General features: G+C 46.1%; 2 protein-coding genes across 2 annotated transcripts; both read left to right on the forward strand.

The window, feature by feature from the left end:
* Nucleotides 1-5,543: 5,543 nt before the first annotated feature.
* On the forward strand, nt 5,544-39,710 carry LOC119440566 (chitotriosidase-1-like). The gene is made up of 10 exons (XM_049661923.1): nt 5,544-5,666; nt 19,476-19,583; nt 22,595-22,891; nt 23,631-23,884; nt 28,512-28,612; nt 30,413-30,530; nt 31,349-31,544; nt 32,610-32,733; nt 35,232-35,387; nt 39,483-39,710. Exons 2-10 carry the CDS (start codon nt 19,481-19,483, stop codon nt 39,487-39,489), a joined length of 1,356 nt encoding a protein of 451 aa, XP_049517880.1. The 5' UTR covers nt 5,544-5,666; nt 19,476-19,480; the 3' UTR covers nt 39,490-39,710.
* Nucleotides 39,711-42,931: 3,221 nt separating this feature from the next.
* LOC125943225 (chitotriosidase-1-like) lies at nt 42,932-57,222 on the forward strand. Its single transcript, XM_049661926.1, has 7 exons — nt 42,932-43,185; nt 43,860-43,960; nt 45,372-45,489; nt 45,864-46,058; nt 53,242-53,364; nt 54,306-54,470; nt 56,754-57,222. The coding sequence occupies exons 1-7, from the start codon at nt 42,940-42,942 to the stop codon at nt 56,814-56,816; spliced, it is 1,011 nt and encodes a 336-aa protein (XP_049517883.1). The 5' UTR covers nt 42,932-42,939; the 3' UTR covers nt 56,817-57,222.
* Nucleotides 57,223-72,089: the final 14,867 nt, after the last annotated feature.

The following is a 72,089-nucleotide window of genomic DNA, read 5'->3' on the forward strand; positions in this document are numbered from 1 at the left end:
GCGACCTCGGAGATGAGGCATAAATGAGTCGACCTTTTGCGGAAACACCCATGAGTATAAAACGCCTCCAATGTCGTCGGCCTGAAAGGCAGCGTACGCATTGATCTCAGTCATGAAGTCAATATACTTGAGTGGCCGTTTATGGACGAAACGTGTGTTTTGCAGTAGTGCAGTATGCTGCATGTTCTCTGGCCTCTAATGTCTACGTTTCAAGCGCCTTTCTCCTTTCACTACGCATCCAAGGAAACACGGACGTTCGTCTAGTTAACTTCAACATCCTTACCATCCTCGCTATATTTATTTTTTTTGAAGGAAATACGAGGATATGATTTTAAATAGCCGTAGTAGTGCACATGCTGAACGTCAGTATAGGAGAATAGACGGCAGTGGGAGAGCGAGGACGCACAACCCGGACATTTCGCCTTAGGCCTAGTGGTAGCAATATTCAACAGTAATAGGTGCGCAAGAGCAATGCGATCTGCGCAAGCCCGGGGACGTAGACCACTGTCAAAATTTATAGGTGGTGCACCAATCGCACTATTAAAGCAACAGATTTTTCAGTGTAAGGGGAGTGTAGCATTGAAAGGAAAAGAAGGTAAGTCGATAGCTTATAGGTTAAGCCTTACGGTGTGGTTTGCTCATGCATGATCATAAATACGACGAAATATGGAAATACACCGTCTTTATTAAGCTGTCCAGCTTCGTGACACAATGGGCTTATAGAGCAAACTCCGCATGCTGAAAAGTTTTAATTGGCTTTCGAGACGGCGGCGTTTCAGCGCTGCTACAGCACGGGGCACCTGATTTGGTCATAGTATCGCAGTATCAGCTTTGTAACTCTCGCAGGCTTTGAAACGCAGGCTTTGAAACGCAGGCTTTGTAACGATCGGCACGCACAAAGTAGTACACGATCTTTTACGAGCGGTAAAAGTGGTTTCTTGCACCGGACGTTTCTTATAGAGACAAGTGGACTATACGAAACCTCCTCCATGCAGTATATAAGATAACCAGGGAACGTATTCTTAACCCTGTTCAATTCCGTTCTAATGTCAAGTTTGCCATCTTGTCAGTTCTGATACTCTCACAGGCCCCGTAGGCCCTATCTCATTGGCTCAAAATGCCAACACGGCACAGTAAAATTCTGCCATAGTTGTTGAATTCCATCATCTTGGAATTTTAAGCCAACGAGATAGGCCTAAGTGGCCCTGTGAGACACTCGGAATGCACAAGATGGCGACTTCGACAATATATGGCGGAATGTAACCACTTCCAAAATAGCACCGTAGGCCGACGATATGCAACGGCGACCACCGGAAACATTAGGTGACGAAACATCAGGCGTGTTTCCCACACCATTTTTGGTGCATGAATATCACGTGACCTGACACCAGCTATACTGTGCAGCTAACAGGTGGTCAGATTATAGTCACAGTGTTCGCTAGTTCGGGTCGCAGTCAATGTATAGGTGTACAGTCAACTTTAGTTTTCGCATAAATATTTCGTGCCTAATCACTTCTTTTTCTTTCCCATTTATTTTGTGTCGCTCACTTTTTTCCAGTTCTACTAAATAAGCAAAGCTGACCGCATCAACATATGGTTCGCATCAGTTACCATTTTAAAACCCACACCACCGGCCTGGTGAAAGCGCCACGTGATGCATAGGAAAGTTAGATCTCGTCTAGCAGAGCCGTTGCTTATTGTCAAAGCGCCAGACTTGTTCCTTGAAAATGTTGCCTAGAAAATAGCCAGGCATTTAAAAAGAAGTGAATTCCATCACCGTCTCCGCATTTTACCATCCAACCTGTGCTGCATGCAGACAGCAGCGTGAAAACAGTGCACGCGGCTGTGTTTGCATTCAGACGCAGTTTTATTCCACGGCCAGCAACATATTTGGCCACGGTATGAATATCATAGCAGAGCAACGTGGCTTTCTAATGACGGGCATAGACCAAGTTGCCCAACTTCTCCTTTCGCAGGAAGAAGAACATCTCACTTTCTGTCAAGGTGACGCAGAGATGCTCCTGCAACACGCCGAATGTTTCTGCAAAAAAAGTCTACTAAATATAAGCCGAAATATTGTGATCTGGCCATGAAAACTGTGAATCGTGCATGTCAGCATACCAAGACGAGATATTTCTATGCCAAACTCACCCAAACACATGGATACTGGGATTCTGCAATGCGAGTCTTGCTCGGCCTATAGAGGGTGAATTAGGATGCTCAGTCGGCTACGCAGCGCCCCGACAGCCTATATAGTCGTGCTCAGTGCTAGGTATACTATGTCTGTGTCCACTTTTGCCGAGATTTGCAGGGGCTGCTTTGCTTGGCATTGCAACATACGTTTGTTTTGCCAATTAAGATAAATATTTGATTTAAAGGGGACATCCACGGCTTGTCGCTTACTTAAGAAGCGTTCACTGCACCGCTGCACGACCATCAAGTCCTACTTCGCATGCTACTGCGAAGGTATTTTGAGCTGACTGAAATCAAAACACGCCTTTACGTCAGCAGTTCCACGTATCAGTCATTGAGGGGTTGCAGCAGTGGTTTTTCAAGACTGAGTTTTTCTTTCCTACATGCCGTTGCACAAATTTTCCCTAGATTTTGAAAAGCTTTCCTAAACAAGGCCTAGAATTCCTAGATCTAGGCAAATTTTGCTAGAGTTGGCAGCACTGCGCGCATTGAGACACTCAGAGTGCGCGCGGTGAAAGAATTCCTCGCCAGTTTTCGAGCCGGTATCTATGGCTATAGGAAAGTGTTCTCACGCTGCGGACGTTTACGGCTTCGAAGCGAGAACGTCTGACAAACGCGTATCACGCCAGGGCTGCCAATAAGCGTCCTCTCTCGCTTTTTTGACTGCCTTAACCCGCAGATGTGTCACTTTTTTCGAGGTGTAACTCATCCGACATATCTCCTTCGCGTGTATAAAGGCTAGCTTGAGCACGCATATACGTCACCTGCACCCTCGCTTGAGTTCTGACAAAAATGTGCTCGCAGCAACGACAGCGTTTCCGCTAATTTATCTGTGTCATCGTCGTCAGTATGAATTAAGGCCGTGTATGAAGTGGAGAGCAGCCTGCACTGAATATCTGCACCTGTAAGTCGCTTTAACTCTATAGGTTTAGTCTACCGCTTGCATGCGACGAATAGGAAGTCGTACACTCCGAACGATGGTGTGAAGGATACAAAAAAGACAAAAAAAAAAAGAAAGAACGAGCGCATGCTGTTGATAATACTCCCCCCCGTCAAACAAAATATTCAGAGCCCTTCCACTACTGTGAAGATGGAAGCCAGCGAAGCTGTGACTATGGTGGGTTTGCTGTAGTGAATATTGCTATAGTGAGTTTATATATCATCATTATTGATTATATTGAGCGTCTTCGCCATGTTCGTCAAAGAGCAAGGACACCAACGTCTTGCTTTCGCCCGGCGCAATGGCCAAGTAGTGCGTTTGCTGCTCCATGATCGCCCCATCGTCATAGACTAGCACATGAGCCACAGCGTTCATAGCCGCGGCTCACTGCACGGCAGCATCAGGATCCCGTGAGATCTCTCCCGCTCCTGCTCTCGGCGGCTCATAGCCACATATCCAACGCAGGTATGAGCCATACGTGATTCCTTTCTTTCTTTCTTTCTTTCTTTCTTTCTTTCTTTCTTTCTTTCTTTCTTTTTTTCTTGTCCCTGGCTCATACGCGCATATCCAATGCGGTATGCGCCACACGTGATTATATTATCGTTAATTGTGGCGTAACTGACGAGCCTGTGATGTTACTGATGTCATGACCTATCAGTCATGTTAGTGATCCGTTTTGACACCTGTGATAAGGCACAACTGGCGGTAAAACGCCATGCACATGGAGCCGAAATGCGGCTGATGACAGTTTTTTTTCTACACTCGGACGCGATCCTGTGGGAACTATAGCCTGTAAAAGTGTTTCTCTGTAAAAATGAAATACTTGCGGAACGCGATAGAAGGCCTCTCAGCTTTATTTTCATCTTTCCTGCAATGCGCCACAACTGCTGTGACACAAGCAAAAAATAAGAAAAAAAAAACAATACAAAAACCTTTATGATGGCGTACATAGGCGCTACATTTTTATGTAGCGTCATAATTATAACAGAGAGGCATATTCAGCCGCTGTCGAAGGTAATACACGCTGACTTTTATTTGCGCCGGCAACTGCTCTTCAAAGGACGTAGACACGACGGTGGCACTTATTGCTTCAATAATTACGTTTAGCTTTTGAGCATCTGAAGCTAATTACACGTGAAAAGGCGCTGACGTGAGCGGCGATACAAAAGCATTTTGTTTCCCGGCACATTTCTTTCACGTTGAAATGAACGGTCGAAGAGGCGCGTATCTCATGCTGTATTCACGTTATGCTGCCGCCTCTATTTCCCTGATCGAATGGCTAGTAGTCATTTGAAGAGGGCTTCGAGTTGATTAGTCGCCTTATCGATTAAATACTCGATACAGTCGCGCCGCGTAGGCGGCGTGTTATGGTTTAAACGAATTGGTCAAAGTACGATGAAGGCTAAAGAAGATCCCAAACTCGCTTGTAGCAGAAAAGCAAAACGGAAGTATTTAAGATTTTATTTTGATTCGTGATAACGTGAAAAGAAGGCAGCCTGAGTGGCAGTTGGCGCCAGTGCATGTAAAATGGTACCAGAGTACGTATACAACATGGCGTTACAAGAGCAATTGAACTGCATCACATTCTTTTTTCTTCTTCTTTTTTTGCGGTAGCGTAACAATACTCAGACAATGGATAAACATTGCTACCCCTACCATGCTGCTTGAAGCCTCGTGTCATGCCGTGTCACCGATATTATATTTTATTCTATTTTTGCAAAGCCATCTTGACTATCCTGTTTTCCAACTTCGAATCTTAACATTGGTAATCGAATGTGCAGCAACGTGGAAATGGATTCCTTTGGCACGTGAGAAACCTGAATTTTCTGTGGCTGCACTGCGTCCTTGTCTTGATGTTAAATGCGTCTTCATTCATAAGACAGCATGCAGACGCCGTGCTGTACACTCTCGATGAAGCGAAGCTGAACCTCGACAACTGAAGGTGTTTTCTGTACATGTGTTGTGCACGCGTTGCCAATTAACGTGCGCAGTCCTGTTGCACGCACGTTTGTGCGAACGAAACAACTACCAGGGGCAACACGTGGACGAGGAACAAACACTTGTAACCCGAGCAAGAGACAGGCTGGCTTCAGCGCGACATCGGTAGCGCCGCCTACGGGATTCCACGCGTGTCACGCCGTCTGCGGTAATCATGTCACATTTGAAAAAAAAAAAAAAAGAATCGGAGTGACGCAGCAGAGGCTGCCACTTCTACACTCGCTATACTCGGGGAGCAGCGTCAAGCCTGTGAACGCACGTTTGCTCTTAGAATGGTGAAGACGAGCTTTGACAACTGAATATATTACCAAACGCGGGGGCTTGCTCAATGAACGGGCAGTATATCAGAAAGGCTTTTGTGTGAAAGTCTGTGCATATAAAGGACGCGATTGATGCCGAACTCAAGGTGGAACTGATTGCTTGAGTACCGAGCTATATTAAAGAGAGGGAGGAACTCGCTTATTTACAGCACTGAGGGTAACCGCGAGCCTTTTATACGGAAGGGTCGCTGTCATGGCACGTGCATAGAGTAAATGTGAGTGTCTGCATCACCCCTTATCTCTCCTGCTTGCATGCACTGCTACCAAGTTTGCAGCTCGAATTGCTTACTAAATCCCTTATGAAGTACTCGTTAGTCCGGTAGTGCATCGCGTTATCTATTGTACCATGCACTCTATGTAGAAACTGTAGAATCACAAACATAAGGGAAAAAGGAGGCTTCTGGATAGAACTGCACCGCCACATTACTTACCAGCGCGAATGCTCTTCGAAAAAAAAAAAGCGCTAGAAGATGCATGCCTGACTAGTTGCTGGCGGCGCTATAGCTAACAGGACGGGTTCTCTCATTGTGCTGTCTTACGACGAACAGCTGCCCGTGGCGCCCTCGGCGCCGATATTGTCCGCTTTGTGTCCGTCCCTACATGAAAAGTCACCTCGTGCGATGGCCTCGCCTTTTTTACCGATTGTCAAAAAAGAGTGGTGCAAACTCTTCATCCTGGCTATTTCGCAAACCGGCAACGGGAAAGAAGTTGGGCGATGCTGGAATCCGTTGGCAGCCCGTGCGTCGTTACTGAATCTTGCTTTTAAAGAAACACGGAGTCCAGATGAATCCAAAGTCCAGATGAATCAGCCATGGTTGATAAGTGGCTATGGTGTTGGGTTGCTAAGTGCAAGGTCGCGGGATCGGATCCCGGCCACGGCGATCGCATTTCGATGGGGGCGAAATGCGAAAACACACGTGTACGTAGATTCAGGTGCACGTTAAAGAACCCCAGGTTGTCCAAGTTATTCCGGAGTCCCCGACTGGGGCGGGCCTCATAATGAGATCGTAGTTTTGGAGCGTAAAACCCCTAATTTAAGAGATTTAATTAAGATGAGGGCTGACAGACGGAAACACACTGTGGGATAAAAGTTGCATAAACCGGAGAAAAGTGCCTCAGACAGGCTGGTTGACGTTTCTATACAAATTTTGATGCAATTTACCCTTATTTATACAACACTTATCCTACAACTATATACAGGGTGTTTCAGCGAACACTTTCAGAATTTTTTAAAGGTTGCCTGTGGCAGATAGCACAATTCTAGTTGATGAGCTGGTCTACTAGAAGAGGCGGACATTACTTGCACAAAAATTGAAATGTATAATCGGCTAATTAGGAAAAATTCATTAATGAAATTTTAACTGATAACCTTATGGAGAATATTGCAATTTTCAAATTCTAGCCGTGGAGTTCGCAAGGAGGATCCACTTGGAACGAATTCTCAGGATGACGCCAATTTCGATATATTAATTCCAGAACTTTGGGAAGAAATGCATTGGCATTCCAGTTACCTTTGTGCTTCAATCCAGAAAACGACGTTTTGTTAAGAAACTAAATGCAATGCCAATGCATTTCTCCGCAAAGTTCGGGAATTAATATCTTGAAACTGGTGTGATCCTGAGAATTCATTACAAGTTTATGCATTTAGCAGTTTTCATGTTGCATATGCATGAAAATGTAAACAAGAATTGGTGAAAAACAGCATTCTTTTACGTATATATCTTGTGTATCTTACCACCACAAGGTAAGATACACAGACATCTTGGTAAGATACACAAGGTATATACGTAAAAGAATGATGTTTTTCACCAATTGTTTCACATTTTCATGCATATGCAACATGAAAACTACTGGAATGCGTAATCTGTCAAGCAAATATAAATTTAAGTGTTCGTGGTGCTGTCAGCCGTGTCATGCTGACAGCACTGCTGTACGAGCAGCTGATTTGTCTTGCACCATGTATAGTACCAACTCGCCCTAATCCAGAACCTTTAAAGTGTTTCACGTGGTGGTTTGCCTGACTTGTCTTGCTGTTGTCCTTAGCACAGCATATAGATGCTGACTGCAAGTGCATAATACAAAGCTACAAAGTGGTTCACAAGAACACTTTTTCATTTTGGCTGTAACAGCAAGATAGTAGCATGCACGTCCAGTGTGCACAGGTTCTCGTATAAAGGTTCTCACAGCAGGAAAGTCAAAATCTTCTACAAAAGTTCATTTTCCTTAAACATATTGAATCTTAGGCCATAAAAAATCAGTTTCTTTGCTTCCGACTTACTGCTCTAAAAATCGTGCGTTGGTAGCTGCATGTGCTTTGAAGAAATTGCATAATAGCCAGCATCAGCTGCTAGGGACAAACGCTAGTATGTAGGAATTGTTTGTGTAGGACGAATATGTGGTGGTTGAATGCGCACCCATGAATATGCATTGGTCCACCTTAAATAATAGTGAATATGTCATAGACAAACCGGGTTATGTCATGAATGAATGAATGAATAAACCTTTATTTAAAACAGTGAGTTAGTTGCCAGTCGAGGTGGGAGGGTCCCTTATTCCAGGAACCCTCTGGCTTGGATCGCCCTCCGGGCCCGGGCGACGAGTTCGCGCTGGTCGACTAGGTCCGGCTTGGAGATCGCAGCCTCCCACGTCTCTGCGAGGAGGGTTGGGTCTGCGTCTGCTGCTATTGGTTGTGTCGTTGTAATGCTTGCTCGGGTGTGCTTGCATTGCAGTAGGAGGTGTGCCAAGGTGTCTGGCACGTTGCAGTGTGGACAGGTGTAGCTGTATATCGTCGGGTGGAAATGATGCAGTAAGCTTCCGTGGGTGAAGGTATTGCTCTGGAGTCGCCTGTAGTCGGTACCTTCGTTTCTCGTTAGTTTTGGATGTGGTGGGGGGTATACCCTGCGTCCAAGCCTATAGTGCTGCAGTAGCGCTTGATAAGTTTGCGGTATTGATTCCGTTTCCTCCGCTGATTTGGGTGGGTGGGACATGTCGAAAATCTCGTGCGGGGAGGCCCGGTTGACGCTTGCGCGGGCCGCGGTGGGTGCCGCTTCATTCCCCTCGAGTCCCTCATGTCCCGGAACCCACATGATGCAGGTGTAGGGGGGAGGAGTGTCGCCACGTTTCAGTATGTTTATCGCTTTGACGGAGATCCTGCCCTTCATGTAGTTGCGTGCCGCTGTTTGAGAGTCGGTGAAGACCACTATGGCATCGTCGCTTGTATGGGTGGCGAGTGCTATAGCGGCCTCCTCTGCTGTGTCCGCGTGTTTGGCGAGAATTGTAGCCAACGCCAGTGTCGTTCCCCTGTAGTCTGTGACGCTGATGGCGAAAGCGTTTCGGCCCGGATACTTGGCTGCGTCCACGTAGCGCGCCTGCGGGTCGTTACGGTGCTTGTGTCTGATGGCGTTTACCCTGGAGAGCCGTCTGCCTCGATGGTGTTCTGGATGCATGTTCCGAGGGATCTGATGAACTTGTAGGCAATCTCGGAGCTTCGACATGATCTTTTCCTTACGTTCGCCATCAAGGTCTAGGTTGATTGCGTATCCTGTGCGTCGGAGGACTGCTCGGCCTGTGGTTGTGATCTTGAATCTCTCGATCTGGTTGATGAGGTGCGCTTCCGCAAGTTCTTCCCAGGAGTTGTGAACTCCCATGCGAAGCAATCGGTCAGTGGAGGCGGTTGCTGGCAGTCCTAGGGCGAGTTTCGTGGCCTTTCGTATTAGGAGGTTTAGCTTTTGTTTCTCGGCTGTCTTCAGGTTGAGGTAAGGAGTTCCGTATGTAATTCGGCTGTACAGGAGGGCTTGTATCATTCGCAAGGTGTCGTGCTCTTTGAGGCCATTGCGGCGATTTGCCACGCGTCGTATCAGATGAGTCAGCTGTGCCACAGTGTTCTGTAGTCTAGGGAGTGTGGCGGAGCCAGACCCGTCCTTGTGTATATGGAGTCCGAGGATTCGAAGTGAGTCAACCTTCGGTATCGGGACTCCCTGAAGAAGGACTTGTGGGTCCGGTGCGTCGTGGCTTGGGGGCCGGCCCCGGGTGCGTGCCACGAGTACTAATAGCTCGGATTTATCCGGGGCACAGTGGAGGCCGCAGGTATTCAGGTACCGTTCGATGATGTTGACCGCCTCCTGAAGACGGTCCTCCTGTTCACAGGTGCTCGCGCCTCTCGTCCACAGTGTGATATCATCTGCATATAGAGCATGAAATATCCCTGGGATGGTGTCTAGGAGGCGGGGAAGTTTGAGGAGGGCCACGTTGAAGAGGAGTGGCGAGATTACCGAACCCTGCGGCGTACCCCTGTTAGGTAGGTGAAATGTCTTGCTCCGGAGATTGGCAATTCCCACCGTGGCCGTACGGTTGGTGAGGAAAGCGCGTATGTAGGCGTATGTTTTGGCACCGCAGCCGATATCTTCTAGGTTATGGAGAATGGCTTCATGGCTCACGTTATCGAAGGCGCCCTTTACGTCTAGAGCTAGAATGGATGACTTGCTGTGTTTGCTCAAATGGTCAAGAATATATTCCTTTAGCTGGAAGAGGACGTCCTGCGTGGAGAGCATCTGGCGGAAGCCGAACATGGTGTGTGGATAGCGATCGTTGTCCTCGAGATGTGTGGTGAGCCGCTCGTTGACCATGTGTTCAAATAGTCTCCTGGCGCAGGACGTAAGGGAGATGGGGCGGAGATTTGCGATGGAGATGGGTTTGTTCGGCTTGGGTACCATGGTCACCTCCGAGTGTTTCCAGGCTGTTGGTAGCTCGCCCTTAATCCAGCAGTCATTATAGTACCGAAGGAGAGCCGCCAACGCCCGAGGGGGTAGCTGTCGAAGGTGCTTGTTGGTGACTCTGTCTTTGCCCGGGCTCGTATTGCGTGTTAATCTAGAGAGGGCCTCCTGTAACTCTGCCTGTGTGAAAGGCCGGTCTAGCTCTTCGTTGGACGCTCCTTCGTACTCCCTGGTGGTGGAAAGGTTGGTGGCAGTGGTGTGCGGGTTAGCTGAACCGTGTAGCTTCGTCTGAAGTTCTTGGGTTATGTCAAATCATGCATTTATTTACTGTCTGCTTACATCGTAGTGGCAAACAAATAATGACGCTTAGATAACAGAAATTTAGAAAAATAACGTGAACAGCACTGATAACACACTTAAATATGTTTTTCATTAAACATCAAGGTCTTGTATCGCGTATTAAGACACTCTACTAACAGCTACAAGTACAACACAATATATGTTGCCTTCCCATTTCGGTCAGACTTCAAAATTTTTTGCTTTTTTCTCGAGTTCACTTATTTCAATGGCAGAACACAATTTATACTTCTTAATAACAGCACAAATACTGTCCTTCACTTTGTAATGTACAAAAACACAGCACAGTACCACTGCGGTTGGATACTATGTCCTACCAAGCATCCAGCCGGTCTTTTTGCATAAGCTTGCAGACATGGCAGGCAAGTGTGAAGTACTCAACACAGCCCAGGGGGTAGAGTAACAAAGTTATCCAAGCACTGACAGCCAGCCTTCACTTTTGCAGAGGATGGCCAGCAGCACAAGCGATGCACACATGCTTCCCTCGGTAGCTTCACTTGCATCCAGAGATCCCACTGGTTTCCAAGTCAATAATGCGGTAACCTGCAGAGCCATGAATTACATCAAACTATGAAGTGCTATCTGAAAAACTGAAGTAAGAAATGTTTACTGTGAAAACATGGCTACAGAAATGCTCACAAACAACTTAAGCTTCACATAACTGTGAAATAAACAATAGTGACCTTACGCAGGAGAATAATGCAAAACATTAAAAGCAAATTTCAGTGAAACCTAACCATTATAGCCATAAGTTTGGACACAAGAGCAATAAAAGCACAATAAACAATACCCACAACTTCCTTTATTGTGCTAAGCAGTTAAGACGGTTTCAATATATTCCTTTAACATAAAGCTTCCTTGCAATGCCACGGCTGCTTGTTAAATCTAGTTCAGTCTTGGAAGAGAACAATAATTAACAAATGAAGTGAATGCTCCACCACGGTACCAAAACCACATTTAATTCGTGATGAAAGAAAGTTCCAATGAGTGAGTGATAAATTTCACTTGTTGGTACAACATATTGGTGCAGCACAGATATTGACGACAGAAAAGACGAGACACCAGACGTGCGCTAACTTTCAACAAAAAGCTTTATTTTTGGCGACCCATGTTTATAGCCGCCACTCATCACATTGTACAAGCGTAATTCACACTCTTAGGAAGGTCAACTCTGTGTCTGATAATTGTACAGATGCTGAAACACACAGAGCCAAGTCGCGCAATCTTTTCAGCCTCAATAATTTACCGTGTTAGTGGATCACTGCTTCTGCTGACAACAGTACACCGAGCAAACAATGGTTCACAGGCACAGGAACTGCAACAACATGCAAGCCAACTGTCACACACGTTTTTCTTGACATTGTATGAGTGTTCTCACAGCCGGTCATTGATGCAGCGTCGTGTTTGACCTATGTACCGTTTACCACAAGAAAGAGGGGTACAATAAACCATGTTGCTAACATAGGTGACAAACGGATTTTTGTGCTTTATGTTACACTTGTGTGCTGCGCTGCGACATTTTCTTTGATTACAAAACTTTATAAGCTTCTGAGGTGCCGAGAAGACAACTTTAACTTTGGAATGATCTGCAGTTTTCATGATACTGCAGCTTATGAATGTATGGTATGACAGCCACTTTATGTCTGTCAGATGCAGTGACCACATGGCAACCACTCGGCGCATACGATTTCAGAGTAGAGGTCATGTGGTCACTGCATCTGATAGACATAAACACTGACTGTCATACCCTACATTCATAAGCTCTCACAGGTGTCAAGAAAATTGCATATCATTCTAAACTCGTGTAATCAAAGGCAATGTCACAGCACGCCACACATATGTAACGAAAACACCAAATTTCGTTTGTCACCTGTGTTAACGTCGTTTATTATATTCCTCTTTCTTGTGGTAAACAGTACATAGGTCAAATGGGACGCTGTATCAATGACCGCCTGAGAGAACACTCATACAACGTCATGAAAAATGTGCGTGACGGTAGGCATGAATGTCATTGCAGTTCGTGTGACTGTGCACCGTCGTTTGTTCAGTGTACTGTTTCCAGTAGAAGCGGTGATCAACTAACACGTGAAATAATTGAGGCTGAAAAGATTTCGCGACTTGGCTCTATATCAGCACACCATTTGTAGACTTGTCAGACAAAGAGTTAACTTTCTTCCTAAGGGTGCAAATTGCGCATGTGCAATGTGGTGACTGACGGCTATAAGCATGGGTCGGCAAAAATAAATCTGTTTGTTAAAAGTTGCCGTATGTCTGTCGTCTTGACTCTTCTGTCGTTGCCTACATCTGCAGTGCAACTTACAGATAAATTTGTATGTGCATTGAAACTACTGGCTTTTTGAAAAACTTATAGGGAAATGGGGTAAATAGAGGAGAAAGGGAGAAATCACAAAAATGGTCCATCCATGCCTCATGTATGAAGTCCCAGACGGAGTATGCTGGTGTGGGCTGATTGGTACATCATTAGGACGGGAACAAACAGCGCTAGGACGGGACGAAGTGAGTATGATAGACAAGGAATGAATTGTCGCGTGGGCTATAGTGTCGAAGTAGACTGTAGATGTGGACTGTAGTGTGAACTGTAGTGAAGGACTAGTGTCGTGTGGGCGGTTATTATTGGGTATTGTCCTTTTTTTAAGTCCTAATGTGCAGCTTCAGATATGTCTACACAATGTTTTAGTAGCTTGCGGAACTTCCACAATATATGTTTTGTCATCAGTCGAGTGCCTGAGTGGCATGTCGAGCAGGTAACCGGTGTTGTAGCACTTGCATCTTAGTTCGGCGAGTCCTCAGCTTTGTAGACTTCCATGGTTCTCTGGTTCCTCACTATAGCAGTACAAGATAATATGGCGTAAGCTTTTCTTGAAAAGATGCCACTTGGCAAGCCCGTACTTTACCAGAGCATAGCCGGGGCGCACCTTAGCAAAAAAAAAAAAAAATACAGCAAAAGGCAGTTTTATGTCGGCTACCTTCACAACAATACAACAAAAAATGACACATATATACAGTCAACACTTAGTAACTTGACCTCGGTTAATTTGACTTTTTACTTTCGAATGCACTACAACGTCCAAACAAGAAACCACGTATTGCTATGGAACAAAACAGTTATTCTAATGCATAAGCACGTCATTTTGGTGAATTCAGCCTCTACAGTGTCCCCTCATGCGAACAGCGGCTACTAAGGTTTGAAAAACAAGAAATTCAAAAAACAGCTCTACTGATTCCCTTGGTGTGAAGCTGTTTTACTCTTCCTTTACTTTACTTTGATTTTTCAAAACTTCAGAACTCAAATTTTCCTTACGGTTTAACACTGAGGCAGTATTAAACATGTTGGTGCTCGTTGATGCGTGTCGGTTGAGTTGTGCTTCAAGAGCAAGCAGGAAAACATTACAGGCCACCTCGGGTAAACACAAATACTTGCTTTTATTCTGCCACTGTTATTTCAATCTTTCGGATAATTCAACCAACTCGGAAATAAAACCTACAGCAAAGAAAACAGTTTCAAAACAAGACAACCAAAATAACAAGTGATGAATAGAGTGTGTACTAAGCAAAATTAAAATGTAACTTGCAGCCAAGCGATTGATGCAAGAAAAAATACTTAACATCACGACATGTTAGGTCTAGTTTTATAAAGAACATGATAAGGTGCACACAACAGCTATGAACACAAACAAACAGCAAGTTGCATAAATATTTGACCTATTTAGTAAGCTGTGTTGAGTAATGTTGATTAACTTAGACACGAATGATACTGAGATGCTACTTCTTGGAACACGTACAATACATACATACCTGACTTGACCATCCAGACTACATGTTGCGCTACGGCAGGCACAGCCAAGGGGTCTGGTGGCTCCTCTGTTATGTGGGCACTGTTGTGGGTCACAGCCGCGCCACTATAAAATAGTTTCTGTGTTAACTTATAGCAGTGGCACATAGCTTTATAAAGCTGTCAAATTGTCTACACATGTATGGAGCATCTAAAAATAATCACGAGAACAATGTTTGCATTAGTGCAGGGTGGCAACAGAGCACAAAGTAAAAGTCACTGATGAATGTCTTGATAATGGGGACCCTTTCATCACAGTAAAACTATTGATACGCAGCAGCAGCACATAGCAAAGAAACGTTTGTTTACAAAACAATTCATTTTTTTTCATGACTCAGTTTAAGCAACTTTCCCCTGTCACGTTTAGTTACGTATAAGGTATGTCAAAACATCTTGTTTTAAAAATTTAGTTGTACTAGTAGCAAGCTGTGATTGCTTACATTTTTTTCTCTAAAACTCTCGTAAACCAAAAACTTCGTAAGCAGAAATTATTTACAACGTCGAAGCATTTATAGGCGAGGAAACGTCATTGGAATAAGAATCGGTGAAGAGGCAAATGAGTCGTTATTATGCAACTTCAGCAGGAAAGCGGGAGATCACGCACAGCGCGCACATAATGAACACGATTATTTCCGAATGTTATATTTTCATCGGAAGAAAACGCTTATTAAGATTTTCAGTTTCGCATCGAAGCAATAAACTTGCTTAACTAAGTGCTGACAACCAGCGTTCAGCAAGCATCAGCACAGGTTTCACTGTTGTCGCGGGACTTCGATTTCCTACGTTCGCGCACGCTATGCACACACGAGAAGCTCGCACAACACGCGTGTAGTTAGCCAGCACGATTACTTACCTTTTGAATGGTACGACGCGTTCGCAAAGCGCTCTCCAAGTTGCCGGTGCTGCGTCGACGATGTTACTCCCCGCATACATGCCGCTGCGTAGTGGACGAGCTGAGGCGCGCTAACACACATTATTTCTTTGCGACGTCCACCCAACTTTCCACAACGAGAACAAAGGAGCCGCACTCCACGGCATAAAGTCGTTGGTCCACATTTGCCTGGCGCGCCACGCATACGGCGAGTTTGCAGCATGACACAAGGTATCTTCAGGTACCTCTGTGCACGCTAACTGCGACCCACTTCATTACAGCAAACAGAAAAACACACGATCGAGCAAACGCCTCGCAGCACCACGCACAATACGACCGCCATCACAAAACACGGAGGATAGAGTTACTGTATATGCTACCAAAGGTAGCAGAGTTGCGCGTCTAATTTATGAACGCCGATCGTGCCTCCATTGGCCGAACGCCATCACGTGGGTTCCAAGCAACCGTGCACTGAGGAGAAGCTGATGCTCCGGCCAGTTTCTTGTATTTCCCGACGGTGGTGGTGGTGAAAAACTTTATTGAGTGATGACAGGAGAGAGTTGGGGACGGCCTTAAGGGCCGGCCGATTTAGCGAACTGGATTGACGCAAGTTAACGCTAGCGAAGTTCAAAGCGAATCTGGTCGATCTTGGCGTTCGCTGTTACGTGCGTGTCAGCTGCGGAACAACACAACGTGCGCAGCAGATCTCACAGGTATCCAATCGTAGTTCCATCGAAATTCCACCGTAATCAGACAAAAACAGCTAATATTGCAGTAACCAAGTGATTTCTACTTCGCTGCTGGTGTAAGTTTTCGGCAGTGGCGTAATCGTGTTGCTGCCGAAAACTTACGCCAGCAGCGAAGTATTTAAAAATACACTTGATTACTTCCGTATTAGCTGTTTTTGTCTGCGCTCTGCCCCAACATACAGCCCGCTCACGTTTACGGTTCCGCCAACAGGCCCCAACGCTCGGTCCGCCTGCGTTTACCCGATAACCGGACAAGCTAAACCTCTCTAATTGACCGGGTGCTCTGCTCCCAACTGCACCAATCACTCGGAAAGCGGAAAGTTCCGAGAAGGTGCACAGGTAAACGCACAAGTCCAAAAAACAACTAATATTATTCGCGCTCCATCTCACGCCGCGCGTTAAAAATCAGCAGTGCCTTTTTTCTTCTTGACTATTTTATCTAGTGAGCTGTTTCCATGCGCTTTGTTTGCGATTAGACGGAAAAGCGGTCCACACGCGATGGAAAAGAGCCCATGGTCGACCGACGACACGGTAGGCATGTCGCCTGCAAAAACGGAGTTCTGTTTCACCACATAGGTTTGGTTGCTTGCCATTCAAGATGGTGGACCTACGCGCAACTCTGATCTCGTAGGAAGCATATACAGTAACGCTAACGGAGGAAAAACAACAGCGCCGCCTGCATACTTGTGAGACTGTTGTGGCCTCTGTGATGCCAAAAATATTAACCGGTACACTCACATGCTAAAATTTTGAGCTGGGTTGCACCCAACTACGTATAGGTGTTACGAGACAAAATATCCATAGAACAATTTATATTTTACACTATAGTTAAGCGTAGAAAAAATTATAGCACGTATTTTTACCTTTGAATAGCTTCCGCCGTCTGCAGCCAGCAAAAGCATGTCCTTTGAGATCAGCTTACGTTATTCTTATCAAGCCGGCGCTGTGGCGTGATTTGAACGGTTTGGGCTGTCTCGAAGCTGTCTCGAAGCTAATCCATGAGATTTCGCGATGCTGCCTGCTTTTCTACGCCGTCACTTCGTTTTAAATAACTTTCTGATGTCGTCAACATGAATTGTAGCCTCAGGAATTGTTGACGCGATATCGGAGGTACACGTGTGCAGTGTGCGATGTTTTCGTGCGCGTTGAGACTGTTTCAGTCGGAAAGGATTAAATCCACGAGGGCTGATAGCTCGTGTGGCGCAGGTTACACCCGTATAGTCCGCATTTCCTTTCGTGTCGGTGTGTTCAATGTGAGCGGGTTGCGCACCTGTCGTCCGCGCCTTCTGTGTTTATCGGGCGGCTCGCGAAGATTTCTCCTAAAGAAATACATGTCTCTGCAGCGTGCATGTGTCCTATGTGGTGTGTGGCAGAAATGTGCGGTGGTGTACAATGTGTTTGCAGCCGTATTGGTGGCCTATATTCATTTGCTCTAGTGCCGTTTCCATGATGTAAACTATACGTGAACTGAAATATAAATGAACTGTTTTTCATATAGACAAGATATGATCTGTGTGTATCCACTGTGCAGTGTGGATGTGTTCGTTATTTTTATGCAACTGCTATCATGAGGCTTGTGCCTATTCATGATGGCTACTGCTGTGGCATGTGGCGTGCAAGCAGTCGCAAGGTCTTGCGCATTTGGTGCGAAAGAAGGGAATACTTTTACGCGTAACTTTGTCTACTATAAGTAAACCGTTGCAACAATTAGCATTTTCATGATGTGAATGCTTCTGCCATTTATTAATATAACTTGTAGCAGTTCTTATCTGTGGAGAAGCACAATAAACATAATTTAACATGGTGTTCCTTAGCAAATATTAATTACTGCATAACCACTATACAGCTCCATACGTCACTGTATCATAAATATGAATGTTCAGTTGAAAATTAAAATATTTTATAACTGCATTAATGTACACATGCGAAATGCTACAGCAGCCTGGCATCGCATTAATGTCAACATTGGTGACATCCGGCAACGTTCTGGGAAGGTGCTCTTTTGCAACGTTACTACATCGATAGCATTTACACGTTAAATTGATGTTTACAAGCAACGTTGACACAGCGTGAGTGTTGGGATGTTGCTGCGACATTTATTTGTGACATCACTTGAACGTACAGCTGGCAACGTACATTCAACGTTGAGGTTGGCTGTTTAACGTTGCCTGACATTTGTTACAATAAGGCAACGTTTACACAACGTTCTGTGTTACTTGGGGAATAGCATTGGAGAGATTGTGTCTCCTTGCCTGACACCTTTCTTGATAGGTATCTTTCTACTTTTCTTGTGGAGAACCAAGGTTTCTGTGCAACCCTTGTAGATATTTGCCAAGATATTCACGTATGACTCCTGTACTCCTTGATTACGCAATGCCTATATGACTTCTGGTATCTCTACTGTGTTGGAACAAGCACGGCAAATGAATCATACTGAATCTTCATACTTCATACTGAATCAAATGCTTTTTCATAATCTATGAAAGCCATATAGAGAGGTTGATTGTACTCCTCAGATTTCTCTATTACTTCGTTGATGACATGGATATGATCCATCGTAGGATGTCCCTTCCTGAAGCCAGCCTGTTCTCTTGGTTGGGTGAAGTCAAGTGTTGCCCTGATTCTCTTGGAAATTATCTTGGTGAATATTTTATGGAATACTGAAAGCAAATTAATTTTGTCTATAATTCTTCGATTCTTTACCGTCTCCCTTCTTACGGAGGAGTATAATGTTGGCGTTCTTCCAGCTTTATGGTGCCCTTGAAGTCGTGAGGCATTGCGTATAAAGGGCTGCAAGCTTTTCAAGCATGATATCTTCTCCATCTTTAATTAAATCGACTGTTATTCCATCTTTTCCAGCAGCTTTTCCCCTGGTGCGATTCAGTTTGATTACGGTGCGAATAAGTTGGATTACAACAAAATAAATATAATAAAGACACTGAAAACATAGGTAACACATGATTAGCATATGAAGAATTTAGGCAAGCAACACTTACCTAAGTTATTCCAGTTCTGTTCAATGCCCAGGACCATAGTACAAGATGTGTACGCTTGTCATAAGATTTTGCGCTCCCATGAAATTTGACAGGTGCCGGTATTGGGTGTTTGAGTGAGTGTTAATATAATGATGTGTCGCTGGAGCACTCTTTTCATTTTGGCAAGACAACAGAGTAGCGCACGCAAACACAAACGTCAGTACTCTGTCTTTCCATTTCCCAACGTTAAGCTGTGGGCTTAGTTGTTTTTTTTTTTCCATGAGCGTCAATTTTTTTTCGCTAGCTATATTTTGCTTGTACAACATCGTACGCTTTTTGGTGCATCCGTCCATGCGTCAACCTGCTTACATTCATGCCGAATACGACAGCACAATAAGCTCTTCTGGAATTGTAACAGTTGCGAAAACGACCCAATTGTACAAGAAAATTGCACGTATAATCCCCCTTAAAGCATGCGCAATATACTGCTGAATTTGCCTCTTACAGGTGACATGGGGTCGCTGGCGCTGGCATGCTCGGCGCTAGTGGCAGCAGCAGCATTCGCTGTTCCGAACAAGGGAACTTATGTGGAAGCTTCGAAAACTGCTTGGAAAGGTATAGTCACTGTATAGTCAAGAGCATCGCAAGAAATTTTGTCCTTTCTTCCATTAAGTCGTAATAAGGTTGCTGGCGTGTTTCAGTTTCCAGTGTACGCGCGGGCATCAGGGCCGGTATTTTGTAGCGATGCCTTTCCAGTAATGATGCCTTTTCGCGCTTATCGCGCTTTGTCAGTGGTCGGAGCGACGGTCCGCTCGCGTTATCAACGGCATCAGCCGGCCGTGAGCGGTGGATGATAAGACTAGAGTAGAATAAGTCATAATGCCTCGCTACAGAATTGCGGCCCAGATGTGGGCAGACAGGCACACGTGGAGAAGGAATGACACGATGAGGCACTTGTCTCAAGGTAGATATACCTGTCTCAAGGTAGATATATTCCACAGAAGCTCATACGTTCAAAACATGGTGTTTCATTGGCGGTTCATGGGACTTGGCGCCATCTGTGTGAGGAGGGAACACTTCCGGCGGAAGAAAACATAATTTCACGTCATATCCGTTAAAAACAGAAGTGACGTCATTTTGTTCTCAAAGGCGCGAAATTTGTTTTCGGAGGCCTGCCACTACAGCTGTATATTCAAATGCCCCGCCATACGACTTGATGGGCGTTCCGAGCTTTCAGCGCAGAAAGCGATGCAGGAGGAGGTAATCCGTACGGGTGTCGAAATCGCATCCCTGCGCAGAACATACTTTCTTTGGAGGCCGATGAACGCTTTGGGCGTAGAGTGCTCGTCCATTTGTCGGATGCCAAGCCCGTCGGCCAGCGCTGTCGCACGAAAACAACTAAAGTAAACAGTTATCTGGCGGTCGCAACTCTCTACTTTTGACTGAACAAGTAAAAAACAATGAAACTACCCGTGTCACCAAATTCAGACAAACGTCGACAAGCAAAGCAACGCAACATGTGAGGAGGGCGTCAACTTTACGAGCGCGCCTTTTTGTCCACTTCAAGAGCTGCATTGCATTGCAAGTGATAGCGGCGTCAATGCCCGCCGCTATCGGTGGGCGCTCTTACGGTGGGAGCTGAAAAAAGTATTTATCGATAATATTCAAGTAAAAAAGAGTTGTTCTTTTCTCGCCATGCGTATATACAATTGATTAGGAATTTTATTTTCCTTTAATAAATGTAACTGTGTCTCGCTTTAATTAAAATACGCTTTTTTCTTTCCTATTGTTAGTTCCCTCCAAACATAGTCGCGCTTCAATCGCTGCTCCCATAACCATCCTTGCTGATGTCGGTGACAATTAGTTCTGAACCGCTTTTCGGCCAAAGCTTCGCGACCTATGTGGATCGACCTTGCTTGTGTTTTCTGCCCTACTAGCGCATTTGTTTTGCCACCCAATCGTACTTCCGTGCCCCTGACATCGTGACTAACGAGACCGATTGCAGGCAGTGCTTTGGCGCATGTGGGCTTTGTATTTGCCCAGGAAGTGTCTACCGAAGTGGCCTGCCATAGTTATTGCTTATTTTTGAGTAAAATATAATCCCTAACACTACCTACCGCTTTTGCTCAGTGCATAACTACGGTGTTCTGATGCTGAGAAAAACGTCGTGGGCCGATCTCCGGACGCAGAAGCCGCATTTCTGTGGGGGTAAAATTCAAACAGGCTCATGTATTTATATTTGTGTGCACGTTAAAGGGAACCGCACATGATCGAAATTGATCCGCATATCTTCACTACGGCTTACCTCAAAACCAAATCTGCTGTTTCGGAATGCTAAATCCGAAAACATTATTTAATTCCTTGCGATAACTAAAATCTCTTAAGTTTTTAGGCAAGGACTAGAAACTGTTTTAACCTCGGCCAGCAGCTGTCAAAATCTACAACGACACGTGGTGTACGTGCAGAAATTTCAGCGTGGCGTTGCCATCCGTGTTTCGTTTTCACGCTTCTTTAGATATACAAAGTGACTAGTCATGGTAGAGCAGATAGCCTAAGTGTGTCACATTACAAAAATGTAACCTACTAACCTAGCCCAACTGGGTTAAACTGGTTAAACTGGGTTAAATTTGTCATCCTCTCACGCAACTTGAAATTAAAGAATAGTTGACCCTGAAGATATTTGACATGGTGGTTAGAAAAAAAAATCGTACCGAGCAAGTACGATTTAATTCAGGCCCTCTGCGCAATAAAGGGTGCGTTAAAGGTTTGCGAAAGGTTCGTTAAAAGTTTGTTAAAGTTCGCAAGCGGTAATTTCGGAGCATTAATTATAAAAATAGGCGTTTTAAAGGTCGCCCGTCTGGAAGAACAGCTGCAGCCTGACGAGAGAGGTTCCCATGGCCTCATCGGCGTCGGATGAGCCGCAGCAAGAATATTGCTGCTGAGAGTGACGTCAGCGTCCGGAAGAGTCGACGAGCGATGAGCTCTGGCGGCACTAGCACTGCACACGTCCGGTCCGTGTTTAAACGTCGCGAAGGAACTCATTGCTCTGTGCACATTCGTGTATTGGGTTAATGATTTGTAGCAACAGAATACATATTTTAAGGAACATGGTGACAGAATCTATGACAACTTTACGGGCTGTTGGAGGGACTTCGAGGTGTTGCCTGGAATTCACCCAGACTATAGCAGTAAAGGAGAGTAACGAGGATTGAATTGTTATTCTGCGAGGCACTTAAAGTCTGCTGTGTTTATTTATATATTTGTTTAAGGGCGTAAGTTGTGCTTTGAAAATTTGTACTGCGTGTTCAGAAACACCTTAATAACGTTGTTGCCATGAATCCCTCTGTTGATATGCTTTTCTTGGCTACGTCACTGCTCGCGCGTGAGCCAGTATGGTAGCGCTCAACTGCATCTTCAATGAACGACGTTTACACGTCTGCTACGTTAAGAGGAAAATCCAGTAGACTGTGCTCTCAGGAACAAAAGTTCAGGCTCTTTCCATGCCAGCGCTGTGCACGTTTTTTTTAATGTGCCTCGCTTCTTTCGAGTGTACCAAGTTCTCTTTCCAAAATTGGAAATAAGCTCCAGTGCATTGTATATATCGGTATTTTCTTCCTTCCCACTAGCCGTTGGGGGCGCAGGTGAACCTCGGAATATGACTGCTTATGAGGATGACTACGACAAGAAACAGGAGTTCAACCTTGACATTTATGACGAAGATAAACGCAACGCACGGTCCAAGCAACGTGCGCCTCTGGTGTGCTTCGTGCGGTACGACGGCTTCATGAAGTCAGGCGTGATGCGCTTCGCTGTCAACGGCATTCCCGTCAAGAAGTGCACTCACGTCGTCTACTCATACCTGGAGACGGACAACAGGACCGGAGAGTTCTTGTATCCCACAAGGGGCCCGCTTTCTCAGACAGGTGCGCACTTTCTTGCATGGTCTTAAGGTCTACGATTGCGGAGACAGTAACGCAAAGGCTCTAGCTGTCACGTCATCCATTGTACGTAACGTTCGTATGTTTGTATACGTTCAACATCACCTGTGTACATGTGAGAAATGGTTTATGCTAAGTGTATTGCGGTTGCAAATCGACCTTAAATAGCATGAATAGTGAGATCGTACAGATTTGGATAGTTCTGTGAACGTGTACCGTGTATATTGCGCACAATTGCTTGTTCACGGACCAAAGGTGTCCCCCCCCCCCCCCCCCCCCCTCCGAAATTTCTCTGTGCCAGGGTGCCACCTGTCCAGCCCCCCTTCCTTTCTCCCCACCCTGTCTCCGGTCAAATGCTTCTACCCCCACCCCTTCTAAAGGTATTCCTGACTACTGGGCGTATATGACTAGAACGTTGATGCTGTATCATCATTAAAACAACTCAGCTCACATCGCAGCCCCAAAGTGGCCCAGGCTAGCGGATGGCAAGGTCGGATGAAGTGAAACGTATTGAAAGAGTCGGGTATAGCGAGGATAATACAACAGGTATAGTGAACAACTTGCAACGGCGTCTTGAGGAGACTTCGCGCCTTGCAAACCAAACCCCTAACAATTAATTCCAAGGGGGGTATAGATCAACCTTATACAACTTTGACGTCTTTTTATGTATAATTAGCCCCTATTCGCATGCGTTTGTGAATAACACTCTTTTTTCTGTTTACAGATATAGAGAAAGATGTGGCCCTACTAAAGAGACATCAGCCAAAGCTTAAGGTTCTCTACAGCTACGGTGGTGGAGCACACACAATGAGCATGCTCAACCGACTGCGCACGAAAAAGGACGAGGAAAAGTTGTTCAAGACAATCGATTCACTGGTGAAGCCACTAAAATTTGACGGCGTCAACTTGCACTTGGAAGGGCCGGGACCCTCAATATGCAACAAAAAGAGCTTCGACAAGATTCTCAGTTTTATCAAGGTGACTAGCGCACGGCTTGTCCGCTTGCCCCCGCGAAATCCTCAGGGGCAAAATGCGAAACATTGTTGTTGCCTGTTGCTACGCAGCGGCAACGTCCAGTGACCAACACTTACGGCATATTCATTTCGCGTTGCGGAAGCGGTGAGAGTTTCTCGAGAGGCGTAGGAAACAAATACGAATCGGTTGTGATGTGAAACACCGAATTAGTTTAGACCACGGTGGTGGTTTAGACTAACAAAGTAGCCTTTTAGAACTCTATTACGTTAAGTTCGCGATGATAGGACGATTCTTGGAAGAGAAAATGAAGGTAAACATTCGACCTCTTTTTTTTTTTCGGGCCGAAACCTCATTCGTAAGTACGTCAGTGAGACATGAATTTCAATCTGTTATCTTGGGAAAACACGGGGAATGCGTGAAATGGAAATTCAATACGATGAGTGTTGCCTTGTGTTTTCGATGTGCTTTCTTGTATTAGGGCCTCTGTGGAACAGTAGAAGTACTATAAACTTGCTAAGTTCAGTCTCTGGTTCCTCAAGAGTGCAATATATATATATATATATATATATATATATATATATATATATATATATATAACAAGGCATGAGCACGCGTCTTCGAGATTCCTGACGTCACAGAGCTGTGAGAGAACTTGAAAGCGGCATCGAAACCCCTGTTTCGTTTTTACGAATTTTCCTACTACGAAGCCTGTTTTCAAGGTTAGTGTGGCTGTTAAGGTATTGCAGCTGGGCAACTTACTAGCACAGCTAAAATATTTTGTTCTATCTATCGTCTCTCTAAGCAGTGATTTTCGCTTGCGTTTAACTTCCTAAAAGAAAGCAAAAAAAGGAGTTGCAGGATTGTAAAATCTGATTTTCCAGCACGCCGTATCGGTAAGCCCTAAATATTTATTGAGTATGTGTGGATACTAATAATTATAACTCTTTCAACTTCGAGGCAAAGCTCTACTGTACCCCACACGCCTAGTTTTGTTTTACGCTTTCAGTGATGTGTGAACGAATAACACCAATTCCAGCGAACACATAAATTCGATGAAACAGCGTTGAGGAGGTGTGCGCGTCATGAAGCCTGTCATGTAGTGGCGATTCATTGACTGGTTACATTTCTTGCGGTTCCTACAAGACCTGCGGCTGTCACACGCATGCCGTTCTGTGCGACCCTTGCCAGGTTTCGTGACCGTGGCTGTGGCCTGGCTGTTGCCGAATAGGCCAACCAATAACAACACCAGATGGCGCTCGCCTGCTAGCATTCGCGGCGATGCCGACGCGGGAAAAAAACAAGAACCAGAAATCTCGCCTTCGCGCATCCGCGGCTGCACTGTAATAAGGAAGTAAACGCTTCTTGCGGATAGAATGAATTTGAACTGCGCTACGCACGTATATACGCGTTCTGCCTCTGAAACCATGATGCGTTCAAGGCGTCCGTCGTAATTGCTGTAGTCAGCAACTGCTCTTAACAAAAGGCTTCGTATAATTTGTGTGCCGCGCGCTTGTGTGTGTGTGTGCGTGCGTGCGTAAAGAAGCCCGCGAATACACGCAATGTGCCTCGAGCGGCCAGTCGCGCGGCATTCTTGCGTGTATTGGCGGGCTTCTTTCAAGCTCGGAAACACACTCTTATGTATCATGTATTGAGGAACAGAAAGCTGCATCGGGAGTTTTTCATGTTGATCTACAATTTTCTCATTGACACTTTTCATCTAATTATAATATTTGGGAAGTTATTCATTACATAGACTAATTAGGTAATTAGGCGGTATGCAAAAAATAATCTGAGTATCTACAAGCGGCGGCAAATAACATTACCTTGGTTTTGTATAGCTACGTGGCATTTGCATATTTTTAAAGCTTGACTCAAGTTACGCGAAACACCCTGTATAGGCAGTAGCTTCAGTCGTCATTTCAGAAGGGTATTGTGAATATTGGGCCCTGTTAGAACTAGGCTAAAAACTACAGGTTTGGGAAGAAACCAGACACCTGCCAACCATCGAAATTCTCAAAACGTAGTGAAACGTGAGAAGTAAATAACCTCCTATCGGACCAATTTGCGTTTATTAACAGTGGAGCTGCTTAAGATTGAGGTTGATCCCTACGAAGCGATGGTGTTCGCAGTTCTGAGGGAAGTGCAGAGAGTGCGAATGAAGAGAGGAGGTGCAGAGAGAAAGAAAGAGGGATAAACAGAGAGCGAGATAAATAAATAAATAAATGAAACAAAATAAACTTTCTTGGCGAGGCGGGATTCAAATCCGTGTACCCATGGTCCGAAGGCGAGCGTCATAAACTCATAACCATTAGGCTATACACCCACGCTTGTATAACATGCATTTATGGGAACCATATAATTTCTTTGTGCCGACGATTGTAACACAACTTGGTATGGGCGCGAGAAAAAGAAAATGAGAACGGGAGAGAGAGACAGAGAGAGAGAAAAAGAAAGGCAGAAAGAAAGAGAAACACAGATAGAGAGAGAGAGAGAAAGAGAGAGAGGCGGGATTTGAACTCGGGTACTCAAGGTCCGAAGGCGAGCGTCATACCTACTACGCTTGCGGAGCTCCGCTGTTTCATCAGATTTCACAAGCGGGGAACTGGCTTAATTTTATCCAATAGGTTTCAAATATGTGTCGAGGGTTTTCTTTTGATCCATGTCACTTGTATTAGTGTACATACATGACTTGAAAACAAATCGAACCAGTTGTAATGGAATTTAGTTGTGTACACAGTGTCGAGCAATCTAACGGCGCTGTGGCCAGGTCGAATTCTTCGCAATGCATTGTTCATGTCCATAGTACACATAATTAGTCATTGCCATAATCTTATTACGTATTGATTTTACGCACTTTACAGCGACTGTTTTTAGGCCCATTTACAGCCATGTCACATTTAATGTTCATATAGTCCACTATTCATGTACACTAACAAGCCATTACCATCGTCTTGGCGCTCTTTGGCCACGTCTGGCCCTTGCGCCAATAAACCACGATAATCATCATCATCAGGTCGAATTCTCATAATCTGGAACAATCGCTGTTTACAGTTGCTTCTAAATTCATTGCGAGAAAATAAACAGGTAACTCACCGCGATGAATGAGAAAACAGCATTTTCTGTTTACACCGCTAAACTAACGCATGCTATTAAAACGATATGTCGTCTTGTCATGATCAACTTCAGACGTTCAGAGCTATAGTTATCGTTTCTGCTACCGGTGCCTACGGACAAAAGTACATTAGCGAGAATATTCCTGCTGCTTAAGGCATTAGTAACACTATTGCTGGCGCAGGAAACTAAACTAACCAAACCAAATGAAGCTTAAACATGCGTCACTAATTTATTAAAGCACCTGCATAAACAAAGTACACTCCGCGATTTGAAACGCCAGCGACATATTTAAAGTATATAAAAGGAAATCAATGATCTGCTCACCAGAAATAAAGAAGTCGTCCAGAGTGAAGTGTTTCGAACGGACCACCATAGTCTCAGTCACCTCTGTCCCAAGGCGCAAGTTTATTATCCATGCCGTTCTCCGTAGCGCATCATCTCCTACATTCGGGAATCGATGAAATGACGAATTGCTGTCTTTCCACAACGATGACATGTCCATAATGACACACAACAAAATTCTTTCGACATATGTTTATTCGTTCTTTTTCGGGCTTGTGCACGGCGGTAGCACGGCGATTTGGGAAGTACGAGACAACGTTGCAACGGCACGCTGTAGTGTGAGAACATGCGGCTGAACCTAGATCGGCTCGTTCTCGGTGCGGCCGCTAGGGGCGAGCATTTGGTTGGAGTCGTGAACAGCTGCATGTTTCAGGTTTTTGCTAAGGCTTTTCTCAGCACGGCCGACTCGGCGGAAGTCGCGGAGGTCTCCTGGCTAAGCCTCAGTGACATTATTCTCTTTGTAGACAGAATCGAGACGCCATAACCCCAGCTGATCGACTTATATCACAGAGCATCTGGTAGCATCTCGGAAACAACAAGATATATTATTTACGCAAATTTGAGTGGAATTGGCTTCGTATTTCCTATTTATATTTTTATGTACATGCTGCAGACCACGGTTAGGTCCAGGCAGGAAGGGTACAGTTATACAAAGCAAAATCACAGCTAAAATAAGATAATATAGTAACAATATTACACATGAAGCAATATGAAGCACCTGTATAAAATGAAGCCTTCACATTCTTTGGATGCAGATCTAAAACGTTTTGCGGCTAAACGCGCAGACTGAGACAATTTTAGGAGCACATGAATCGCTGAAATTGAATGCATTTCGTAATCAAACGTAACGTCCGCTCCACAGGTTATACACGCAATATGAAAAGTTTTTTGCCTAGTGGACGTTGCAGATATAAACGCCTTTAAGACAAAATGTGTGGACCAGTAAACTTAACAAATGTGCTACATTCATTGTTTGAAACAAATATGAAACGAAATATTAGCATTCATTTCCTGTATATAATGATGTATTTGCGAGAAACGATCCAATATTCCTACGTAGTTCTGTGACGAAATTTATTGGCTGCCGTCCGTATCCGTAACGGATATCATATTCTATGGTTTGGAAGGATTTAGTGTTTCACAGGGCACTAAATGTTCTTCTTTCTCTAAATAGAAAGTCCGGTTCAAGATTATGCACATGGATGACCTTTTAACAATCCAGCTTCCCGCCTGCCGCCCCAAATGTGACGCTATAGTAAAACGTAAACTGGCAAGGTAAGTTATCATGAACCAAAAAGTCTTGTGTCGTTTGGAAACGTGCAAAAGTAAAATACCAGTAATCTATGCTGTATTTAAAACTATAGAGATAAAAATGGAATATTCAGGAAGGATATAAGCATTAGTGTGGTAGACGTATGGTAGACTTGAAAACCGACGCGCGATGTGTTCTTTTTTATGGAGAAACTAATAAACGTACAAGAAATAGCATCCCGTCTTTAAGTTAAAAGTCAATAAAAAATTATTGTAAGTAAGGAGGTGATTTTTAATTATCCCACCCGAGTTTCATTCGTCGCCGGTTTGTGTGTTATCAGAACGACATAGTTTTACTGGTGATAGCCACTGTTGCCTCATTTTGGGATCCTGGAGGTTGTGGTCCATCTGTCTGCCTGTCTCTCAGTCTGTAAACGCCTTGCATCGCGAAGGAACGGAACGAACACTATTGCTGAAAGGAGCGACAGGAAGTTGACGGGTTTATTTGGTTAGCAGTGTTTGAGAGGTTGCAGGCTTGCTGACACCGCTAGCACGCCACGCAATTTCGCCACCCTAACCCTGCAAAGTCTAACGTGTAAAAGATGACAACATCGGCCGGCTTGTCTGAAACATTTTGCCCTAGGTGATTCAGTCACTTCTCCCTGTGTTGTGAGGCTTATTGAGACAGTGAATGCGCTCACTGCTATGCGTGCACGAATCAAAGATGGACGGATGGACTGAAAGGTGGAGTCGAGGCGTGCTGTTGAGCTTCGAAAACCTTTGGATTGTAATGACCACAGACGTCACCTTGACATAAGTTGTCACCGCATGTCAAGCTCAGTTAATAAAAAAAAAGATCGGAATTTATTACCAGGCGAACACGGCGTTATGACCATGGGTCCAAACTCTAGGACTGTTCTCTATCCGTGCTACAGAGACAGCCTGTGACAATCGCTAGATAGATGTCGTGGTAATAAAGAACTCATACGCACCTTCACCATGATGGTATTAAAGAACCATACGCATCTTCGCTCACAGTGTCGTGCTGTACGCATGGAAAATATGATGGAGGTAGCACCAGAACGTAGTTAGTACTCCATTGACCATGGCAATTCTTAGCATATGTAGAAAGCTTGGTGGGCCATCTCTGTACGGATGAGAGTATCTAAAGTCTAAGCTCCTGAATTACTGGTTTGTGCCCAGACGTTGGCAGCAGTGTCCCACATCATAATAAAGGATAGACTGAAAGTTTCTGGTGTCAAAAGTGAAATCTATTTAGGACACCAAGATTGCATATCTGTGAATAAAGTTTAGTTTAGTTTAGAATAAAAATACTTACGTAATAAAAAGGTATTGATGACCAATCCCCCCTAGTAGGTATGCCGGTTTCAGTAAAGCAAAACTAAAGCAGTTAAACCTAATCCGGTGCCATAGCACAAGGTGCATTTCGATTTATAAAGCAAATCGCACTTCCCTACGTCTAGGATAGACGAATGCTATTTTTTTGTTTTGTGTGTGTCTGTGTGTGTGTGTGTGGGGGGGGGGGGGGGTGAGGAAGATTTGGCCCCAATTTGTTACACAATTCACGTGATAGGCTCGGTAGACAGAACGGGGCATCATGTGTAGCATGCTCATCGACACTCGAAAAACAGAACTTTGCACAGATAATATAAATGTGCTCAAAAATACAAATATTTCCAGGAATACCCGGCTCAGATGTATTGCTTTAGGCTTTACCATCTTGCTTGCGAAATAAAACCCCTTTTGTTTCTATAATTTAAAGCAGTATCGCTCTGCATGCATAAAAAATGTTTCTTGATGCAGGTATGTCGACTATATCTTCCTGATGACTTTCGATTATAAGCTGGATGATCTTTCGGAAACAAAGCTTACCAGTGGACTCAAATCAGTCGAAGGGGAACGCTTGAGCAACATTGGCACCGTAAGAACTTATAACTTTGAAGTGTGTGTTATCATTCTAAGAAAGAAAAGCAAACCTGAAAGTGTTCTTTCTGTTATTTTACTGAATCATCATTAACAAGAAAAAAAAAAGATTCGTTCCGCCTGTCTTTAATCATACATGTACCTGTGCCAGGAACATTCCCGAACTCTTGGGTAACAAGGTTTCGCAGAAAAACACTCAGGGGTGACACTTGTTGAAGCAAGTAAGTTTTATCAGTAGCGGACAATTTTTACGTGAGAGAAGCAAGTTATTAATAACACAGGTGCCAACGCCACATCGAATTCCCGCAAGACGTCATAGGTTCTGACGAACTTTCCGTCGAGCATTGTCGATTACTTGCTATGTGTAGAAGAAAGTGGATTAGTAAATAACCCAACGGATATTCTGCTGCGTAAAAAAGAAGCGTTATATGCGGCAATACCTCGAAATCCTTGACGTGACGTCAGACATAACATGATTGGCATCATTGATTGGATACTGTCACGACCGGAGGTCCGTAGGCGTGGGGCTTTCCCGCACCATAATAGACTGGAGGTCGCAGACCTCGGTCTGGCATCTCGGATGCCAGACCAAGGTCTGCGATGCCAGTTAGGGAAGAGAGGAAAGGTGGAGAGGTTAACTAAACTTTCTCTAGTTTGCTACAGTACAGGCGGGGAGGGGAATGGACAGTGAAAAGAAGAGTTTCTGTTTCTTTGTTTTAGAAAGTCACTGAATCGGCATGAACAACGTTATTTGTGCATCTGGCGAAGGTGCGCAAACGTGGCTGTGCTTTTACAAAGTGTGCTTTGTGCTCACAGGTGGCTTGCCTGAAACAATGGGTCGATGCTTCGGTCCCCAAATACAAGCTGGTGCCAGGTATTGCCACGTACAGCCGTACGTTCACGCTCGACGATCCGTACAGCCACGACATCGGAGCCAAGCTCGCGGAAGACCATCCCCTGGGTTACGGTGCAAACTTCACTAAGGACAGACGGTTACATGAACTACGTGGAGGTGGGTCCTTTCTTTATAATGCACAAAGTAGCAGAGATCAAGCGCAATTTTACTTCAGCCAACTTGCTTGATGTCTGTGACAGGCATAATAATCATCATCATCATACTTGCCACCACCATTCTTTGTAGACAAACGTCGCTCGAAGAATTCTTCGATCACTTGCACGGTACATCGCACTTCGACAACAGAATTCACCGTGTTTTACCAACTCCCGCTTCTATTCTCCCGACCTTAGCATTTCGACAGCGGCGAAACGCAAGAACGCTCGTGTACTCAGAGATTTGGGTGCACGTTAAAGAATACCAAGTGGTCAAAATTAGTTCGGAGTCCCCTACTTTCACGTGCCTCATAATCAAGTTGTGGGTTTTGCATGTAAAGTCCCGCAATTTAATTAAAGCTCAACACTTCTGTCACGCTGAGATGTCGTGTGTGAGGCAATGGCAGCGCTAACCTTCTCGCAGGCTATGAACAATGGCGCACAGCAACATCTCAAGCAAACACGTCTCGCTGTGTGTTGTGTGTACTACGCAGACAAACACAAACGGTGCAGGCAAGTTAACGTTTAACAACTCACCATTCCCGTGCAGCGCTAAAACGCTGAAGAAATTAAACACTCGCCGCAAACATCACAGCCAATTATCGTGAATCAACACCAACAGCAGAGAAAGCATCGCTTACATCGATTTTCACAGTGCGTAGGATCCACATAATATTTTTATAGAAAGCATAGCTCCACAGGCAAGAGAGAGAGAGAGAGAAACAGAAGAGAGGAAAGGCGGGGAGGTTAACCTCACACATGCCCAGTTTGCTCCGCAGGAGACGAACATACCACCAGCGAGCCTCCAGCGACTTACAGGATAGCTTGCGCATGCAGTCCCGCGCGAGTCGTACTTTACCCTCTGAGGTTTTAGGGAGCCGTGGTATCCGTGGTGTCTCATAGTGCTTTTAAAAGACCACTATAAGCCGCAGTCGCTTTAAAAGAGCACAATTACAAGTCTCAACCAACTTTATATCTCCAGCATGGCAGCGGGATATACAGAGTATTTGCATTATATTTCATTCAGGCCTGCCGACGCTTGAAATACTACCAGTGGGAGCGAAAATGGGTGCACACGGCAGGAATGGCCTACTTGCACTACGAGGACCAGTGGATCAGCTACGAAGACGAGGAAAAGCGCTGCAGCGAAGGTAGGTTTGAGTACAGGCACGTTTACATAATCTTGCCTATTTTTGTGCCACAGGCACAATATCGGCGATGTTTGCTGGTATATTCTTTTGCGGAAATAGATTGTGGTTATTTATTGTGACGGAAACATTGATTGTGAAGGCTTGCGCTGGCCATTCAAACTTGTGAGCTACTTGGAATTATTCGAGTCTCATTCGAGCGCTGTTATATGAAACGATGCCACTCCATGAAACACTCGTTATAAAGCTGTCACTGCTGATTGCACCACAACAAAGGTCATCGTCGCAACACCATGAGGAGTTATCTTTTGTCATTGCTATAGGGTATAAGTCACCAAACTCCTACTAATGAGTCGATTCAATCACCTCTCAATCAATCCATCACCTTCTCACTCAATCACCTCACTAAGGCTCGCTCATACGCAGATCCATTCGTGAGTCTTAGACTATGTGATCCCCGTTGAGATCTAAAAGACCAGAGAGTAAATTGGGGTTAGGTGGTTGGGCGTCGACATTCTAAAAAACAAAAACAAAGCATTTGCTAAAGTTTAACAGGAAGACCGCAGAGAGACAGACAACACAACCGATATTGAGCGAGCGGTTTGGAAGAATGCGCCTTAGAACAATTGTGCTCTACAAGGATGCGATGTTGAGCTAGTGGGACATAATCGCCTCTCTTGTCCGACTTTTTTAGAAGTACGAGTGACTTTGAGTCTGCTGACTGTTCTTTTTGTTCATGACTCTGAGTACGCAGCTATTGACCCTTTCTGCGGAGCAGTTTACTATAGAGGAACGAGAAGGCGCTTTCGGCGGCGCGCCGTACGTTGCTTCAGCGAATGCGCACGAATATGAAACCATTACTGCATCTGCCCTGCTACTGTGCGATCAACTGTCGGAAATGCAAACTGGGTGTTCGCTAGTGCACTGTGCCCAATTCCAGCTGCAAAATGTGTAACGTCACAGTTTCGCCCTAAGGGCGAAGCAATGAATGCGATAGCAACACAGCAATGTCATACGATGTAAGGTGAGCGGCTTTGGTAGCAATATGAATTGTAGTAAACATGAGCTGATTAAGTAAGCAGGTGTGTTGCGGCGTAGGTAGACCGACATGAAGAGAGACTCGATGACCACGAGAAGGCGCGTGTGAAACGGTGGTGTTGATGAGAAGCGCTTCCCGCGGGCAGCGCGTACGAAGGGACACACCTGTAGCGCTGCACTGCCGATCCGGGCGGCATTGCATGTGTAGCGCGCGTTGGAAAATGTGGCCCGACTATTACTAACTGTGGTGTGAGCGCGCACAAACAAAACATGGATAGATCACACTGAATGACTGCAGACAACGACTGTCAAAACGCTGGCAGCAAGCGCATATACGCCGCCGCGGGCGAAGGTACGCACGGTCTATCGCTTCAACGGAAACTGAGCGGCGAATGCACAGCGCATAAAGGTCAGAGCCGTGTGGAGATAAGCGACGGTGCGAGCGAGCGACGAGCACGGTTGTTGGCAGAGTAGAAATGCGCCCCCCCCCCCCCCGCTGTATGTCAGCGGGGGGGGGGGGCGCATTTCTACTTTCATTTCGCATTTCTACGAACGCACGCACGCACACACACACACACACATTGGGGAGGGGGTATCATATTTCTGCCAGGTATCATTGGTGCACATCGACTTGATGGAGAAGGAGGTGGTACACGTAACCGCGCCCCTCCCCCCTTTCATCCTCCCTTGCTACGCCCGTGTGTACAAGGTGGCGTTGGTGTACACCCACGTTGGCGAGCGCCACTTCAGAACTTGGCTGTGTTCCCATATAGCCTCATTTTTACAGCGAAGCTGCTAAGGGCTCAGTCTCCGATGGTCGTGTCCACGTGTAGAAAAAAACTCTTATTCTGTATGTACGAGTGAAAGCGCGCGAGGGACGCGCGCTTTCACGGGGAGCGAACGCATGGCGGAGAGTAAATGTGACTTATTCCGTCGCGTCAAAGGCCGTGGGCGGACGGGAGGGAGGGAGAGGAGCAGCACCAACAACGCGCAGAACTGTTGTCGACTGGCGGCGGCGTTTTTCCCGCCTTCGCACCGAACGCGCGTGGCGTTGGTGACGCGTTTATGAAGGATGTGCCAACCTTTACCGTACACCCTATGGCGGTGTACCGCAGCGACCATAAGGCCATGGTCCCTGTGGTAACTAAATAAATGAATACCACCGGTTCATATATATTCCTCATTCTTTAATAGTTCAAATAACCAATTACACCATCACATCTTAATAGTCATAATTGGAAATACATAATTCCCACCATAGTACCGCTTCACTGGTCTTTAATCTCCACCCCAATGGAAGGGCTGACAGTTATTTGTCACCTTTTTTCCTTCCCACAATTTAGGGTAGAAAACTGGGCGCAATCCTGTTTAACCAAATTTTTTTGTCCCTTCCTGTCCAAGAACTGCGATTGCACTGTTTACAGCTGGGATTTTACAGTCTCGTACTGTCGGTGCCCCTACAGGCCAGGTGGTTCCGGTCTCAAGGAATGGGCGGCGTATTTGTGTGGTCGCTGGACGCGGACGACTACTCGGGCGACTGTGTGGGTGAGCTCTTCCCCATTGTGGACAGCGTGTGGAAAGCGTTCAAGGGATACCGTCCCGTCACCACCCAACGCCACGTGAGAGGATTGAGTGAGCCTTGGAGTGTCTTAAGTGAAATACCGCGAACAGTAGTTTTATGCGAACGCTCCGGTTGCGGCTATCTATCGTCCTGTCCAATGGCAGAACACCTTCTTTTTTTTTCCATGACGGCACAGTACGCAAGTAGCGAGAGTCGGCGCGAAGCTCTTCTTTTATTGCGATCAATTATATAGGGATGTTTGAGAACGGCGCCCTCGCCGCCGTCGTGCTTTCTGGTATCGACGGCACATGCGTGGCGCGTGCATGGAGCGTTGCAAGACCTTTAGAGACGTTCGATTACAAAAAAATGGAGGACGCTTAAGCTTCGCTTTTAAGAGTGGAACGCGATAGCATTCAAAGATCCCTGACTGCTTCTTACGCTTCCCGACAACTGCAACAACCGTAAAGGCTACCGGGAAACACTGGCGGTGAACGCCATGCACGGAGGCGAGCTTTCTCGTAGAAACGCGGCCTCTAGCGTGGGACGATCCCGAAGATATTGCCCAGCCGTGCCAAAAAAATTGCGAATTTTTCAGGTTTCCGTTTTTGTTTCGTACTTTTAATATTTCAGTCTGAGAAGATGCAACATGAAAGGCATGCGCTGTGGGTGTTTTGTTTCATTACATTTGTTTGTGGATTGTCATTCTCAAAATTCTGAGGAATAGCTTTGCCAAGAATGCAAGACAAGGTGTGAGCAACATTAATGATAGAATGGTGTGGCAATATAACCCGCATATACCGGATGTCATATAAAAAGGCGTGGCATATACACGTAATTAAATATATTCGGAGGGCCTGCATCGTGGTTGGGAATGATTTTCTCCGCCACCCGCCGACATCGCACGCCGACGCCGGTTGCCGACTCCGCATTTTTTTCGACACGGGACCCTTAACGCTATCGCGTTAAAACATCGAAGCCACGTCAACTAACCATTTTGTACCGCCCAGTCGGCTCTGCTGGAGCCAGGGCTGCGCTCCGGATTTTACTGCTGGCATGAGCATAGCGTGCGCACACACTATCGGTCCTATACTGAGCAGATGCGCGCCTACGGTACCATGGTGCATACGAGGTGCTACCCAAAAGTTCCTGGAATTCAGTCGTAACAAAAGAAATGTGCTGACCATAACACCTAATCAGCACTGTCTTCTTGAAAGTAGTCCCCTTGAGCATGTATACACCGATCTCAGCGCTTCTGCCACAATTCCGTGCATTCGTGGAACTCTTCAGGCGACAGTGTGTTGAGGACCACCTGCGATTCCGACTGGATCTCTCAAACAGTGCGAAACCAACGTCTTTTCAGCCTGAACTTCAACTTGAAGAACAAGAAAAAGTCACAAGGGGCGAGGTCAGGTGAAAAGGGTGGGTGCGGCAGTACTTTGTTTTGTTTGGAAGTCAGGAACTGTCGAACAACGAGTGATGTGTGAGCGGGCGTGTTGTCGTGATGAAAAAGCCAGTTGTTGTTCTTCCACTTCTCCGGACGTTTGCGACGAATTTTCTCTTTTAAGCACCTCAAAACGTCACAGTAAAGCTCGCTATACACGGGTTGCCCAGGAGGTACGGAATCTTTGTAGAAAATTCAATGAAGGTAAAAAAAAAAAAAAAACAGTGAGCACGGACTTCACATAGCCATCAACTTGACTTGCCCTTGTCGGCCGCGGGGAATTTGGAGACTTACATTGCGACGACTGCTTTTTGGTTTCAGGATCGTAGCCATAAACCTATGTCTCATTCCCGGTTATTACACTGGAGAGGAAGGAATGCGGGATTGTCTCTGACTTGTTGCTTCAGTTCTGTACAGACAGAAACACGGTGCAGCTTCTGTTCGTCACTGAGCAGTCCTGGCACGAATTTTGCAGAAGTGCTCCTCATGTTCAAAACATGTGACAAAATTCGCTGAACTGTGCCGTACGATTGTCCTACAATGTCACAGACATCTTTTATAGTTAGCCTGTGCTTTCCTGGGATAGCCTTACGAACTTCCGCTATCGTTTCCGGGGTTGTGCTCGTGGCCGGGCGTCCAGAACGTTCATCGTCGTCAACACACATCGGAGCCTCTTTGCAGCGTTTAAGCCATAAAAACGTCCTACTTTGGCTCATGCATGGCGTCGACTCCCAAAGCGTCCTCTAGCATACGATGAGTTTCTGCCGCAGTTTCGGCAAGCTTAAAACAAAACTTGATTAATAGCCTTTGCTCAATGAAGTCTGCCATATCGGTTGCTAAGAAATCCGCCAAATTAGTGAAACATTAGATTGCAAAACAACATTTCGCAAAACAGCACTTCTTCTCAGATGCAAGTCGTTCAGCACACTGATCCGAAAGGCATACTGCTAGCCACATCTAGCGGCGGAAATGTGTACCCCACTCAGTTTGCCCGTGCTTTGCAAGTTCCCGAACTTTTGGGTAGCACCTCGTACACTGGTTTGAGCGGAAAGGAGGTTACGTCAAGCTTCTTTCATTGTGCACTGACAAACGGGGACGGTCTCAAGTCAGTCTCATCTCGCGCACCATGGATGTGCGACAGCCGGTAACGCTGCGGCCGGCGATCCTCATCGTGCTAGCTTTGTGTCACGCCTAGTTGTTTCCAAGGCGTAGGTTGTTACTGCTGCACAGTAGCAGTTGTCTCATTTTGCAGCTTCACGCCATCTTGCCTCCTCGTATACCGTCAGAGCCTGCTAGAACATCGCGTTTGGAGCTCGAGCGGAAGGCTGAAATTTGCTATTGGTTTCAATGCTTCTCCTTCGGGTGAATAGGCTTTTCTTCTTTTTTTTTTACTGCGAGCGGCAGTTATGAGCTATGAAATGGACTGACGCCGATTGGCTGAAATTGTGAACAATTCTCAGATATTGCGCTCAAGAAACACTATCTAGTCCAACAAATAATTCTTTTGAAACCTATTTCTAGTACAATCGGGGTTATCTTCTTGTTTATCTTTTCCGAACCGCTACCTGTGCCGTCGACTATATGTTTCTTCGTTTGGTGTGTGTCTTAATTTGCGGCAAAAAGAAAGAAATTAGCACACAATTAAAATAAAAACTTGAGCAGTGAGCGACTCATCTAAAACAGTAGCTTTTCAACCAAGGCACACGTCGAATAATGAATTTAGTGCATGCCTTGAAGCTCACTATGTACTGGTTCGATTGCCCACTACGCAGCGGAATGTTTTGATGTTTTATGAGAATGCATGACATTTTTCGGGTCGTACGGTCCATTGCATGCTATTTCCCAGCTTTTAAAGGCAACTAAACAAGAGGCTAAGTTGAGCTGCATTCCAATAGGCACAATTAATTGCCGTGACAAAAGGTTTGATAAACAACAAAAGAGGGTCGCGACGCCCCCCTGAAATTTCCGCTCAAGCTCGCTGTGATGTCGGGACCTAGTTCAGTTTTTATTGGTTCAGTTATTGTAAAGGAGCCAAATAGTAACCTTAGCAAGTCCCGATAACGCTTAATACGCTACAACGTGATAAAAAATAAAAATAAAACATAGGAGTCTATGTTCTCACATAAGGTGGCGGTGATGGAGCTCGGGTGCAAAATTTAAAAAGTTGCATGTTGGCCTTAATTCTTTCTACTAATCATCGAGATTTTAGGACAGAATTAAGGAAACGATTTATGCAAGACTACTCCTTCTGTCCGAGCAAATTTAATGTTTCTCTTTAGTGTCCCTTTAATTCCCGGTTGTAGTAAACGTAATGGTGGGCATGAAGATAATCAAATGACCCGAAGTGATGAGATTTGCAATACAAAGCTTTTAGGGTGCTTTGAAGGAAAACTCATGAAGCATACTATTTTGCCTAACTCCACGTACGCCCTTCTTTCTCTGGCAGATAGTATCCTTTCGACAAAAATACGAAGTTGCTGTGTGTTTATAAATTTGGCGACCCAATGAAGAAGAAGTGACACAAACAGGTGATCGGTAGCTTTGTCTAATACGGGGCACGGAGACGTGCTTCCTAAAGGGCGGCAAAAAGAGCACCTCTTCCTCTCTACAATGACTTTCTCTCTCTCTCTCTTAAGACGTATTATTGCCATAAACGTCTCGAGTGCTGGGTGCTTTGACCAAGACGAAGGCGCTGCTACCATTCTGTTGCAGGCAGTGAACAGGGGAAAGCAATTCATGGAGGCTGCGGACCAGGTTGGCGGGCACGTGACGGCGCCCGTAGCGTGCTTCATGCGTGGCGAGGCGTTCGAACGACGGGGCATTCGGCGCTTCAGCCTGAATACCCTTCCGCTGAAGATGTGCACGCACCTCATATACTCCTACGTGGAGACAGACAACGACACGGGAGACTTCATCTTCCGCCAGAGGGGCTCGACGGGAGAGAGGAGTGCGCCGGCGCTTTATACCCTACGCGTCTTGGGTTCAGCGTTTATGTGTTTATGTATTTATGTTTATGTTTATGTAGGAGTAACGTTAAGAGACAGGAAGAGAGCGGTGTGGATCAGAGAAAAAACGGGGGTAGACGATATTCTAGTTGACATTAAGCGGAAGAAATGGAGCTGGGCAGGCCATGTAATGCGTAGGATGGATACCGGTGGACCATTAGGGTTACAGCGATTGCGATAGCAATTATGTGGACACTACAGGCGCATTCCCGCTCTCGGCGTCGCCGTGATGTTCCGCTGAAAGTCTAAGTGCGATGAAATCGTGGCCCCGCGGGCGCGATCTTGAAAGCGATTTGCGATGGGGACAAAGTGCGATCGAAGGTTGATAGCTTCGTGTGTGCTGTGTTTTAGCCGCTTAATTCGCGTTGAAGTGAGAGGCAGCACGAAGGTCAATTCGCTCGCTGCTGCTGCCGCGCTTCCTCACGCGAGCGTTTTGACAGCGAGTGTCCGCGCTCATCGAGTGAGATGTGTTTATGCTTGCTTACGCGCACGTGGCACCATACTTGTTAATTTACTTGGCGAATGTTTGGAAGTGTTTACGGCCGATAAAACTACTATGCTTACTTCGTATAGCTGTCCACTAGTTTGCGATCACAATTGATGCTTCACCTTTCGGAGAAACTGCGACTTTTATGTCACGAAAACGACGCACGTTTTCCACATTTTATAGCGAAGCTATTATCGCGACTACACTCGTGAACAGATTTCTGTGGCAATGAAGGAAAAGCTAGGGGGCTGGAGCGTTTGCACGTGTGTTACTGAGCCAAGTATTTCAGCAGCCTTTGATGACGCTTTTGATTTATTGGAACAAGTACTGTGGGGAGACAGGAGGCGGGGGGGGGGGGGTGGATCAGCTAAGTTACCGCAACGCCCATTTGCCGAAACGTAGAATAGAAAAGCAAGAAAAAAAAGTTCTAATTTAATACTCAGTGGTCTGTTTTGTTTTATTTTGCTGTTCTTAATAAGGTGTCCATATATTCTCTTCGCAGCTTAACCTAACGCGGATGAGATCGTGTGACTTCTTTTTGGGAGCACTCTCACTTGTGCATTGTGAAGTAACTTACACCCTTAAAGGTGAATAAGGACGTAAATTGATGTATAACTCACACCCTTACTCCTTTGTTGGGCGTAAGAATGGGAGTTATAGAACGATATAGACCCTTATTGACTTTTAAGGGTGAAAATATTTAATAGTGTGAGCGCTTTGCCTCCGTAGCCTCAGCAGCCTTCATTGCCACAGGAAGCTGCCTGCCACTGTTAAATTGCGTGATTTAAATAGGGGCTGGATGGAAATTCTCAATTCCTCGTTTTTCGCCTTTTATAAGACGATATATGAAACGCTTACAAAGTTTCCCCGCTGCCGTGGAATAAGCAAGGAGGGTAACGATTTTATATTTGCAGAAAGTAGGGACCATGTTATGGCTGTCGTGTACCCATAGTTTGAAGCGTGTTGTTTTGCTGTCGATTCTGTAGAAAGTTACGCATACATATGTTTCACGTTTATACACACATTTTATGAACCACACAGGAAGGTTCCCCAATGTCTTGAAAGAAATTAACCTGAAACAGTGTTGTAATTTTTTTCGGAAAAGGGGCAGCTTAGGTGCAATTCAATGCCAAAGTTTTAATTGCAGCCTTCGAAAAAAAAAAGCTTAAGCAATTGCTTGCTAAAGCATTATTTAGCCTTTATCACCTATGTTTTCCAGTGCACCTTGAGAAATTTGCGGCACATCGAGTTTACATTTGGTGAAAATGGGGTACATATTAGGTGTAAAGCGTTCTGAAACTCCTCCTTTTTTTCTATTTTTATGCGTTATATGAGGACCGTAGTAAATTTTGCCGGAGTCATCAGCGACTGAAAGTAAGGACAAAGTACGGGAAATAAGTAGGCAAACTTCGACGTGCGTGGTTGTAGTATGATCTTGGGTAGAACCTACTTAAGCACTGGCTTGAAAGCCTTATATGTGAGCAATGTTGGAAACGGGCGAGTCATATGCGGTCAGCGTTGTGAGCCATCTCGATGAATTACAGGCAACTTAATTTTTTTACGCAACTACGTGAAAGAAGCAACTTCCCTAAAAATCAGGCTCTGATTCTGCTGTTACACAGGTTTGCTGCCTTTTATTTTTACCTTAGGACGCAGCATTAAAATATTTGTTTAAAGCGTAATTCATCCATATGGAAGTTTACAACCGAATTTCGGTGCCGTTCATATAGGTGGAGTATAGGAGGGTTAACAGGTGGTTTTGCGGACTGTAATTACACAACCGCTTATTGGTTTTCATAGACAAGTAGACTTAGTATGTAGTATAACCACAATTTATTATGAGGCTTCATACTGTGAATATTAAAGAGAAATTTTGTGATAGTGCCTGGATGATGTTGGTATTACTGCTAAGCGAGAATAACAAGAATGGGCAGCACTTGACTCAGCCTAAGCACCGTCTTTCGGACTTCGACCAATCTTGAACAAACAATCGTTACATAAAGATATAAGTTGCATGTACGTACACAGTGGCAACCTCACTCAAAAAAGAGATATCTGCTCTTTTAGGGGTAGTAGTTTCACAAGCCAGAGGCGAAAATGTATGCTTGTAATGCAAATTACGTAATTACTTTATTCCACCTCGGATGACATTATCTCTTTCTGTTTTCTCTAACGTTAATAGGTAGGCCCAATATGGCGGAAGTTATGTGCTTTCCCAAGCGAAAATACGAAGAGACAAGCATAATTATGAGTAAAGTGCGTCTCGTGTGCAGTAAATTCTTAAATAAGTAAACACAGCACCTAAGCTGACGTAATGGCGTTGCAATGTTCAAGAGTATGGGCAAAAACGCACGAGAGTTACACTTTCATGTGCCACAGTGGCACTTGGAGGTAATTTAAGAGTCTTCCAGTACCGCCTTAAGTGATTCAAACGAAGAAATGTGACCGACATCATTCACGATCTGTCGGCGACGGCTTGCCGCTATACTCGGCTTGCGACATAAAACCCACTAAGCCCACATTAAGTTTCTCACATAAAGTGCACCAAGCCATGAACTGTCGGAAATGTCCTTGTTGGTAAGAGTGAATTCACTCAGTTACCGTAACGCTGTGAAAAGACAGCTGAACTGCTTTCAGGATGCCCTTTCATTGCCACAACGCAGACATACTGCGCAGCATGGGCATGCTCAGGCACGAAACGAGCGCGACCGAAGTGCGGACTCTGGTCAGCTACGGCGGCGGCGCGCACCTGCAGAGCCTGCTGAAGCAGATACGAGACCCCCGAAAGATGTGGCCCTTCATCCGCAAGCTCAAGCACTGGCTCGTGGTGTTCGGGCTGGACGGAATCAACTTTCACCTGGAAGGACCGGGTCCTCCTCTTTGCGAGCGGAGTCAAATCTTGGCCATTTCCAAGTTCATTAGGGTGACAGCAAAAGAAATCTCATAAGCTTCGGAGGGAAAGTTAGCGTATCTGGAACTTTTGAGGATTGGAGCATGTGGTAGCAGCGAAAGAGTAGACACCTGCTTATGGCAGTAGGGGAACAAAGAAGATAAAGCTACATTTGAGACATGTGTGCGGAGGGCGGCACAGTAAGTGTTTCTGCTTCGCTATAGCGGACAGGGCAGGAGCACATGAAACCGAGGCAGGCGACAGACTTAATCTGGGTATAGCAGTACTTTTCAATGCACAAAAATAATCAAGGACGTCATCGATAATGAAATGAGCTGCCAAGTGGGCAAGAAAGCATAAATTTTTAATAGAGCAGCCAGTATCTGCCCATACATGTAGCTCTTCGAACGAATCACAATATGCGGAAAGTACTGGCGGTGCGTCATTAGACATGGGTACCATGACCGTCCCTGCTGCGCGTCATAATAGTCAGTGATAACCCGGCTTTTACTTTACGTACAAGCTGCGAGAGAAATGTGTCATCGAAAAACAAAAAAACCGACAGCAATGTCAAGGAATCATTAGGCTCGAAATGATCATGGCCCTCGTATGCGCGTAGAAAACAACCTATAACATGCTCGAAATCCGGTATAGTGAGTCACATGAAGAATATTACCCACAGCGTGCTTTGTCACTTTGGTGCGCAGCAACTTCGAAGCTTTCTTGGTGAGGCGTATGTCATCACGCTTCAGCTTCCTGCCTGTCGTGACCCCAAGTGCAGCCTCCTTCCCTACGAGAGAATGGCCAGGTAACATTTGGAACGCTCAGGTCATTTCCTTGTTCCCGAAAGCTCTTGCGACCCATTTTTTTTTTTTACTTTCCACGTTTCATTGTGCGTTTGTGCCCCCTTCCCTTTTCTGGTGCTGAAGGAGAGAGAGCAATGTAACACTTCAGTACTAATGTCTAGACTTTAATTCGTTTTAGTTGTCAATTTATAGTTCTCTGCCTGATTCTGTTGCACTGAGTTTTAACACTGCAAGAATGAAAGAACACGAGACGGAAGAATGAAGCGCAATTTGTGGAAGCCCATGTTCTTTCATTATGTCAGTGTAACTGACATTATGCCATAACTCAATGTAACAAAATGAACGGGCACCAACTAGCTCCGTTCATCGATTGGCTAAACAATCTTGCCTGTTCTTTTTGCGAAGATGTGCCCATGCATGTCAGGTGTGACTTTTAAAGGAGCCTTTTTATGGATCCTGGCAAGTATGTCAATGCAGAATTGCTAGGCATTGAAATCAGGTTACCTGCCGAGATGAAAACTGCAGATAGCTCTAGAGTTCAAGTCTTAAAATTAACAGGTTATCATGGATACTACATGGTCTCTAGCGGCTTGTTCGTGTCGTTGCGAGCCCTAAAGAGTTCACAACTGCGACGAAAGGCGTCGCAGGGTAAACCATTCTTTTCTCTCATGAAGAGTTGGGGTCGTACTCACAAAACTTTTCTTTTGTAAGTGCTGTTCGTCATTAGCTAAGCCACCTTCGCTAATGATTGGGTGGCATTTGGTCGTACGAACAGCGCTAGCGTAAGAACATTTCTTTTGCCAACATAAGTCTTGATTTACAGAGGAGTCCCGTCAGAAACTTTAGGAGGATGTGTCGCTTCTCGATGCTTATTTTTCGCCTATATATACAAGAAAGTGATAGCTATCTATTCAGGCATAAAGTCGCCGCTTATTTGCTAGAAATAAAACTGATATTTAAAAAAAAGAACGGTAACATGAACACGCGCTCATTCTTGTCGCCGTCGCACTTATGCCACCTTACTTTTTTAATCATCCATTAGCTGTCCCGACAGCGTGTTCTGCTAAAATCCGATTACAAGTGATACATTAAGGTCCTGAAAGTAAGAGTAGTGTTCTATCAGGAAATGGTGGACTATTACCACACCTCAGAAGCTACATTTAAACAAATTCCGACAGAATATCGAAATGCCATAATGGCCTAAATTCTGCAATGAGGACATGTGCCTTACTGCGCACTGATCGGCCCCTATAGGTGTGGTACTCTCGTCTCTGTTGTAGCCTTGAGTGAAAATTGAAAAAAAAAAGGCATGCAGACATTTAGTGGAAGTAGTCAGGGTGAGCTTATTCGGTCGTTTCTCGCACTTTTGGTTTGATCATTCAACTGATGCCCACAATGTTGTTTCGAATGCAGTCATTTGAACTACCTGTTCCTCATGACGTTCGACTACAAGCTGGATGATCTGTCTAAGACGAAGATTACAAGTGGACTCTATTTTTACGAAGGGAACCAAAGCACCAGCGTCGAGTCTGTAAGCTGCCGACATCATAACTTCTCGTTACGTCCTCATAGCGCACTATTAGACCTTCGTTTCTTTGCTACGGCAGTAGTACTCTTGTGACCCCTCCTAAAACGCGCGGTCAAATTCGAACTCTTCAAGAACTCTTGCTTATTGTTTTGACTACAGAAGAAAAATTAGTTTTTTTCGTAGCACACATCAGTGCCAAACTCACGCCATCGAGTCTTTCTGGGAGTCTCACGCGCAGTACTCATGCAGAGCAACAAAAAAAAAAAAAAAAGGGGGGGGGGGGAGGGGGTTTAGTAACCGCATGATGTTCGAAGTAGCAGGTGAACTTAGGCGGCATTTTAAGTGCTTTATTTGTGGTGTCACTTCTATGAGTCCAGGAATCCTGCCTTGGCAGGTGGATAAACGTCGGGGTGCCCAAGCACAAGATAATTCCTGGTATCGCCACGTACGGCCGCAGCTTCACGCTCCGTGACCCGGCCAACAACGGCGTTAGCGCCGCGCTTGATCGAGTGCACCCACTCGGCTATGGTGCGAACTTCACGCGGACGGACGGCTACATGAACTACGTCGAGGTAGGCCTTCGTACTGCTTGCGCAGGGTTGGCAGTGTAGTGTGGAATGGTGATGAATTGAAATGAAGCTTCAGCATTGGGGTCCACTGGATTTCGGTCGCATCTATTGCGAGGTCTGAAGTGGACAAAATAGACCCATTATACACGTGCCTCGAAAAATGTGGGAATAATGGGAGTTCCGTAAAACTCGCGTAAAGGTTGTAACAGTTAGCGTAAACTATAAACTACAGTGCAGTAATTTTTTTTTTCTTTTTTAGACGTTGTCAGAGATATGACGTACAAAACTGCGATATCTGCCTTTAATGCATGGTGACAGTGTCGTAAACTTGGTACCTCGTTTTCTTTAATTTACCAACCGTCACAGATTTCGGTCAGAAAACGAACTACACGAATATACTGCACGCGAAATGCACCAACAAGGTGGCGTAGCTTCTTGTGCGATTAGCGTCGTTGACGTTTCCGCAAGTTAAATCATAAGGACACAAATATTTACCCGAAATTACTTTAGACTAGTAAAGCTTTTTTTAAAGCTGTTATAATAATAGAGAATAGAAAGGTTGAATATATTACTTAAGAAGATGGTTGCTGAACATTTCTTTGTGGAAATTAATGCTAGAACCTAAGCGCCGGTGCGTCAGTGTCACGCGAACGCTTTCGATAAATTTTATCGTATTCGGACAATTTTGGTGCTGGAAAAGTTGAGTTCGGCTTTTGCTTTCATTGCATTGCAATCTTACGCTTTCTTACGGATAAAGAATTACCTATACCCGACCAAGGCGCTTTCAAGCTCTAGACCGGCAGGGCAAGTTGGCACGGGATCCTCAGTGCGGGATCGCCCCATATATGCGTACTTAATTTTTCCGTCTTTCTGGCTCTCCAAGCACTCTCTCTGGTAAGAGGAGCAATTTTGGTATTTCATGCTAGCAGAAACGTAATTCAGTTATCCACATGAACCAAACATACGCCTTTATTGACCACTCAGGAGCGCTCCTGCACTAATAATGTGCAAATACTGTCTCACAGATTAAGATTGTGTTGCGCGCATCTTCACATACGTGCACACGTCGCGCCGTCATCTTTTCTTACGGCCTCTCTTTCTGGACCAGCCCGCGCTCACTTCCCTGATCTTTTCCCACCGGACACTGTCACATGCTACGTTGATGCAGCGTATGACCAAACTCGTGACTCCACTGCTTGTGTCACAATCCCTACCCTCGTTGGCATTCCCATCACTTCCACTACTGGCCCCTTCTCTCTTCCTACCTCCCCTCTGACCCTTGAATTGGCCGCGATCGTTCACGCGACGCAACAGCTAACCCTTCTTCCTCCCTCTCCTCGGTATCGCATTTGCTCGGACTCCATGGCGACAATCCGAGCTTATCGCGACAACTGATTCCCCGAAAATGTTCATGACCAACTTTCCTCACTCCCTTCTCCCTTCTATCCCCTGTTTTGGTCACTGTGGTGTGAGGGCCAGGTCATGCGGGGCATTACCGGCAATCAACTCGCTCATGAGCTTGCCCGCGAGATTAATAGCCGGGCGTCGGCGATGCGCTGGCGTTACCCGCCCATCGCTGACGAGACACACTTTTATGAGAAAACTCTAAAGCAGTACTACAAACACCTCCGGCATTCATTACAGACTCTTCCTCTCCACTGCCCAAGTACACACCCTCAGAGCCATCCAGCTCAGCACTTTGATCACTCTAGTACACCTATACCTTTATCGTTACCGCTGCGACCCCTCATGTCCCAACTGCCCCTCTAGGTACGCAAATGTAGAACCCATCCTTTTCTTTTGCCCCGCAGCTCTACAACCCCTCACTACCCTAACTCCCACCTCCCCACTGGCGAGTGCGGTTCGGCCTTCGCCGACCAGCTGGCCATGGTCCTCCTGGCGGAGGAATATTTATAGGTCTTAGTCTGACCTGGAATAAAGTATTTTCACTCTCTCTCTCTGTCTCTGTCTTGGTAATGTTTGAATCCTTCTATTTCGTATTCGGTGTGATGCGTAGTCGAGTAGATTTCGTCTTTTAAGCCTCCTACCATTTCTGATCTCGGTTCTCCCTTTGACGCAAAGTTGGCTTTGTGAACCCACACGAACGTTTACAGCGAAGCTGATATAGCTTTACTCCCCAATGGGTCTATTGTGTCCATGGGCAAAACCTTTACTAATCCGTGGGAGGCGCGCGCTGCGTGCGCCGCCGGGCTTCTTGCAGCACCACCACATCTAATTTGCCTCCGTGCATCCGCGGGAGTGGCAGCGCCGGCTGTGCGGGGGGGAAAATGACCAACCTTTACCCTACCGGCAAGAGGGGGTAGGTGACGCTTGTCCTGGGTTCACCTAAACTAACCATGATGCGACGACTGTGACGTAGCGAATAACGTCACTGACGGTATGCTCGCAGTCCACCGTTATCGCTTGCGTTCCATGTCTCGAGTTTGCTCGGCGGCGTGGTTAGCAGCATTCGCCCGCCATTGCCGCTTGCGATTCTTCGAAATTAAATTGCTTTAAAATTAAATCTGTCCATCACGTAAGACAATGAATGGTTCATATTCCCTTAAGCAATGGCTCATACCCCCGTAAACGCGGCCTCCCCAATACGACGACAGAATAAAAGTGAAATTCCACGCTGGAATAATGAGCGGCAACGGAGCCAGCTGCGGAAGAAGACAACAAAGCTCGAGCTGATGATGATAGTTTTTGCGTGCATAAACGTCACCGAAATCTGTGCATTATAACAAGCTTCGCTTTAAAAAATTGGTTGTAGCTTAACCCAGTTACGCCTGGGTGTGCGTAGCGAGAGGTACGGTTGATGTTACTGTTTAGCTTGATTCTCTCTACGGTCACATCTTTATCGCTTAGCTTCATACGTCTGAGTGTTTATGTTTGGTTGTTACCTCTCGTTTAGTTATGGTTACATTAAAGAATAGACATTTTTAAAGTGTAACGCATTCATTTTGAAAGTCTTCATCGTGTTGTTTCTCAAATGCCACATAGACTGGTCGGTTAGGCGGGAGGATAAGTGGTTGTCATCCAGTGACTTGAACACGTTTCGGGTGCTATCCTCATCTGAATCCACCCGCCTGGCCGCTTCGTACTTACAACGCTTCTCGAGGCGTGCGGCTCGTTCTTCCTCCGTCTCCTCGGCTCGCTGCCTCCTCTTGGTTTCGTTCCGACGACGAAGCCTGGCTTCTTTCAAGTATCCCCAACTCACTTTCCATATCTGCCGACGAATCCCACCGAGCCGCCCCTTCTATATATGCAACGCCGACTCCTCCTGTGTTGCAACGCGGTTTCACCGGCTCCTCCTCTGACGTCATGTCAGATGCAAGCGGCGAACGCTTGCAGCACAACTGCGGCGGCGGCAGTGCGTCGCCGCGCCGTGGTAAATCGAGCAGACGAAGCCAGATGGTGCGGCGAGTGGCGCTGCCAGCTTCGGCGGTTGCTGGAAACGGCTCAGCTCGCGGTGCGGCCACAGGCCACAGCGAAACGGCGAGAACGCGGCCAATGCAGCTCTCGCTACAAAAGAAGAACCAGAAAGCTCGCCTTCGCGCATGCCGGTAAACGCTTAAGGCGGACGCTTGCTTGCTTGTGAAGGAACAAGCGAACAAGCGTTCGCCGCAAGCCTTCCCCGGTAAAGATTATGGTTGCGTAAGCTGCAGTTGCCGGGAGGTGGCAACTGTAGCATATGAAGCAGAGAGTGACGTAACTACTACACTAAAAAAAAAAAGAACCCGCCTACCAATTGATTTGTGTTGTGACAGTGCTACGGCAAGGTCACGTATAGTGAGGACTCCTGTAGAGCGCAACGTGCATCCGAGGCACGGCGATGGTGTGTTTAAGTTCATATCTCTTGTCTCTGGTCCACTCTTTATACTTGCACGAAGTGGTGCAAGCCAAGTCGCAGGCCGTTGAAACGTCGTAGGCTAATAATTAGTTATAGTGCATGTGAATGTCGCCATGTGAATAATTTCTAGCTAAGTAGCATGAATAATTATTCTAGGTGTTAATAGCTTTGCTGTCTAACCACCTTAACAGCGTGGACCGCATGGAGACCAATTTATTTCAACCATGGCTGGGTGCTGCAGTCTTGCCAAACAGCTAATACTAAGAATAGTACCATTTTTACTATGAAGTGTAGAGACTTGGGTATGCTGGTAGTTGGTGTTTAAAATAAGAACAACACGAGAATCAGGGACAAACCATAGATAAAGAGATTCAACCAGAACGGACACTCCCATAGATCCCAGCGGCGAAATTTTGACTCTGGCGCACCAACTGGCTGATGTGAAATTTTGAACCACACTTTCCGTTTCCGTTTTGGGTACGCGCGTTTTGAACGCTAGCTGGTACGCGTCACGCGGACTGCGCTGATCGGCACGGCGTTTTTTTTTTGTTTTTTTTTTGTTTTTTTGCCTTCTACTGCTCAAGCTCGTGCGGTCTTCTACAGAATTGTTTCACTATGATTGGAGCGAAACAGTAAAAATGATTGCTAACGATCTTTACAAGCCTTCATTGAATCTGTGTAACTTGCAATTTCATAAAGTAGGCGCAAGCCTACCTTGTGAAAGAAGGAAATATTTGTTTTTCTCTGTATAAATGCTTATTCCGGGATTTTTGTGCGTTCAACTAATGTTGCGGCATCAGGCAAGCAGCTGTGGTAACCGTACGAAGCTACACCGGACGGCATCAGCTGAAAAAAGTAAATTACAAGCATGTGCCACTTTGGTATTTAGACCTTACAGGAATGCAGAGTGTAGAGCCGAAACGTGCGAAGTGGTGCGGGCGGCATTACAAATAAATGAAACTCTCTTTTACGTACATGGCGTAGAAAATACCCGACTCATCACATCAATACCACAAAATATGAAGAAAACACCTGATTTCCAAGCATTCCCCAATTCCCGGGCACTATTTCCTGCACTTTAAGAATACAAGTACACGGGCGACTGCGTGTTTTCGACACAACTTGGCATCAGCCGACGCGATGGTACGCTATTTACACAGAGGTAGTCACAACACAAGCTCTCAGCCAGACCATGCTAGACGCTCGCAGAATTCCTTCCAATTGCACTCAAGACAAATGCGTGGGTCCAAAGCCTGTTTTCAGTCGTTCGCAAGACCGAATTTTCGAGTTACGAATCTCTGGTTTCTGAGTTCCTAGGCGTTATCTTTGGCGCGTTCTGCGGGAGCAAGCAGCCCACTCCCGTGTTACCACACTTGGCAACCTTTCATCGCGTTTTCGACAAGCGTGAGTATCAAAAGAAGGTATATTTTGTTGGGGGGGGGGGGGGCATAAAATGCGGCACATACTTTGCCCCGTAAGATTCAGTACATACGAAAATAACTGCGTCACAGTGGCCGAGCTGCTTTTCGCTAACAGCGTCACCAAGCCGGGTGCCGCAAGCTTGCCTCAAAAGTATCCGAAAAAGTAATGAAATTAATTAAAATAGTGTCGTGGGGTAGAGAAAGCACCACGAACTTGTCCCGGTAAGATTCAGTACACGCGAAACTGACTGCGCACCACGGCCGAGCTGCTTATCGCTAACTGCGTCCCAATCGTTGGGTGCGGACAAAGTGCCACAAAAGTACCCCATAAAGTAACGAAATTACTTTTCAATTATGTTGGGCGTCAGAGAAAGCGCCACAATGTTGTCCTAGTAAAACACAGTACACGGGAAACTAACTGCACCACGGCCAAGCTGCTTTCCGCTATCTGCTCAGTACCGTGCCGTAAGCCTAAATGTGTCGCTAGCTGACTGTCAAACAATATTTGTCACCTTGCCGTAGTCCAATAGTGTATTGGTGCCATGGCGAAGTGCAGAAGGAACGCAAGAATACGCCAAGAGGCCAAGAAGCCAGGCTACATAAAAAAAACAGAAAAAAAGAAAAAGACAGACGGGTCGCCGAACACGGAAACGCTCACATGCGCAGCCGGCCTCGCTCGCTTCGTTGGCGTGTCTCGCGCATGAGGCATGCATCTGGCGCGTCATTGGCCTGTTGCTAGGTAACGCAAGAAAAATAAGTCGCTAAGTATAACTTCATTTATACGCAAACTTTTCAGTTTTAGCTGAAAAGAATAAAAAAAAAACGTTGTCAACGTCATTTCACATTCTTTTTTTTTTCGATGCTCGCGGCATTTATCGGTTGATGAACAGGAAATACGTCACTAGCGTGACGTATTTCCTTTTGTCAGTTTTCACCGAGTGTCCCTTCTTGTTGACTTTCTTTCTCTATGGACAAACGCCGAGCCTCGATAGAGTCTCATAGCAAAAGGAGCGAATCCCGGAGATAGTATGACGCGTGGTCACATGGGTCACGTGGTGGGGTCTCCGCGTCATCAGAAAAGCATCTTCACTTTAATCCCATGCTTGACTTCATATAGATGACGCCTGGCTTGAACGTTCCCAAGACGCTTATTGCGTTTTCGTTGGTGCCTTCTCGACAGGCGTCATGTAAATCAAGTCAAGCGTAAGCTTCAAATTAAGATGCATTTCTGAATACGGGGGTTACTGTCATCACTGGCAGGCAGGTAATCGCTAGGTGCAGGACATGTTGTGCAGAATATAATCAGTTGCATGACATTTATTTAACTGCTTCACGAAAGCATCGCTTCTGATTTTAACATGTTAGTTGAATGTGCATATTTTTTTCTTCAGCTTCACTGACGTGTAAACACAAAGACGGCTTCCTCTTGAATACATTTTTTTTAATTGCACAACGTAGAAGCCGAGAAAGTCACGCGTGTGTACAAATGTGTTGCAGGTTCCGGTGTCGCATGACTGCGGCCAGAAGTTTACTTTTGTTTGAGACATGCACCAGGAGGCCCTTACAAAAGAAAAAGAAACAAAGAGAGACCAACTCGAGATTTAGTTACGGAAACCGCCCCAAATATAAAGCTGAAGAAAACATCTAACCAATGCTTATTCGGCTTAGTCGTCACGATATTGCTACCGCATGCAGCTCTTTACACCTACTTTTGTTTTCAAACTTCATATAAATAAGAATGAAAATTAGCTGACATGGAACTTTTCAACCATCAAGCGAACAGGCACACAAATTTCTGGTTTCGGAATTGCACCCGCACGTGCGTTACAAGGTGCTTTCATGAAGATCTCAGCTCTGTTCTTCAATAAAACCAGTGATGTGTGAAACGCCTTCATTGTTCACATTTTTTTAGACCTGTCGCCGGGTGAACTACTTTCACTGGAAACGAAACTGGGTGAAGTACGCGGCGACGCCGTACATCTACTACGAGAACCAGTGGGTCAGCTACGACGATAAGGACAGCGTTAAAGTGAAGGTACGCCCTGCGCGCGCGCTTTATAATTTCGCTGCTTAAAGAATTCGTTCTATTCAGTGCTTGTAATAGGCACAACAATTACCTAAATATTAGACGCGCGTCTGTTTCTGTATTTCGAAATAGGAAGTTGCTATCTGGGACCGCCGTCAAAGCTGCCCTCCTAATGTTTGTGCTGCCTTGCTTCGGGTGCATTTCTTTTTCACAATCAGCCTTGTTAAACGCACTGACGATATCGACCCAGCCTCACCCCCCCCCCCCCTTTCTTTTCTCTCGAACCCATTTTACAGGTCTCATCATGGCGTTTTCACTTAGGGATCTTTTTCCTTTATACCTGTTTCTATACATGTATTCAAGGCGATCGAAGGTTTTCAGTAGGTCTTAAAAACAGTCTAGTAGGATTAAGGTAGCCCTTCCCACTGCACATCAGCTCAGAAGTTAGTGAAGGCACTAGGGCCCTATAACGTAAACCTATTCCAATCTGTTTTTATTCCAATCTCCTGACGTCAAATTGCGCATAATTATCGCCTCATTTCGAATAAATTACTGACTTTACAAATAACTACTTTAGGATACCTATGTCGACTGCTGAAGGCGTGTCTACACAGTTGGAATCCTCAAACCAGCAGCAGCTTCTAGATATCCATACACAAAACTTGAGACAAAATGCATGGTGTTGCTATTATTAATATTCAAGAAAGCTTTCTCACGAACTTTGGGACTAAACGGCGTGGATCACCAATGCATTTAGTGACAAAGTTTAAGGGCGGATGTATAGAAGCGAATGGTTCTGAGAGACCCAAAATGAAGCTTTTTGTTCCTTCAGAAGCTGTCATCATCCTCGCATTTAAACCTAGTTGGGCTGAAGCAGAAGTTATACTTTCGACGATTGGTTCTGTGATTGCATTATCTTTATAGCATCATGTACGGCGCATTTTTCACAGACCGAGTGGTTCTGGAAGCACTGGCTGGGTGGAATATTCGTGTGGTCTCTGGACGCGGATGACTACGCTGGAGATTGCGTGCAAGAGATCTACCCCATGGTTAAAGCGGCGTGGAAAGTCATAAAGACGTATCAGCGTCTACATATGCATAGAGCCATTGAACAGGTACGTTCTGTTGTCCTTTCTGTTGCTTTCGCCTCCTCGCGCTACAAGTGTGCTTTTGGTGTTCTCTGAGACACTGGTCTTGACCAGAAGCAGTAAAGTGTATCGCGCTTTTTTGATGCGAAAGCGTCAAATCGCTTATTGAGTGATGAAGGCGGCGTCCTGCGTCTGTAGCAAGTGAAACGGCACTTAAATTCCCTTTAACTGCGATGCCACGTCACGAGCCCATTGGCTGTGAAGCCATGGCACGTGCACCCCGACGGAGCAGAGCGGGCTAAAGGGGACATCCTTCTGGACAGTAGCGCGCCAGATGTTGCGCGAAAGGAGAGGGCATCGCCTCGACGCCAAATCACCCTTCCTTACTCTCGCTCGCGGAAGCATGTTATCCGCGCGTTCCTTGCCCACGCAAGCTCTCGCCCGAGTTCTAACTGCGCCTGGTTAAGGTCAATTCAAAACGTGCCAAGCGTCTCAACGCGCTCGCTTGCCCGCGAGTTCAAAACTTGAAGGACAGCTCAGCGGCGTTCAATTGGACATTAATGATTTCGCATTCACAACTCATAGGTGCTTATGTGTCCTTGGATTCTTTTGTTGTTTTTCTCCACATTGTGTACGTGGTTTTTGAGACAGGGTGCTCGCCTTACGGCCCTTCGTCTTTTTCTCCTTCGGAATCGGAGCCGCACTATACAATAGGGTGATGGATAGGCTGCCATTTAGGTTGCGATTGAGACCCCTTTCAGATGAGGTGCATAAGGAAATATGCTTGACCTAGTGCGCACAACTCGCTCCAGGACATCGCACAAGCGCTCACTGCGCATGCGCAAGTGCCGCACACAGTGTCTGTGCAGAATCGAACAGTACCAGCGGCAATACAATGTATGCGCGCAAACCTCAATCATTACAAAAAAAAAAAAAAGCCACACGCACCGAGTCCGTTGCAAATTCCACGAAATACAAAATATTTAAACGCATGCGGCATCAGTTATATATAAAAACAATTATAATAATGAATAATTTTATTTATTGGCATGACAATGGAAATGGACGGGAACTCAGTGTTCCAAGGGCCGACAACAGGCGATGAAATCGCTAGCACAGCACGAGTATACCAGCACTTAAAAAAAAGAAAACAAAGAAAAAAGGGAGAAAGAAAAAGCATCTCTGTACCATCGAATAAATGAAATCTCGATCGCCATGTTATACCCAGGGAACCCAGACTATATGAAGACAGCTTATACACGCAGAGAGGCACGTAAATATATCAGTGCTAAAAAGTCATTTAATTGTTACAAAAAGAAATAACTACGCCACGAAACCACATTGCTAGTATTGCAGAAATACAAAGTCGCATTACATAGCAACACTTATGCTACCCTCCGAAGAAAGTGAAGTTCAAAGTGCTTTCGGGCAATGTAAGAATGTTCGTGCTGCTTTTATTACGTATATTTATTGTGTTAAGGGTGAATAATCTGTAAACATCGCTTCCCGTAATTGGTCCTCGTATGGGTATTGTCCATTCTTCTGTACGTGTTGAGACACGCTTTATTGAGGTTTTAGCGTGACGATTGTTTTCATAAAATCACTAACGTATTGCGGAGAAAATATTAGGTTATAAAGTAGACGGTATTCAAAAAGGAGATTTATGCGTGAAACGTTGTATTGTATGAATAAATTTTGTGTTTGTGCTGTGTAAGCAGCACCAGCAATAATTCTTATTGCTTCTTTCTGCAGTGTTACTAGGCGTGTGGTGTTAGTCTTGCATGGGGTGCCCCAGACAAGGTGGCAATAGTTAATGTAGATATGAAATATGGCGTGATAAACTGTAAGCTTTAATTTTGGTGGGAATTCGAAGCGAAATTAATTAGAAACGAATCGCAAGAGATAATTTACGTGTTAGATAGGGTTTCCGTGTTCATTCCATCTCATGTGCGAATCAAAGACTACTCAAAACTTCAATGAGAACGAATGCCGGCACCGCAACAGGCTGCCAACCGCAGATCGAACCTATAACCACATTTGCCAGCACAAGTGCAATTTACCTTAATCGAAAAATGCCTAACATAAATTTCGTCTTTGAATTACAGTCCCATCATAAGCACCGACCGTGTAAAACGTATTTGCCAGAAATTTATAATTCGGAAATATGTTTCGCATGGTATCTTACTCCTTAGTGAAGGCCTTTCAGATAGAACGCTTTGTTGCGTGACGTATAAGTGATAAATCAAGAGAAAAATTGGTAACACATCTAATTAGCCTTTGATAACTACAAATTGTGATCTTTTCTTTTAGGGTGGATGGCGCTCAGGAGCCAAGGACGTTACAAGAAATCGCCGTGCAAGTTTCGAAGAATAAAAGCGCGGGCGTTGTGCCGGAAAACTCCAAACCAAAGGAGGCCTTCCTCAACTGATTGTTTGCCCAAATAATAAGCTGCCACGCATTCCGCCAGCCAAATTTTCGCCTCATTTGTGAAAGTGTAGCCGAGAAATAATGTGTTTGTGACGATCGAATCCTATGCAGTTATGATAATCAACTTTAATACGGCTTTGAAAGCGAAGCGCTTTAGGCAAACCGTCCCGAACTTTGATGATCATGACTACTGTTTCTGTCTTGCCGAATGGCTCATACGCGAGACAGAATTCATATAGCGAAGGCTTATGCGTAGCCCCCTTTGTACTGTCGCACTATACTGCCTATCCTCAGCATCACTCCTCGTCCCCCTATTTGTCTCCTCTTCCCCTCCCCTCTGAGCAGAGTAGCAAGCTAGAGTATATTACCTCAGGCCAACCTTTCTGAGGTTCCTTAATAAATTGTCCTCTCTCTCACCCCTAGAGATGTTTACTTATTCGATTTATTCAACAATGCTGCTGACTCCACGGGGGTCATTGCAGAGTAGGTAACAAATGATCAGTGCATACATAACATTCTCTCAATAGAGAGCAGTATTAAAAATAAAACGAAAAAATAGTAAATATGAAACGTTCAAAATGTCTATCAGCTGGCGATCAGTGTTCGGAAATTTTTTAGCCTTCTTTTTTAACTACATGTGAATCTAAGACATTTTGCTCCATTATCGTTTGTGGAAAGAAAGTATACCTAAACATACTGCTTATCGGATTTATCGGCACAAATGGGAACTACTGTACTACTATGTCACCCTTTAGGAATGCAATTTTATTGAAAAATAAACATAGTTAACATGTGTAACGGCTTCAATGGTCTTATTAATTTTTATCATAAAACGTAATCGCGCACTTCTATTCCTCTCTGAGGTGTGCTTTAGGCCAATGTGCGGGAGACTGGCTCTGTTCTCAACTGTATTACTCAGTGATACAACAAACGGTGCATAAAAAACCTCAGGTGCATTAGCGAAGTGCAGCCTCATCTCGGAGATGGTGGGATGAAACGTGGGCCGATCCCGCAGACATTGCAATCCGCGGTCGCCTAGTCACGTGGGCCGCTTGGTGGTGATCTGCGTCTTCCTGTTGGCCGGGCAGGTACTTAACTGCTGACGAACCGTGTTATAGCATTTCAATAACCAATTATGTTTCGGTCCACATGAAATCGAAAGCGTGCTTTGGATCTGCATATATATATATACCTCTGCTGCGATAGTTTTCACAGACTTTGACTCTCTTAGCTGCGTCAGGTTTTTTTTTTCAATACATACTGCAGACTCAAGGTCCAAGCAGGGTAGGCATAAATATGCCAAAATACAAAAACTCAGCAACAAAAAAATCATGAGCCATTCCACAGTGTGAAGGTGCATGATCAGCGAAACTGTTTAGCACACGGCACAGACATGACACAAAATTTTGAACAAAGGTACAAACATATTTATTGATCAGTGGTCATAGTGGGGAAAGGTAGGCACGCACATTTATTGTCTTGATCGGTAGACAATTGGTGTTTGCGGCCCGCCGGCACCGATTGCATTCTCGCATCTGTTCTCGCCGCTGCTCTTCATAGGCGCGTTGCTCCTCGGGAGTCCGGACTATACGCGGCCTCCCCATTACGACGACACAGGAGAAGGGAAATTCAAAATGGAGAACGGCAACTTGTCTTTCTGGTTTGTTTTCATACCGCTACCACGGGAGAGAGGAAGGAAAGGAAACAAGAAACGCAAGCGCTTGGAACTCTGACAAAGAGAGGGCGGTGCGAACGCAGACATGGCCGACGCGGGTCGTACAGCGGCAAATCTTTGAGAAACCTTTATTTTATAACTAGGTGTATAATGATTTGAAAATCGTGCCTATTGATAAATATAATCTACTCAAAATGCATATCCGAGGGACGCCGAAGAGCCAGCTGTGGAAGAAGACGACGAACGCAGGAGAAGTGGCCCGAGCGCGTTCACGCCGACGAGCCAGCTGTGCATGGAAGAATATGACGACGAACCCCTGATCTATCCGGGTGGGACTCTTACGATTGACACCGAATACAGACGCACACATATCCAAACCTTTACGTGAAACATGCCATTCACTCCACACTGTACCGCCCTCACTGACCATAGTGCGGAGGCCGGCCAACTTTAGCCCATATTACGTGGGATTGCCAGAAGAGGCCACCCAAAATTAATACACCGCAAATAGCCGACAACCTTCCGGAAAGGAGCAGTGGGAGACTCGACTCGCCAGCGAGGATCGAGAGATCAACTAGCGCTCCTCGACCAGGCACGGCGGACCACTCAAGCCAGTGGAGCCCTGGACTAGGGGCTCCACCAACCCGCTCCCTACACCTGTTATTTTATTGCGATAGCAATTATATGGACACTCAAAAGCAGATTTCTGCCGTCGGCGTCGCCGTCGCCGTCGCCGTGAGGTTCCGTATGACGTCAATGGAGATGAAATCGTCGCCGCGTGCCGAACGCTCTATGTGCGAGTGAAAGGGCGCGAGGGGCGCGCGCTTTCACGGGGAGTGAACGCACGGCAGAGAACCAACGCGCGTTCTGCGCCGTGCTCGCTTAAGGGCTGCAGAAGTAGGCGTCTCTTTCCTCCTTTACAATCACCATATATGTAGAGCAAACGCGTCTTCTTCCGACGCGCGAGAGGCCGTGGGGGAGGGGGGGGAGTGGAGGAAAGGGAGGCGACGTTTAGCTGCGGCACCAAGTGCCTATTTATATAAGAGGCTCCGGTAACAGTCACCAACGCCGCACGCATTTTGAGCGAACGCGGGCAAAACGCCGACGCCGTCGACAGCAGTTCTGCGTGTTGCCGGTGCTGCTGCATGTCCAAGTTCATACAGCTGATAAAGCTAATATCATTGCTCCGTATAGCTCTCTAAAAATTTGCTATCGCAATTGATGCTTCGCCTTTCAGGTGAAACTGCGACAACTTTTATTGCGATAGCAATTATATGGACACTCAAAAGCAGATTTCTGCCGTCGCCGTCGCCGTCGCCGTGAGGTTCCGTATGACGTCATTTGGAGAAGATGATGATGATAAGTGGTTATCGGCCATACCATGCTGAATACGCCGGTTCTCGTCCGATTCCCGAAGCTAAGCAGCATTGGGCTTGGTCAGTACTTGGGAGGGAGAAGAAATCGTCGCCGATGATAAGTGGTTCTTGAGGGAAAGGGAAAGGTTGGCGCTATCTTCTGCAGCCCTTGAGGGAGCACGGCTCAGCGCCAAATCGTCGCCGATGATAAGTGGTTCTTGAGGGAAAGGGAAAGGTTGGCGCTATCTTCTGCAGCCCTTGAGGGAGCACGGCTCAGCGCCAAATCGTCGCCGCGCGCCGAACGCTGTATGTGCGAGTGAAAGGGCGCGAGGGGCGCGTCTTTCACGGGGAGTGAACGCACGGCGGAGAACAAACGCGCGTTCCGCGCCGTGCTCGCTTAAGGGCTGCAGAAGTAGGCGTCTCTTTTCTCCTTTACAATCACCATATATGTAGAGCAAACGCACCTTCTTCCGACGCGCGAGAAGCCGTGGGGGTGGGGGAGGGAAGGGAGGCGACGTTTAGCTGCGGCACCAAGTGCCTATTTATATCACAGGCTCCGGCAACAGTCACCAACGCCGCACGCATTTTGAGCGAACGCGGGCAAAACGCCGATGGCGTCGACAACAGTTCTGCGTGTTGCCGATGCTGCTGCATGTCCAAGTTTATACAGCTGATAAAGCTAATATCGTTACTCCGTATAGCTCTCTACAAGTTTGCTATCGCAATTGATGCTTCGCCTTTCAGGTGAAACTGCGACCACTTTTTAAAATAAACGTTTTGATATATATGACACGGCCGCTGGATAAAAGAAGGTGCAGCCTGCCGCGTGCATCGAAAACGGTGGGATCCGCCACGGCGCCACACGTCGGGGGCTGTTGTCTTGCATCGGCATAACAAATGCGTCAGGAACGCGCTTGAAACGCCGTCGCGCGTGCAAGCAGACGCGTTCCATCGCCGATGGCTAGCGCCATTCGGCCCAGCCAAGCGGCCGACAATGCAGCTACGGCTGTCACATTCGCTCCCATTGCAACGCGCCCGACGTGGCAGTATAGTGCCTAGAATATACTTACATTCTAGGCACTATAGTGGCAGGCCGCACCTTTTTTTTTTTTTTTTATCCAGCGGCCGTGTATATGACGGCGAACGCGCGAACAGTGCACGGGCGCGTTTGCGTGGGAACTTGTGTTTTGGTTAAGCACACAAAAAATCCATGGAACCCCAGCCATAAACAGATTCGTTGTAAAACTTCTTACTAACACGTTAGAAAACAACAAAGCGGCGTCTTATAATGCGCAGTCTTAGCAGTTCCAGTCATTAATGGTGCGTGGGGAGAAAAATCGGGGTAGCTTGCACTATATAGTGGCGCAAGTATAAAAACACAGTGGAGCTGATCGGTTCCTAGTTGGTCCTGGCAATACGAAGTGATGCTAAGTTATACGAAGTAATCCCAAGCGATGCTAAGGTATAGGAAGTTTATAAGCATTTACTCGTGGTCTGTGGCATCGGTGAACGCCTCGCGAAGCACTTCAGCCTGAGCACACGTAGGGGAAGTGGGGCGAAAGCTACGCGCAGTGTACGGGCTGCGCGCAGCAGACGATACGCCGGGATGACGTCACGGCGCATGCGCAGTAGCGCGCAGCTGGTGGGAGCTCGGCCGAGGCGCCGCCAGAGGCACCTGCTGGAGTCACGGACACCGCGAGCGTTCGGTGGTAATGCGGGTACGGTGGCTAGCCACTGTAATGCGGGGAAACAGAGAAGCACGAATGGCGTCGGCAGCACCTCTGCGCGTTGCCTCGTTGGTGCTGCTTAGCTTAGCAATCTTGGTCGCACGGAAGTGCTCCTTTCAAGTACACAAATTACGACTTGGCAAAACCAGGGTGGAGATCATTATGGTCGAAATTATCCCTAACAATTGGCTTAAGAGTAGTGTCTTCCTTTTAAACATATAGAGCTCGCCGTCGGATCAACGGCAGGCATTCGCCCCGATCATGACAAAGGCGGTGGCCCTGACCAAGAGGGCCCCCATAGTGATAGCGGGGCGCTTCAATGCACCCCGCGATGCCTGGGGATTCCCCCGCCACTCTACCAAGGGCAATCTCTTTGTCCAGGCAGTTTCTGACTGCTCACTGGAATAGATTACGGATTCTCAATACCCGACACTAACCGGCACATCGGTGGTCCGAGACACCACTCCGGACCTGGCGTTCGTCAAGAACGCCCCCGGAGCAGGATGGCAAAATTTGCAAGAGAACCTGGGTAGCGACCACTTCATTCTGAATATTACAGTAACAATTAGCACAGCCCCTACTAGGGAATTTAAAGTGACGGACTGCGTTGCCTTCTGGAAAGTGCGGAAGGCGGAGCAGACCAACTACGATAATCTCTATAGTCTGTTCACAAGACTACAGAAGGACGTACAAGTTGCTACCAAGGTGGGTAAGACCGACCTAAATGTAGATCGGATGGACGCACGCGTTGCGCACCTCCCAGAAGCCAAAAAATCCATCCTGACGCGCTGGAGAATGCACGGACTCTACCGCCGACTTCGCAAGAAAATTGCGGAGCTCAATTGTGCAACAGAAACTCATTCCTTAGAACTGTCTAAACAACAATGGAACGAAGTGTGTTCCTCGGCTGATGTGCAGATGAGAGCGGGGGTCAAATGAAACCTCCTCAAACACTTACTAGACGATTCGCAAAGCGAAAGCAATCATAGACTAGCCATTGATCGCATATTTCATAATCAAAAGGCGGCGGGCGTATTTGAACACGTCCTCCTGCAAGAGTTGGCCGAAAAGTATCTCCCGCTGGGCCCCTCCGGTGACGGGGATTATCCTCGTTGCCGGGGGGCGCATTGGGGGAGCTCGATGCCCCCTTCACGGAATCCGAAATCTGGGAGGTGCTCCAAACGCTCAACGGTCGCTCTGCACCGGGCTCGGATGGGATTTTCCAATAAGCGCCTCCGCAGTTTGGACGAACACATCAGTTGCGCTGTTCACCGAGGAAGTCAATAAAATCTGGGAAACGGGCCTCGCCCCCGACTCCTGGAAGACAGCCTCAGTGGTGCTCATCCCGAAACCAGGCAAACCTCTTGCGCCGAACATGCGGCCCATCTCGCTCACGTCCTGCGTGGGCAAGGAGGCCGAACATGCCATTCACAACCGTATATCTAGGCACATAGAAACTAATGAGTTATTTCCTCCCAACATGGTCGGCTTTCGGCCGGCACTCTCCCCACAGGACGTCATTCTACTTATAAAGAAGCAAATCATTGATGACGACACTAGAGACACTCGGGGCATCCTGGCTCTAGACTTATCCAAGGCTTTTGTTAACATCTCGCACCGGTTCGCGCTGGACGCCATCTCGGACCTGGGCCTGTGGACACGATTCCATGCGTACGTTAGCTCCTTCCTCAGGGATCGCAAGGCCACTGTCAAAATAGGGAAAAAACAAATCCAAGGAATTTACATTGGGAGCGAGAGGCATCCCGCAAGGGGCGGTCATCTCTGCCCTACTGTTTACCATGGCCACGAAGGGCCTCTCGGAAAGACTGGCCACAGTAAGAGGAACGGGTCACGCCCTCTACGCGGATGATTTTATCCGTGTGGTGCATAGGAGGGTCTGACGCTGCAGTTGAAAGTATGCTCCAAGAGGCGCTCGACATCACAGAACACTTCCTTCTAGACACGGGCCTTAGTCTGTCACCAACCGAGTCCGAACTTCTATTGTATAGACCCACCCGACGGGGGGTTAGGTGCTCCACACCCTTAGATCAAGTTTCCATAGCCGTCTATACAAGGGGCGGACAACAAATCCCCAGAGTAGATACCATCAGGGTCCTCGGACTCTTGCTGCTATCTCTCGGGGGCAACTCACAGACTATAGCCCGCATCACCTCCAAGACGGAGAATATGATAGGCTTATCCGCTGGGTCTCGAACCGCAGGGGGGGGTTTAAGTGAGAGCAATCTCCTCACACTCTACCACGCATTTCTTATGAGCCACGTTAACTATTCAGCCTCCGCGTTGCGCTGGTCTAAGCGAGGAGAGGTCAAAATCAACGCCCTCATGCGCAAAAGTATCAAGCGCGTGCTGGGTTTACCATTCACTATCAGCACCGAGCGTCTCATGCAACTAAGCATGCACAACACCCTGTCAGAGGTGTTCGAGGCCCAATGAGTGGCCCAAATAATACGACTCTCATCATCGTGAGCGGGGAGACGCATCCTCGAATCCGTTGGATGCGGCCACCATTAAATCACGGAGCGCAACGCGACCCTTTGACCCATGGTCTGAGATACGTGCAAGGTAGATCCCCTGCCATGTAGCGTCCACCGTCAATACAATGTAGGGCGCCGGGTAGCCCGGGCTTGTTCTCTATTAAAGGTGGCTGCGGCTTCTCCAAATCTTGCATGTTTCGTTGACGCCGCCCATTAATCTCCCCATTAATCTCTCCATTAATCTCCTCACTATTTCCGTTGACTCCAATGGCACTCTCATTAACTCAGCATCCGTGCGGAAGGTTTCTGCAACAGTAGCCGAGCAGGTTGCTATAGCTATAGCACTGAAGGACCCTCTACGTCCCCATATCTTTACAGACTCCAGGTCTGCAGCCCGAGCGTTCGCCTCCGGCTCGATCTCAAAGGAGGCGGCGTCCATCCTCGGCACCGAGGTGGCTGCTGGTTTTCATATCATCAAATGGTTCCCGACCCATATGGGATTCAATGTGCACTCTGTGGTTTTGAACGCCAATGAGTTGACCCATGACTGTGCGCGAGGTCTTACACACCACGGTGGTTCCGGTGGACTCTCGGGCGGCGATTTAGGACTGTACAGGGATTCGCTCCTCAAATTCCATGAAATCTTGGCACATTATCAACTTGCTCGGCGGGCCTTTCCGCTACCACATTCTAAACTCACTAGACCACAATCGTCGGCCTTTCGTGTGCTCCAAACGGGGTCGTTCCCCTCCAGGGGCCGATGCAGTCACTTCGCGCCAAATGTAGAACCCCACTACCCAGACTGTGGGGAGGCGTACTGCTCTTTATCTCATGTGCTCTGGAAATGCCCTGCGTTACGCAGCTCATCTCTGACCACTCTAACAGACTGGGAGGCAGCCCTCAAGAGCGGCGACCTCTCAAAACTGAGGGCTGTCCAGAGGGCCTGCGACAGGGCGGAGGACCACCATCTTCCGACCCCGATGTGGGTGCGGCCCGCGACTGCTACGGGGACTCCCTGAAAAGGGAGGTACCCTAACGCGGTTCCATCTATAAAGTTTTTTGTTTGTATGTCTCTCTCTCTCTCTCGCTCTCGTTTTCTCTGCCAAGCATAGCACGCGACGCTCCGTGAGGTATTGCTAGGCAACCGAGTGGCAGGCGGCACACATTACGGCCGACCTAAACAGCTCCGCTCTTAAAAGTGTATTTTAATGAGTCAGTTCTGGCAAATTGTGGAGTTCGGTTATGCTGACGGTGGTGTCGAGTATGTCTGTTTACAAGGTGCGTCATATATGGTGAAGCGCCGAGGGCTAGCTTCTTCTTAATTATTGGGTAAAAAAGTTGTCGGCATCTACGGATATTTCTTAATTAACTCACTCTGTATATCTATAGGCTCGCGCTGGAATATATATATATATATATATATATATATATATAATTTCGGAGTCATGCAGTGGACATAAATATAGGCTGCTATACTTGAGAATATTCGCACTGTTTCTGAGCAGTTAGCCTTCGCTTATGCCTAATGTAAAGACAAACTGCAAAGGTACGTAATGACAAAAGCTATGAGGTATAGGGCTATGCGGTAGCCAACAGGGCTCATTAAGAGTCTTGCCTTTTCTATATTAAAGCGACGCTTTCTATGTCTCACTGATTCGTTAATGAGCGCCGAAAAAAACGCACTGCAGGAAAGCCAACTTACACAATGGAACTATCTGCGCATACAATAGAACAATCTGCGCATCTGCGCACACAACCGCAGAACACCACAGTTTACATTCGCAGTTGTACCGATAAGAACAAGGGGAACTGCAACGCCACGCTACCCAGACGAGCTGTATATATCTGCATTGCACTACGCGCATCACGCAGTGCATTCCCGGCCGTCACCATGGGTAGGCCGCGTGTGCAGGGCACAGCAGAAGAAGAGGCTGCCGTACACGGACGTAAGCGCGAGCGCTATCGTGCCCTAAAGGCCGGTCCCGTGTATCGGCAACGGCATGTATTCCGTGAAAGTGTCAGTGTGTGCGTGTATCAATGGAGACATGATCTAAAATAAAGGCTATGCAACTTAACGAAATGTGTCTTCATTCAACTCCAACATTCAAAAAATAGAATACTAAACACGCAATCAAATCACATATGCATCGCATGTGGTCACTCAGCGTTTTGGGTTCGTTGCGTGGTCGTTGACGTTGGACTTCGATTCAGTTTGCATGGGCGAAAGCTTCGCGTTCAACCATCTTTCTTTAAGAAAGGGGCTTTGATTTTTACCCCTCTCTCTCACAATTCCTCCTAGTTCAGCAAGAACCGAAATGACTTCTTTTATCGAGCACGCTGGATCGGTTCCGGTAATTCGTAACCCTGTGATAGTAAGCAACCTGCAAGAGTAACGCTGTAACGCGGGTACGTCGCTTTTGTCGCTCGATATTTCTGGCGGTGCTAGATGTGGTGTGCCCTGGCTCCGCTCAACTACACGTCATTTTTCGGGGCTGGTAGTTTCCGGTAAACGCAAAATACACAAAGTCCACGCCACCCACTCGCCCATCCCTTCAGCCCTTATTGTAGGGCTGCCGCAGAACAGAAGGTGCACGATCATGTTGCCATGTTCCCTTACAACTCAAGAAAGATAAATTTTCCAGTTGTTCCGCGGCGTGGGCGCGCTTTCGACGACTTCGAATCGCGGCTCAAGCCGAACAAGCGTTCCCGAAATGTTTTCTCCGAATAGGGCACGGAAGGAGCAGTTTGAAACGCATTCTCCGCGAGTCCTGTAATGTACGGCGGGACGCCGTGCTTGCAAGGGCACCCTTTAACAATGAAGCGCAAACAGCCAGCTTTCACAGAAACGGTTCACATAAACGACATTTACAACTCCTTGGAGAGACTGAGTTGTGTGTGCTCCGAAGTGCTTGAGAACACCCATTTCTTGGCTTTTCAGCTGCCTTCGCCGCAGCTGCAGCAGTTCCTGCTGGCGCTGCAGCTTGCATCCGGCGGAAGCCGTGTTGCGTGATCATGCCTTTAGCTTGTACTGCGTGATTTTGAACTGAATTGGCTCACCAATTGTGAGCTTGGACAACAGAGGTGAAGGCTTGGGGTCACTGTTGTCTCGATCACAGGTCTCCCTCGACGCAGTCCTTAGCCCACCCCTCATTCAAATGTTGATGAGCGGCCGCAAGAATCCAGCCGGAGGGAATTCTTTTCGAAACTGTAAGTCCCTGTGAAGCACCAAGAGCTCTATAAAACTTAAATTACAGGGGTTTTAGGAAATAAGGTAAAGGAAAACCCTTTTAAAAATAGGTTTTTGGATAATACGTTTGAGCAAATGTTTGCTCGTATCAAGTTACTTTCTCCCAAAAGCCTCCAGAAATATCTGTTTCATTTTGATATACTCGTATAACTGAATATTATAACACAGCATGAATTATTTGGCTGTTTCTGGTGCTTAGTGCATAGTGGAATATTAAGATAACGAAAGCCAACATTCTGCAACGTTGTTACACGCATTTATTGAAAAGAACTACTACTACCAGTCACGACCTTACTTCTCAATGTGAGCTACGAACGTCCGTTTTTCCGTGCTCGATAACATAAAAGAATTTATTATTTGATTAATATATCTTCAATAAATTTACTTCTTGCCTATCATTTCAATCACATTTAAGGAACATTGGGAAATGGTGGCTCCGTGGGAGTTGTAATGTTTCTGGAGTCAATTTTATTAGGATTGTTAAGCGTAAGGCATTTGAATATACTGTCAATATTTTCATTTGCAGAATGCAGCACAACTTTGTTTTCAGGCATTTTAAGTAGCAAACTTCAACGGGAGCTTCCAGCTGCTAATAAAACCAGGAACTCAAAATTGCTAAATGGCTGCTTTCTAATAATGACCACCATTATTCACGCATTCTACGTCACTTTTCATGTAAGCAGACAAATATCCCGGTACCTCAAGCTTGCTTTCTTTACTTATTTGGCAGGTTTTCTAGTGTTAAGGACCCTAGCCCTACAGTTAAATGTTAAACTACTGATCCACTTATTCTTCGGAACAAGCGCTTAACGTATGTCACCACCTTTTTCAAAAAAAAAAAAAATTGAAGGAGCAAAACGGACTCTTGACCTGCCCCTAGACAGCTATACTTTAGTGTAACATCCATTATATACTGTTCGGAAGAGAATTGCGTCGTTGTTGGAAGCAAACGGGGGCTGCGGAGAAAGGATTCATGCAGCCTTAATAGAAGTTTCATTACCGAAGAACTTTGTTCTTAATAACAAAATTAAGTATGTAGTGAGAGAACCAGCTAGAGAACTCTGAAGAGAAATAAAAATCACCCTGCTTACCCTCGCTCGCTCGTCCATGCTATTCGCTTGCATTGATAATCATCGTCGATGGTTTCTGCATAATTTCTTTTCTTTATTTTGTGGAAGTGCAGCTCAGTTTTACGCCGCAAGCTTCTCAAGTAGAATGAATGCGCAATTAGTGCCCTGTGACGCACCCGAGTCACGGCGACGTACGTAACACGTATGTGTGAGAGCAGGTGCGATCGCCGAATAAAAGCGGCCACAAAAAATGTGGTGGTCTTATTCGCCAAGACGTTCCAATACGAGGAAGCCGTTCGTTAAAAAAAAAAGAAAAACAAAAAGAGGCAGACTCAACTCCAGTTGGCATCTACGTAAAGCGAAGTATTCTTGGTGTGATTGGCTCATGAAGCGTGTTTGTATGTATATGATGTGTTCTTTTAGAGGAATAAATATTAGTATTCAAGATCAGCTTGATTGTTCATTACGCGTTATCTGCCTTAATGCGCGAAATTTTCAAAGCAATGTTTACTTATCTAAATGGAGACGGCAATAACTCTCAGCGAACACACATAATCGCTACTAATTACACTGGTAACACCGGTCGAGGTGGCCAAATCGAAAAGCACCAAGCGTCTCAACACGCTGGCTTGCCCGAGAGAAAGGGTGTTCTATGGCGCTTGTCTACGCATGCGTCCGTGGCGTACTGGTTTAAATGTCAGGCTTGTGTACTAGAGGTCATGTGTTCGAATCCTTCCGCCGGACAGTTTTATTAATGTTTATTTATTTATAATGCCGTTCAGATGAGCTTGCAAAGACACAAAAATCCCTTTGAAGCCAAAAGGACGAAGTTTAGGCAAATGCATGTAGTAACCATCATTACCACGCTGGCTGAATCACCTTTCTTAGCTCCCTCAAGGTCCCTGTGCTCCCTTAGGCACTGGCGCCACAGTTCCCTCTAGCAACTATTGTATGAAACTCTATGCTTCAAACAGTAAAACCCTTTAACAACTTCTTTGCTGCACCGTTCCCAGGTGGCGCCACCATCCCATTAAACACATTCGGCTTAAGAGACCAGATACGTTGTTCGAAAGTTCCGTCGAACTCGGCAAGATAGCTTGGCTTTAAAATTCTTAGGAGCAGTGGCAACTTTGTTGCATATTCAGATATGGGGCTTGCATGATGTCCATGGAGCTAAATTTAATGGTAATTCCTTTTACGGCCACTAAGCATTGCACGACCAAGTGCAAACTTGCCCGTTTTTTACACTGTTTCCAATGGCGGTGTAGAAACACAAAAGACCACAGTCACAATTATTTGCCTATAGAGTTGCATCTGGATCTTGAATGCCAGGTAAAATTAAGTTCTCTTCGCGAAGAACTTTGTTGTAGAAATGATAAATTTTGCATAGCTAACTTATGTTTTGATGAACATGCCTCCACATTTTTTTCATGCCTTTCATACTTGAAAATTATTTGGTGCTCTTTCCTGTTCTATTTTCTTGTTGACCTTACTCGTGTTATGGGGTATTAATAGGCTAGCTGACTGCAATATAGTGGCACCGTGTTTTCTATAATGCTCTATTCTGCACACAGTTTGTTCGAGGGTGTGGTGCTAAGACATTACTTCATTTTAAAGGGAAACTGAGACATCCACCCAAATGTAGCAATTTGCTACAATGGAAGGAGCTGCATGGAGGACAAGAGCTTAGATGAGGCACACAAAAGAATAATGTGTGGGTCAGTTTTTTCTAGGTGCTTCATCTATGATCTGGTACTTGAGGATGTAAGAATTTGGGCATAAATTCCACACTGGAGAATTGTCATATATAGATAGTGTGTAATCTATTTTCTTTGTAATCATTAATTATGAAGCCTAAACTCTACCCATGAAACCAAGACTGCTGTAGTTTAAGAGATAAGAAACTCCAAAGAATACCATGCACACTTTCACGATCTCCCCACTAAACTAATTTTTACTACCAATCTTATGTTAGGTAAAAAAAAGAATGTACAAACTCCACTAGCTGTCAAAGTATGTGTAACCATACCCCCAAATTTCAGTTGGCCCACCTTAAACCTAAGTTGGCCTACCCCAAATTTAAGATGGCCCAAGCCCAAATTTAGGTTGGACCATGTCCAAATTTCAAGTTGGCCTACCCCCAAATTACAGTAAGCCCACCCCCCAAGTTAGGTTGGCCCATCACCAAATGTCCAGTTGGCCCTATCCCAAATTTAGGTTGGCCTACACTCAGTTTCAATTGGCCCATCCCCAACTTGCAATGGCCCACCCCGAAGCTAAGATTGGCCCATCCCCAAATTTCAAATTGGCCCACCCCAAAATTGCTAATGGCCTACCCCCAAATTTTAGCCCACATCCAAACTTCAAGTTAGCCTACCCCCAAATTTCAGTTGGCACACTTGAAACCTAAGTTGGCCTACCCCCAAATTTAAGATGGCGCACGCCCAAATTTAGGTTGGACCATGTCCAAATTTCAAGTTGGCCTATGCCCAAATTACAGTAAGCCCACCCCCCAAGTTAGGCTGACCCATCCCCAAATGTCCAGTTGGCCCTATCCCAAATTTAGGTTGGCCTACACTCAGTTTCAACTGGCCCACCCCCAACTTGCAATTGGCCACCCCGAAGCTAAGAGTGGCCCATCCCCAAATTTCAAGTTGGCCCACTCCAAAATTGCCAATGACCTACCCCCAAATTTTAGCCCACATCCAAACTTCAAGTTAGCCTACCCCGAAATTTTAAGTTGGCCCACCCTCAAAGTTTAGCTGGCCTACCACCAATTCTTAAATTGGCTCGCCCCCTAATTTAAGTTGGCCCACACCAAATTTAAGTTCAGCCAGTCCCAAGTTTAAGTTGACCCACCCAGAAATCCCTCCGACGAGCTTCCGCTTAGCTGGAAACTCGTCGTGCCGCTAGCCGAGAACGAATGCGGCGATTGCGTGCTCATCCGGAGTACCATCCGGAGTATCATCCGGAGCCTAGCGAAACTTAGCCGAACGTAGCAAAACTTAGTGCAAGCTGTGCAAATTTTTCTTCTTTGTGGGGTTTTACGTGCCAAAACCAGTTCTGATTATGAGGCACGCCGTAGTGGAGGGCTCCGGAATAATTTCGACCACCTGGGGTTCTTTAACGTGCACTACAACGCAAGCACACGGGCGTTTTTGCATTTCGCCTCCATCGAAATGCGGCCGCCGGGGCCGGGATTCGATCCCGCGACCTCGGGCTCAGCAGCGCAACGCCTTAGCTGACTGAGCCACCCCGGCGGGTTGCAAATTTTTTTATGCGAAGCTTTATGGGCTCACAAGTGTCAGCGGTGGTGGTGGTGTCACGCTGAAAAGTGGGCCGATCCTGGATATAGTGCAGAAAGGGTCCAAGCTCAATGGCACATATCAGGGACAAAAAAGAAAAAGAGAGAGAAAGAAATAGAAAGAAAGAGAGAAAGAGGGAAAGAGAGAACAAAAAAAGTTAGAGAGAGAAAGAAAGTGAGAAAAAAAAGAGAAAAAAAGAGAAAAAGAGAGAGAGAGAAAGACAGAAAGAAAATCACCCCGAAGGTCATCTACACACACGGCAACCTTCGCTTACCCCATTTTCTCGACAGAGGAAGGGCTGGTGATTTTTTATGGTGTTTATTTAATTATTCATAAAACAATATG

This window comes from Dermacentor silvarum, chromosome 2 (assembly GCF_013339745.2).
Source record: "Dermacentor silvarum isolate Dsil-2018 chromosome 2, BIME_Dsil_1.4, whole genome shotgun sequence".
Taxonomy (NCBI): Eukaryota; Metazoa; Arthropoda; class Arachnida; order Ixodida; family Ixodidae; genus Dermacentor; species Dermacentor silvarum.

Excerpts from the sequence above, each read along its gene's own strand:
- LOC119440566 (XM_049661923.1), top strand. The coding sequence starts at position 19,481 with ATGGGGTCGCTGGCGCTGGCATGCTCGGCGCTAGTGGCAGCAGCAGCA. Across the intron at positions 28,613-30,412 it reads GTAAAACGTAAACTGGCAAG|GTATGTCGACTATATCTTCC; the intron begins GTAAGTTATCAT and ends TTCTTGATGCAG. Across the intron at positions 30,531-31,348 it reads GCTTGAGCAACATTGGCACC|GTGGCTTGCCTGAAACAATG; the intron begins GTAAGAACTTAT and ends TTGTGCTCACAG.
- LOC125943225 (XM_049661926.1), top strand. The coding sequence starts at position 42,940 with ATGGGCATGCTCAGGCACGAAACGAGCGCGACCGAAGTGCGGACTCTG. Across the intron at positions 43,186-43,859 it reads CCATTTCCAAGTTCATTAGG|CAACTTCGAAGCTTTCTTGG; the intron begins GTGACAGCAAAA and ends TTTGGTGCGCAG. Across the intron at positions 53,365-54,305 it reads AGGACAGCGTTAAAGTGAAG|ACCGAGTGGTTCTGGAAGCA; the intron begins GTACGCCCTGCG and ends CATTTTTCACAG.